We start from the raw sequence: 72,089 nt of genomic DNA, 5'->3' as shown, positions 1-72,089 counted from the left end.
AAAGGTTCAGCCTTTGTTTGTTAGAGTTAAGAAGAATGAGAGTGATCAAACTGAAACATGTAAGGCTATGAGGATGCTCCAATGTGTAGATGCTGAGTGGATGTATTGCCTCAGAATCACGTATAATGGATGTGGTTTCAGAATAAAAGTCTCTCATTGAAGGTGGAAATGTGGAGTGTTATTTTTCTTTTGGAGGGTTGTTAATGTTTGGAATTTACTATCTAAGAGATAAGTGAAAGGTGGGTTATTGAAAACATTCAGGTCTGAGTTAGACAGATTTTTGATTGAAAGGATTATGGGGAGCAAGCAGGGAAGTGGAGTTGAAACCCCAATCAGATGAGTCATGATCATACTGAATAGTGCAGTAAATCCACAAGGCAAAATGCTCCAGTCTTGCTTCTTTTGTTTATATCTTTTTATAATCTGTCAGTAATTATATTTGTTCCACTTTATTTTTGTCCTTCATCAACATTTTGCCCAGTTCTTCTTTTAAGAAAGTTAATCATCAAAACTATTGTTAACAGGAGTCCATTGCAAACATCTATTGTTCTGGTTTTCATTTCTAATTTGTAGTTTTACATGACTCTTGCCAATTTGTACTCAAGCCTTTGTTGTGTGATCACGTTTTAGCTTAATAAAACTGCATGCATTATTTATACTGATCGGAATTTAAAGATCTGGATCAAGTTCCCGATCAGTCTTTTCTCTTTTGAAAATAAATTAATTTCTTAACCTTGTGGCTTATTTTTATGAACTGGAATCATCCTTGGCATTTTCCTCTGAACTCCCTCCAAAGTGCCAATATCCTTTTGAAGGCAAGATGTCCAAATTAGTCACAATGTTGCAGATTCTATTTTTTTTTAACTCTTTAGAGTGCAGGAATTGAAAAATCAACTGAGACTAAATAATGGCTAAATAATTGATGTGATTGACGGTAAGACACAACAGTGTTACAGATAAAGTTGATCACAATCTGATCTGAGTGTATAATTCAAAGGCCTGACTGATCAGTTTTGTTCTGGGAGACAGAGTGCTCGTTTTTTCATTGACATCTTCCTTGAACTGTTTCTTGTTCTGTTTCCTAGAAATCATTACCAAATGGCTGGTTTAATTTTTTTTTTGTTCCCTTGCTGTCAAAACATCTTAGATTTCCTCTCTCCTCTTTTCAGATGGTTTGAAAGTTATCTTTCTTATTGTGTCCATATCTTTAACTTATCCTTTAAAAATATGTGACACCATGTTCTTTCTTCACCAGTCTGAAGTAATAATGGAGTTCTGAAGAAGGGCCATTGAATTGGAACCTAACTCTCTTTCTCTCTCCACAGGTGCTGTCAGACCTGCTGAGTTTCTCCAATACTTTCTGGTTTTATTTTTGAAACAACAGTGATATGCATAAATGAAGTCAAGCATCCAGGCTTGCCTTGTGATTTTGACTGAACATAACCAATCTGTAATCTTTGCTTTACTGTTAACCAAACTATTTTCTTATTTACCATGGATTCTGGTTTATTTAAGGCTTGTATTTAAAAGACCACATTGAAAAGTCTAAAATGTTTGATTGTGGCATTATCTACAGTTGGGCAAAATGAATACATATAGCTTAGTTTAATCACCAAATATTATGCATCTAGAACTTAGTGTGATTTATAAGGGGCTGTCTTTGATCGAATACACAGCGTACAGATAATAACCAAAACCATCTCCCCCTTCACTGTGCATTCACTATTCTATACCCATGTGTTCGCTCGCACTGTGCATTTCCCACGTTAACGTTTACTGTGGCTCCTTAGTCAACCTGTATAGATTGTCCAGGCTTTTCCACCAATCGACCCCTCCAAGTAGCCACTTGTGTCATTCATGAGTTTTTTTTAACAACAGAGACCGATGGAAAATATGATCTGTGATCTTCTGATAAAATATTTTTAAAAAATTTCATCTAGATTTATCGAGAATATTTATTCCACCGAAACTATGCCGCCTGCTCAGTCTAACCGGATAAGTCCGCAAATTTACAGAAACTCCGTTTGTGTCTAAAAAAATGGCCGGGATGGGGGTGGGGGTGGAATCTAGGTATTCCAGTTGAACCTCATTCTAAAGTCAAGGTCTGTTTTCTGTCCGATTTTTCTTTGTATTGGTTATCGTTTTGTGTTCGAACTTCCCACTTCCATCATATTCTGCATAGCGTTTGGCCCGTGGCGATGTTTGAAGGTGAATTTGTTTGTGGGGCTGACAGTATTCTGTCGAAGGTTGGAGTTTATTTTAAATGTTTTTGGTTGAATCTCATTGAGTGAGATTGTACTGCGATGATTCCACTTGGAGAGAATCTGCTCTGGGATGCGTTTACTAAACCGCTGTTCAGCAGGAAATTTAGACATGCACTCATTCATAATTTAATAAATACTGTGCTTTAAAAACGGGATTGTTTAAAGGGCGGAAATAGGTGGTCAGGAATCACTTTTCTGAAACGTGCGAGTGTAGAGGTACAATCCGTGGATAGATTCTCAAAAAAGTCAAATTCCTGTTTTCCCCAAACTAAAACGATTGACCCGAATTTCTGCGCATATCTTATCGCACGTTACGTTATCAATAATGCGCATCTCCCTGATCCACAATTTGCTGGATAAGTTATAGAATTAATTTCTTAATAACATAAATATATTGGCTGAGTCTGCAATGAAAACAGCTGACAGATACAATAAAAGAGGTTGTCATGAAATGGGGTTGTTTAATGTGCTCGGTGCATTTTCTCTGCATTAAAAATACAAAGAAGAGGCAGGTATATCAAACAGTTTCACTTCTGGGAGGATTTCACTGGGTTTGACACCCACCTTCTCCCTCAACTCATAGAAATATTGTTACTGAGGAATGAAAAGAAAGGAAGAGTCAGGAATTAATTAAGGGTCTCATTATTTATCTGCTGACAACATTTCTATTTAAGTAGGCAAATCACGAAACGTGCTAATGAATACTACTTTCGGGTTATCTTCAGCTTTAATAACGCGTACGTTTATAGAGGTCTGAAATATTTTCTCAAGCTGCTTAATCGCTGACAGTTAATAATTCGGTGCCCATTCATAACTCGGATAACAGCAGGACCCCTTGTTTCATTTCCTTTCCAAATATTGATTTGGAGAGAGGTACTGTTCTTATCTGGGATAGCCCCTAAATGAGCTCCAACGTGCCGAAACGTTTAACAACAAAAAATCAAATGTCCCGTCTCCCAACTATGTCAACGTAAAATGCATTGTGCAAATTCAGATGGATAGCAAAAACAAAATTGAAAATAACAGAATTAGTGCAATGGGTAAATAGATTAAGTTAATATTATTAGTGTTTCAGATTGGCGTTTCTCGGAGCTAACAGTAAAGATAGAAGGGTGGATTAGTAAAGACCGGTTTTTTTTCAGAATCGCAAAACTTGGTGAAATAGAGAGCATTTTCAAATTGTAAGGAAGACGGCGCGGCGCAGAGCCATCTGCTGGATATTGCCGCCATTACAGCCTGTCATGTCGCGTTCTGGCCGCCACAGTTACCAAGGGGAGGAGGGGAGATTTGTAAACAGAGAAAGCATCAGGGAGAAAGGTCCCTCTGATCTGACTGTGTACCGCCAAGCAACTGAAAGATAAGTGGATCACGTTGAAACAGATAAACAGACAATAACGCCTGGTTGTCTGCCTGCCTGCATTGTAATCAGAACCATCAAAAGAAAATATTAAATCTGAACGGCCCGACTTTTGAGGATTTTTCCCCTCTCGACAACAGATGCAGACAATATATTTTTTTAAAAATCATAAATAATAGGGCATCGCTGTCTGGTTCTGCGAATATTTGCATACACTTCGAAGTTACCGGAAAAAGCTTAAGTTTATGAGAATGATTTAAATGCTTACGGGGTCAATGTTGTGTCTCATGCTTGACTGCTTAAGGTCATTTTGAATGTAATAAAACAAATTCACCAGCAGTTATCTCATTCTTAAACAGTGCCGGAATTCCACCCGAATTAAACTTTACAGTTAAACTTTGAACACATCTTTGTTTCTTAACTGGCAATCCAGTTGGTTAATTCGAAGTCTGAGTCTGTCCCCTTTTCTAATAGAATTATTGTCAAGTATTCAAGCAGCCGTTCACTAATCCAGCACATTATCGATTTCTACGCTACTTTGATGTACAGTATTACAAACCCGAATGTCTCTTGATAAATTCCTGTAACAATATACGGCGCGCAAGTTGGTATAATGAAAACCGTCTTCTATATTCTCCTGAAAGATGTTTCTGGTACAGTTTCATGACAAATTGGAGAAGGGCGATTGGTCGCGCCTTCATTTGCAATCGCTTACAAAAGCACAACGTATCATCAAACCAGGCAGACAGTTATCTAAAGGCAGCTAAACAAATGTATCTTGCTATTCCTTTATCTACTTGTTAACAAAATTGTTATCTGACTCCCCTAAACATCAGCATTACTCTCCCAGCCTTTATCGGTAATGAAGTATTGGAGACCATTAATTAGTCCAAGGACGTTTATTATATAAAGGAGGCAATCAAATCTTGTTCTAGCCACCTTACAAAGTTTTAAGAAAACCGGGAGAAGGTGTTTACAGTTGTTTAGTTCTGTCCCTTTCCCCAAATCCTCGAATTCTGAGAGTGACTTGTATTTTTAAAAAATGAGTCAGGAATCCAATGGGAAGGGCAGTTCGCTCGGTAATGTGGTCCATCCAATGTTGAGGATTGAATGGCCAGTGGAAGACGGGTGAAAATAGACAGTTCCACAAAATTATGTCATATCAAAATATGTGTAAATCAATGCAGTCAGGGTTTGTTTTAAAAACTGATAAATGCGCATACCTTGTCTATTGTCCCATTACGGACATGTTAATGACCATGGCAACGATGTATCTATTGAATAAGCGTTGAGCGCTTAATGTTGGATATTTGGAGATAAACAGACTGTGAGAATACATTTGTATAAGTGCGTGTGTATCTGCGAATTTTGTATTTCAAACTCCATTAGACGCTAATTAAGATTGCTAATTCGATGTTTATTGCACTGCAGTATTACAGACTCGTACAACAGGTCACTAGGCGGTTAGACTTTTTTTGGGGAGGTTTCCTTACTGTAAAACCAAACTGTTTCTCCCGGTGCCAGGCTGATTATTATGAACGAGCTTGCTTAAACTGCCGTTCTGTGCTGGCTTCAAACGATTGTCGCTCTTACTTATTGAAAAGATGTGAAGTGTATTTTTACTGGAAGGGTTTTGTGTGTGTGTGTGAAAGGGAGAGAGAGACATGTGGGGGTAAAATAAGACCCAAAGTGGAAACCTGTTCAGTGGCCGATGACTTTGTGGCGACCTTTTTGAGAATGGCCTATGCATGCGGAATAATGGTCTCCTTACAGACATGGAAATGGCTTAGTCCTATCGCTTTCTCCATGGCAACGATCAAAGTCATAATCTAGGAGGGATAAATGAGTTATGAAAACGCAGAAGTGAAGACGGGATTAACCCGATCCGTGGTGCAGGATGTCAATCAAGGAACCTCGCGTCGTTATTAGCTTTTTCCCTAACTCGTCTGGTTTTAGTTAGTTATTTGGTGGGGTGGGGGGGGGGGGGGGGGGAATCCTCACGATCCCAAAGGGATAACTTTTGCACTCATCCCTCCCGAATGCACGGTGTCAGGGCCCGGGGTGCTGGCAAAGCCCTTACAATCTCCCATGTGAGCCTTTAACAAACCAGTATACCGACAGATTCGCTCCTTATTTATTGGAGATTCTTTAGATCATTTGATGCTGGCGGCATTTAAAGCTTACGGCGCTGGGAGCCCACCATATCCCCACTCTCTGAGGGAAATTCTCGGAGCTCTGCAGTCGGAAGTTGCTCCAGCTAAGTCATGAGGGTGCCTTGTGTAAAACAAAACCCGGCCCATCCATATAGGATGCGTGGCCCCAAATGAAGTTCTCCCCGTTACCAGTGCCAGTCCTGGGTTTTAGTATGTTGATTGATTGTGAATCATTAATACATGCCTGTTGGGAGGACTGACCGGCAGTGAAAACATTCAGAAAGCTAATTGGGTGGATCTGCAAAGAAATTATTGTCTGTGTGCCCCCTCAATGGTCACTGTGATCCACAGGGTGTGCTTTACGCTTGGCAAAGCGAAGTCTTTGCTTGCCCTGTCCTGTTACTTGTGTATCATTCCCGCCAGAGGACCCTATCCGCTTCTGAGATAAATTGGGACATTCGGTCGACACGCGAGTAATGAATTCATCTATTAAATCGATGAAGATATTTAAACCAGACAGAAGTCTGCACATGTTTTCCCGATTTTTAAAATCTCCTTAAAAAATGCGTGTTCCAGTATAGTGTGTGTAGAATGTAGCTGCTGAAATCCCAGTGAATAAACATGCAATCCTATCACTGGGTAAAACTATATGAAGCAGAAGGGTGTGGGGGTTTACTCCAATAATTTATATCCAGATGAAAAAAAATCAAACTCAGATAAAATTCTTGCTTCTTTGTCAAGAATCAAATCATAAACTTCCAATAATGTCAGATACCATGTCAGTACGCAAAACATTCCTCTTTCCAAATTTGTCGTTGAACGGGAATTTCGAATGTGCGATGTTCACTTGCAGTAAATGAGACCAATTAAAATACTGACGAGTCTATCTCTTTCAACGTAAATCATTCTGTTTATTTAAAGGAGCTCCAACTTAAGACAGAGCCACGCACAGGCAAAAAAGAATTAGTTTAACCTCCTCCCTTCCCCCCCGCCCCCAATTTGATATTGGGGTCTTTGACACTCATTGAGGATTTCACAGCGGTAAGTGAAATTCGGACAAGCCACGTCTGTAACCAAAGCCTCGTGAAATGGGGGCCATCAGTAAAATCTGATAGCCTCCAAGTTGGTCTCTGTAAAGAGTTGAGGACATTTTAGCCGTGTGGAAAGGCAGATTCCGAGCAAACCACCGACAAGACGTCGCCAATTGGGGTGTAAACGCTAAACGACCTGTATTTGTTCCAGCGATTGCAGTGAAACCGAGTCCCTTTTCAGTGGAGTTTCCCGACTCTCCACAAACAGCCATTCACTAAGCCGCTTAAATACTCTCTAATAATACTTTAATGAATTCCCGAATGGAGTAAAACTGAAAGCAGCCAGCACAGTGCGGACAGCAGCAACATCAAAATCACAGCATTGTTAGTGCTGCACCAATCACAATTAGTCTATGAATTTTAAATGTTGAATATTTAAACTTCTTTTCCAAACTTAGTTTATCAACGCAGGGCTACGTGAGCTTTTGTTAAAAAAAAGTACCTATATAACTTTGTGCAATTCTAATGTTGCTACATCCTATTTAAATTCGTGAGAATTATGTAAAGGCATTTCAGATTAAGCGAGATTATATGACGATGAAATATTGATCTAGTTATCTCGTGTATGAGCTTTAATAATGTTTTCCTTTTCATTCCAGTGCGAACACTGCATTTATCTGCCTCTGTGTATTAAAGTTGTGTCCCCGTTAGCCTGTGCGTGATGCAAACTTTTCTTGAAACGTACTGTCCAACATTAGCAATATGTTGATGGGGGGGGGGGGGGGGGGAGGTGAGTAATTGCTGCACATAATTGCGTTGTCCTGTTTGTCCCTACGGTTACCATTACACCTAGGGTATATTGGTCAGTTTTTGTTACATAGGATGGGCATGGTAATAAAACGACCACCTCATTTGGTAAAGAATCTAACTTTGGGATGCCCCTAAATGCTGAGATCAACAACTCTGCCAGCCCCATATGGAGGAGACACCAACCAACCAGCGACCCCAGTGCAATCAGTCTGATTTGGACGCGGGTCTGTCAATTAATAGATTGTCATCGGGAATGTGGTGCTGGAAAAGCACAGCAGGTCAGGCAGCATTCATGGTGCAGGAGAATCGATGTTTCAGGCCAAAGCCCTTCATCAGGAATGGATTGTCACACTTTGGGGTTAACCTCCCCCACACCATCCCCATGTAGGATTGGGGGAGGATTTCCAGTATTGAGATGACGAGAAGCCCACCCTACAGCTCAAACGGGGACAATGTACTGAAGCCTTGAGGTTCTCGCTTAGCTGAGATCTAATTCACCCCCGGACTCCCTCCGTGACTTTCACACAACTATATATAAAACCAGTTGTAGCACCGTATTCGATGACCGACGTGGTGCAATGGTTGCTCGCACCTGCTGGGACATCTCCTTAAGACAGTCCACAGCAGTGAACCGATAATGCTCAGGGCGAAATAAAAGTCCTTTGTCCTTTTATTTTGTGAAATTAAAATCAAATGCAGTGAAAACTTTGGTATCAAATACCAATTGCTGAGAGATTATTGTCACCGAAGCTCGCCTTTGTTTTAAATGCATGCACGCTCTCGTGTGTCTGGGGAGGGTTCTGGGGGAACAACAAACGCTGGGATTTTAAAGAGGAGGAGAAGGAAACTGGAAGGTGTGCTTCCAATAATTAAAGTTGCAAATACCATGCAAATTTATTGCTGGCGAAGGGTCGAATATGCGGGTTAAATATGTGGAACTAATGTTAAAAACGGGGCATGGACAATGAATAAACATTTTCTCCTTTGTGGGGGTCGCGGGAGGTGGTGTTTGTGTGGTCCAGGGTTCGAGCGACTCTCCTCAGCTCTGACAAACTGATGGGAGACGGTAACCGAAATGGGCCAGATAACTCTCCAATCTTCCTTCTTCTGCATCTTCCTAAAGTCGGTGCTGATGTTAGCGAACAGAAAGCACTGGAGTGTGCAGTTTGTGTGCATTAGCGTTGAACCGCAGACAGTCAATGCGACAACCCGAAACGGGCAAATACTGTGCGGATGTAATGTTTAAATTCGCTTGGAGCTGCTGGAATAAATGCCTTCATGATGTAGGGCAGAGAGCTGCATGCTCTAAATCCAACCCCTGTTGCCCGGGATTGCTTTTGTTTTCCCAGGTAGTGCCAGCCTTTTATCCATAACCACCAATCAATCAGACAAGAAATTGTCAGCACACCGTTTGAAAATGTGCCCATAAACGAAAACTTTACATTTTTAATAAAAAAAATCAAACCGAGACAAAATTTCTCTGGGAGCTTGGCACCAAAAACATTCAGTGTAATGGAAAACGCCGCTTCCTCCACAGGGATCAATAGATTAAGAAACAATGAAATTGGCAGTGCGTTTCCTACAGTAAGTGCGGCTAGACTTGTCCAATTTTTTTGACAAAACCTATCTCCAGATCTCGCCTGTATTTTGACAATCAGAGCTTTATACACTACTTATATATGTCTCACAATGATCATCGAAATGGTACAAGATAGGTCTACAGACATTTAACGATTTTAAGAGGAGAGATTCTATACATTTTCATTCTATTTATGCGCTTATAAATCGAGTCCATAATTAATTTGTGGAGCATCAGATAGATTTTATGCCGTCTTATGGGAATGTAGATGTGATGATATTTGTATGAGTTTATTCCTGAACACTAAAAGCCTATCAATGTGAATAAATAAACGCTGGGGTTTGGGGGTGGGGTGGGGGGGGGGGGGGGAGAGAGAAAATATATTTAGAAAGTTAGCCAACCCTTTATTTTAATGTTCAAATTATGTGCGCGCGATCTTTTAATGATGCGCCCTATCCCCAATGCTTAAGATAATAATCATCTTTTTTATTCTTCGTTTTTGTAAAAGCGCCAGTATTCTCGACATCCAATTTGATGAAAATATCTTGCGGTGTTTTGGGGAAAGGGGGAAAGGCGCACAATTTCAGGTCGATCTTGTTAATTTCAGGTTGGAAATTGACACACTAATTAAACAGCACTAGACCACTCAAAGCTAGATTATTGGCCTTATCAGATCGACTATATTTTCCCAATTAAAATCGTAAGGCATTTCACTAGCCTGTGGATGAAAAATAGGAGACTTTACAACGGTGACCATCGTATTTTTACATCAGATTCATTGTGATGTATTAGATGCAATAAATTACCCGATGTAACAAAACATTGGGAGTTGAAAGGCTGATTATCTGCAGCACAGAGATAAGGCTGCATTATTCGAAATCATTATGAAACCGGCGTTGGCGCTGACTTCTTTCTTAATCAGACCTTCTTATCCTGGCTCCGTGAGCAGCACCGATAAGGAGCAAGTAATTTATAATTCGCCACCTTCACTAATATTTAAAAAGTCAAACCCAAGAACGCCATAAAAAAATCCGAACGCAGCCCAGATGAAAAATTGTCGGTATTAACACAATTTAATTAAATTTGCAGCTTCGGTATTACAGAGGGAGGTGTGGAGGAGGGGGGAGGGCGGGAGAGAAAAAAATGACTTATTTTTAAAGATGTGACTGTGATCATTTTAGTTGTGCCTGGGTGCTGTTTGGAGAGACATTCAGACCATATTAACATTTTCATTAATCAGATGCCCACGGTTTATTACATCACTGGGCACGGTGTTAGATCAAGATAAAATAAATTGGAAGCTAAGATATCCGTGGTGTCTTACCTTTATGGGGGACTTTATCTTTCCTACTCTCCCCCGTGCCTGTTAAACCCATTTGGTTTTGGTTGTAAAATTGAGTGCTATTAAGGATGAATTGTTTAAATAAAATTATAAAAGCTTCTATTTTTAAGGGTAGTTGCAAATGATTATCAATCATAAAACTGCTGATATCGAAGCCTTTCCAAACATTGCTAATTGTTTCCGCTTAGCAGACCTGGTCGTTTTGTTATCGCTGGTTGTGTTTCATTGATTTAATAATAAAATTGTTAATCAGCTCGTACAGAAAAACGTGTTCTTCCTATTCGAGTAAACCGCCTGATCTAAACAGTGGGATGATTATTATAGTACTTTTTAAAAGAGTAGAATTCTGTATTGAAGCAAATCTGATATGTGGTTACACGTTATAAGTGTATAATCTTAATCCATCCTGTCCCAGCATCGTTTGCTTCGTTGTTATATCCCTCTTTAATATGAATTTGTACCAAGCGGTGTATCTATGCTAGAGAACTCGAAATGTGTTTCTGATTCCATTCTGTCTCTCTCGTGAGTCATGTAATGTCCACTGGAAACACCCAGAATGTTTATTTCTCAAAAAGCAGATAAAAAGCAAACAAGACTGACGGATTAGTGGGCGGTTGTCACAACATAAAGGAGCAGTGCCTGGTGTATTGGATACACTGTCTAAAATCTTACCCATATTAATATATGTCAACTGGTATCAGTCAGATAGCCCAAATTGGATTTTTTTTTTCACAAAAACGACATATTGTATTGGCAAAGTAAAATTCTTCACTGCCTCTGTCTCCGTTTGCAACCAAAGAAAGGGTTTTTTTTTCGCAGTTTCCTCACCCATGCGTTCAAGCACCGGTCTTCTACTGCATTCCCATTTCGTCTCCAGAGATAGTACTGATAGCTCCACCGATCGATTAAGAGAGAATGGGACCGCGATAAATGGGAAACGCCTCAAACTCCTGCCAGTTCCATCCAGGTTGACGGAAACAAAATTATTTGCGAAAAGGTGTTGCAGAAAATGAATATTCAGTCAAATGAACACAGACTGAAACGCTGTTGTTTCCCTCCCCTCCCCCCCCCCCCCCTCCCCCCCAAATATATTTATTTGTTTGGCTCTTAGAACCTCACTGTGGTTCTGTGAGATCAATTTAAAGTGGACAATTATGATAAATAAAGATATTGTGTATACTTGCTAACAATGGAATCGGGAGAATAGTGCCCGTGTAACGGAGCCCGTCACTAGACGCGTCATCTATTTTATCCAGCATAATTGAGGAGGAGGGAAACAGATATTTCCTTCATTGTAATATACCCTGCAATAAACATAAAGTCAGTTTCTTCCATTTCAGCTCCTCACTTCCTCGGAATTATTTCCTTTTTTTTGGAGGGGGAGAAAGAGAATCTGTAACTCGCCCTTATTGTTTCTGAATGTTACCATGTCATGTTAGTGACTTAATTATCTTGAATCTATTAGCTTGATTGAATTCGCTCAGCGAAGATAGAAATTGTAGCGATCAGTTTACAAGCAGATACAATGAATGATATTAAAGTCCCTTTCATCAGTCCAGTGCGGTTTTAACCATCACCCCCTCTCCCGCCCCATTTATACAAGCCTTATATAAAGTAACAAACACTAGGAGCGGAGTGAGCCCGTGTTTGTCACGGGGTAGTGTAACCAGGACCAAATCCAATATTTAATTAATCGTTTTATTAATCAGGGGGAGGTGAGGTCATGTCCCCCTCAAAATTCAGTTTGAATGTCGTGTGGAAAAACCAAATCCCTACTCTCACTGTAACAAAATCGTCACTTTTTTTTCTTTGCAAAGATACCATCAGTCAGCAACACTTTTGAAAGATTATCTTTTCATTAAAGACATCGATTCCAAAGCAGTGCATTTAGGAGCATTCCCCTGTCCGTTTGACGGATACCTCCAAGAATACTGTTCGCTTAAAGGGCTCTGCCTTCTCAAACACGGTCACACTCCCAGTGTCTGAACATGCTCCCTCAGAAAGTTTGGTGTGAATAGTCAGGTAAAATCATGCAAATACTAAGGACCGGCCCGTGTATTTCATTCACTCGTGTCTTCGTTTAAGGCAGAGTGAGATTCATGCTCGAGAGCAGGTAAGTGATGCAGAGATTACATTAAACAATCAAAAGCATCGAAGTGGATTTGGTGAGAAGGTAGATTCCGCTAATAGAACTGACAAGACTTTTCGTTCCTGGACATTTTAAACCCTGTCTTTCTGCTTTTGCAACATTGAAATGACAGTAAACAAGCAGCGTGAAATTATTTGCATTTGGAAGAGACCAGTTCTTACATCACCAACGCGTTTATAAAACGACACGTTTGCTGGGGTTTTTTTTGCACCAACAGCTCCCCCCGCCAACCCTTCCCCGCCCCCGTCTATTTGAATACCATTTAACTGTGAATTTAGTCGTTTTTCGTGGATGGTCAGTCAGCGACTTGACCTGAGCTACCTTAACAACCCGGAAGAGAACTCGAGAGGCTGGCTTTACGGCTGAATGCAGAGTTTGGTCTGATTGAAATAGCGAGTCGAGCTATAATTGCACATTGCTCGTCTGTCTGTCACGAGGCGATAAGTTTTGGGAGAGAGATCAGGGAAAAAAAAACACAGCGAGTTGCTAGCGCCAGACTCCACACAAGAGCTCAAGAGGTCAGTAAATATTTATATTTTTTCAACGTCTTCCCCACGTGGAGTGAGGCCGAACTCCACAGGCACTCAAACGGAGGGATGGCATTCTTGAACAGTTCGTTAAATCGAGAATAATATAATGAGAATAAGGTCCCTGACAACTACTGAGATCGCACTGTATTCTGAGCCTCTGAGCGTCAGGAACACCCCCCCCCCCCCCCCCCTCACTTGCTGTATTGTTGCTATTTCTGTGAATTCCGTTCAGAATTAAATTGTCAGTCCAAGGTCGATTTCACAGTTTGATTCGGGAGTCAGTTCAGGATATCAATTACTTTGCAAACCAACCAAATGATGCGGTTTACACCTAAGTGGGTTTGGTTGGAATTAAGGCGCCAATACTCAAAGCTAACAGTGAAAATACGCTCAGAGTGCAATTAATCTGAGACAACACGGCATTATGCGTCTTCCATCCCCTCACCCCCCCCCCCCCCAACCACCCCTCCTCTAGAAAAAAAAAGCAGCGTTTGAGTAATTATGTGCGTTAGGCGAAACTCATGGGAATGAATTTCTGATTTTGACCTTCGAATTAAATCTCGTCAGAACTTTATTTGAATCCAGCAATGAATACCTTTCCCCAACATAACTGATCTCATCAATATCCATTGTCGAACTGCAGTGGGTGAAAGTAGCCTATATTTGTTCCTATTTGCTCGAAACTACTCGAATTGGGACGCTCTAGAAATTGCTCTCGTATCAAATAAATATTATACAGTACCTGCATATGAGAAAGCGGGGTAACTGCTGCGGAGTGGAGGCGGGGATTGGGGGTTAGACCACATTCTCCTGTTTTGGAAGGGACCACCATTAATGAACATTGAGGGGTGAGATAAACAAAGTTGCAGATAACAAAAAAATGCACTGTTAGAACAGCACGGGGGTAAGGAACAGCTTAATTAACTTGGCCTCTAACCTGAAAGATACAGCAAAACGCTCATAAGGCATTGACTGTCGCCCGTGCTGGTGTTACTTAAAATACGAGTCATTCATTTTAACTCCATCTCGAAACCATCCTCAGATTAGAACCTCGGCAAATTGTTTTTTTTTTGTGAATGATGAATATTAGAGTCTGATTGATCCTAATGGTATCCTACGGCGGAATTTATGAACCGGAATTAAATCTAATTTGGGCGGGGGGTGGTGGGGGAGATGGTTAGCAGGTAAATTGCGCTGCCTGTCGCCAAGCACGCTGTCAGCGAATGGTAAAATCCACTGCGGCTTGTTCAGGAGCCTTCCTGCTGTGTGACAATGAGACATTTTCTGTAAAATGCTCCTCATGATTGGGAGCTGCTCCGGACTGGGCCAGTGTACTCAGTAGCCCTGATGGAGCAAGAGAAACTGGAGGTTGAGGGTCACGCTGCAAGGTCGTCACCTCACAGCCGTACTGTCTCCTTGCAAACAAAAATATACTGATCAATTTCATGTTCATTTCACTCTTTCAGAAAAGCGCTCTCTACCTCCTCGTTGCAGACTTGTCAGCGGGAACATCTGTAAGTGGACTTTACATTTATTCTGTATCTGCTTGTGTATGTGACTTGTCGACAATCCTCATGTGTGTGCATTTACGGATGGATTTTGGTTTCCTCGGTGTTAGAATGTGTACACATAATGTGCGGAGACAAACATGTACATTTACATGTGTGTAACTTTTGAAATATCATTCCTGAGGATAAAATAATATGGTAATGGGGCATATAGATTTGAATTTCTATCGGGGATTTCAATTTATCATCATTTAGGGCAATCGTGGTTCATCGAATTTAACAAAACGTTACTCGTTTATCTGGTTACTTTGGAAAGAATGAAGCCATTGGAATGGAAGGCAGTGTATCTGGTTATTCCCCCGCTCCCGTCTCTTTCTGAAGTCTCACACACAGCTATCTCTGCACTTCCACCTTCGACTCAGCCTTTTATCTTTCTCTCTCAGCTGCCGTTCTTCTGACATTACAGGAGTAACACTTGTGTGTGTGTGTGTGAGAGAGAGAGAGAGATGCTGTTTGTGAAACTGCAAACTTACTATGGCGTACAGATCAAAATAAGGGGGAAATGACTGAGCACAGACACATAACAGGTTTTTCTTCTTTGAAATTAACCCAGAACAGATAAACGATCAGTTCGCCGTGCTCCTGATCTGGCCGGCAATCTGACCGCTTATCCTTTAAATGTATAAATATTTCTGGTTAGTTTATTTTTAAAATTGGACGCTGTTAAAATGTCATCGCTAAATGACTGTCTTGGGAAACAGCAAAGAATCCCGTGAATAGACTGCGGAGTCCCAGCACATCTGGAGAGAATGTGGAAAAAGACTGAGACAGATACAGCTCTAAATCAAAACCACCGAAATTGCTGGCCAAAGTCAGCATTTACAGATGTTGCCAGACCTGCTGAGTTTCTTCAGCAATTTCTGCTTTTGTTTCAGATCTCCAACATCCGCAGTTCTTTTGTTTCCTGGTAGCGCGAGCTCATTGACCAGTCAAACTTTGCGATGAACCATGCAAAGTCTGCAGAATAATAGAGCGTGCACTTCTCCCTTGCCATTCGGTCGAACTTCTTAAAATTGAGGATAAATTAAAAACGGAGGGGTTGGGGGGGGGGGGGGGGTGTTCCAGTTCTAACTGTCAGCGCTTTCATTCTCTAACCTGCTACATTAAACATACACCGTGTCACCTGTGAGAGGCGATAGGTCCTTCCGAATACTCAAGGGGGAGAACACTTGAGTTCAGAATCGACTGTCGGAGTTATCTCCGCGCAGTCATTGGCCGCTATCTCAGTATATGCCAGGTCGAGTCTTCTCCCTGACAAAGCCAGAGAGATGTGTCAATAGCTCCGACCAGCTCCCCTCCATCCCTCGTTCTGTCAAAAGGAAATACAATGACGAGCTGCCCCATGACAGTAAACCGGACAACTTAAAACAAAACATCAGCTCAAATACGTATTAAGTGTTTCAGGGAAGGCGAGAGACAATGCTGGGACACAATATTAATGCCATATGTTGGGACTTAGGACGAAGTATTTGTTTTTCCGAGAATGCTCGCCTTTCAACAGAGAGTCAAGAGTTGTTCTGGACACAGGCAGCCACTAGAACAATTCTATTGTCTTTTAAGACAATATGGTGAAGAAGGAGCTGACCATTCTGGCTCCATTCTCACGCAGAACGTAATTCTGCTTTTGATTTAAAGCACTTGCAAAATTGTAAATTGATTATTCTGGAAAATTGTGGAAGGTTGTGACTCAACGAGATTCTTCGCCCTCCTTGATCCAATACCAAAAAGGTACCATTGTGTGTGGGTTAGTTCAGCTTCCAGCAGGATTTCCAGACTTCTACCCAATTTCTCAGACACTGGCTCGCCAAATTTTGAGAATAAAAATGACTTTAGCAACTCTCCCATCAGCACAATGAACATGGTCAGATCTGCTCTTTTATATCACAGATAGGACAAAGAACTGTGGCTAGATTTCCCTTTACCAACACGTTACTCAATCCAAAATCGAACTGACCTCAAAACTCCCCCTTCTTATTTCTTAAATTTACTTCTTTAGATGAGAGAGGCTGTCTTTCTCTTGGGTTAAAAAAGCAACACGTTTTGTTTTAACAAAGAGAAACTGTTATTAGGAATCTGCGGTAAATCCAACCTAAATTGGTATTAATAGAATGCTCGCTACCTTAAGATAGAAACAAGTCGGAGTGAATCAAAGAGTGAAACTCACCGGAACTTACCAACGTGAAACCTGAAATTGACAAGTCATTGCTTTGAACGTTCACACGCACAGGGAAGGGGTTTACACACACACATAGACAAGCACATAGACTCACACAGACTGACACGCACATAGACACACACATAGTCTCACACATTCCCCCCTTACACACACACAGACATATACACAAACGCATAAACTGACACGAACACACAAACTCACACATTCCCCTCCTTATGCACACATAGATAAACGCAAGTATATGTACAGGCACATAGAGTCACACAGCTAATCACACACACACGCACATATATACGTACACGCAGGCACACGTACACAGGCTTACACAGCCATACACGCGCATATACACACAAACACATACACACGGGTGGATTCAAACGGGCACACATACACATAGATACACACATACACTCTCCCTCACACAGACAGGCACACGTGTGTACACACACAAACGCACTCACCCTGGATCCAGACGGTAACACATCATTATAGGCACATTTTCACAATATCTCGAACATTTCTTTCTCTCTGTGAAACTATGGTACAATCACCGATTAGTCATTTTGCGCTGCTCTTTTTTTTATTTCGTCTGAACATCGCGTTGATCAATTTTCTGATGAAAACGCGTTTCTCCTGTGTGTCACCCATTTAAGTATAAATCTATCAGCATGGTAACACCTTTACTCCCTCTGTAAGTGATAAATCTGATAAGAATCGAATTAACACTTAAATAAGAATGTTCTGGCGAAGTGAGGTGGACAATAAATAACAGCCTGTCCTTTGTGCCTACAGATGTCTCGTTTTCTTTAACCAAACCGTTCGCTTGTGAATGTCAGATCAGTTCTATAAATCTAGAAAACCCCTGGTTTATATCATTGGACGCTTTAGAAAGAGATGTGCCACTGAACAAATTAACGAAAGGACGCTGTAATTAAAATCCGAAAGAGAATATATGACACCCAGGAAAGGACTAACGAATTGTATGATCTCATTTTGTTTTAAAAGCTTTACATATATAAAAAAAACTTTAAAAGAGATACTGATTATAATCTGTCAGTTATATCAATAACTGGTTTTAAAGTATTTCACCCTGTATCTTAGATGCCAACTAAGCCCATTCATTGGTTTGAACGGATCTCAGTCATTAATATAAGTTAGTCTCCATGTCTGAAGTTTTTCTTGCTAGTTAACTCTGCCTTGAGGCCAGGCTCTGTGTCCCCAGTATAACCCTGTGCGTCCGCCACGGGCTATTTATATAACTTTACCTGTACGGGGAGCGGTGATTGAACCGAATATCAGAGGAAGATTGAGACAGAAGATCAAACCCGACCGCAAACAGCACAGGGCAACTGTGAGTCGGTTAATTAAACAGTCATTTCTGACGAGTCAGGATCGGCCCGGTTTACACGTGGTCTATCTCCGCTACGGTGCCTGATCACAACCCAACAACAAACATGCTGCTCAGGCTTTACGAAAAGATCGATGTGAATCGAAGAATAATGTTCCCAAGGCGTCTTGTGTGTGTGTGTGTGTGTTTTTGTGTTCTTTGGAGTGGGAGATAACACCGATATCAATTGCAGTGGCGCGCCTTTTAAAATTCAAATCAAAATGAAGCATTTCCTCCCCCCAAAAATACACAATTGTATGTTTTTTTTGCGCTTAATTGTTGAAACAATGGCGCACATTAGCTCTGCTTCTGTCAATCAGTACACACCATGTAACTGGGCGGGATTTCAGAGACAGCGAAAGCATATTAACCAAAGACACACACACTCACACAAAGGTCTTCTTCAGAGACTTCTTAAAGTTATAATTGCAATGAGAGTTTAAAAAACACGGTGAAATGCAACATTTCCTGGTCGCGAGCCACCGAAATGACCAAATTTGTTTGTCTTGCCCAAATGGTGTGTGGTCGCCTCAATAAATTATGGTCCATAGATTGTAATTACAGTACCGGCTGTTCCCGTTGACATTACTCATCCATAAACCTCCCCTTTAACTACTAGGGGCTTGCTAGGCTTTACTAAGCTACTACCTGCAGCGTGAGGATGGACAGGAGGTTAAACAGATTACCCACACAATGGTCAGCATTCAGTGAGGAAGTGGTGCATTAGGGAACGGGTAGATTCACTCGTCCCGAACCCTGGGCTAGACTCGGGTTTATAATCTCCGTTTAACTTACACTCGACACACAAGGGGGCATGAGCAAGTTAACACAAACGTGCATTTGTTTGGCCTGTGGAGCGCTTCGCGAGATCTTTAGCTTCACTCGGTACCATTTGCTAGCCTGGGAAGGTTTCTGAAAACATGATAGAGAGGTGCGGCGGGGGATACACAAAAGATCATAATGAAAAAGAAAAGCTCACTAGTGCGAAGACCTCTTGACAAATAGAGCAGCGGTCCCTTTACTAAAACAGACCTTTGAGAGCATAGGCAGTAAAGATGCACTGTTTGTAACGATGTATCACGGGTAAAATCAACCGTGATATTAATCCCCTTCCAAATGATTATTCAAATTAATTCAAAAAGGAATGCAAAGATTTTTTTGAGAGGACAAAATGGTGACATGGTCACGCGAGTTTTGAATGATGATTTTGAAAATTGGTTGAAATAAATGGCATTTGTGTAAACATTTTTTGTTGGCTGACCGGGCCCTCTGTGCAGTGACTGAATTCGAACTGGGCGTTATTTGGATTCTCCACTCACTGTACAGTGAAGTTTACATGTCTCAGAAGGGACGGTGGGGGGGGGGGGAGCACCTGTGCATTTTCGGCTCCGAAATTGTCCCCCGTTGGTTCTTAATCAGTGAATTGCAATCTGGTCAAATGATTGTGGTTGGTTAACAAATGATGCATGTCAGAATCTCCAGATCCCGGTGCATTAAGGAGGCTTGTGGACACAAGTCAACTTTGGGAAAGTAAAATCCCACTACCCCCCCATGAAAAAAAAAGAAATCTTTGATCCAAGTGAAGAATATTCGCTCTCTGACCTAAACAAATGTATGTTATATGTTCTGTGGCATGTCGCTTCCGCTGGCCCTTCTGACTGAAATTCCCTCTTCACTGCCTCATTTCCTGGCTATTTATTCAGCTAATGACGTCACGGCAAGTGGCGTCGGCATGGCTGGCCATTTCAGTAAAATGCAGAGCATCAAAAGAACAACCTCCCATTTCCCCAATTACATACTGTCAGCCCGTGCAGCCGGCCTGGGAATTAGACTCTAAATACCAGCCCGCGGCCCTCCTATTCTGATGCAGTCAACTGGAATGATTCCCCCAGTGCTAGGCACTGCGCCTACCTGACACGATTCAATCCCGAGAGAACAGGGGGCTCCCAATCACCTGTCATTTCATATACGGACCTCCAGTGCCTTTCCCAATTTCGAAATAAAGTGATTTTCCCTCTCATTCCCGATGCCTTGATTCTGTCTGTCGCTACCTACTCCTGTTGGCGCAGTGTCCCTACCTTTAAACCAGGAGGTCTGCGTTCACCTGCTCCAGACACATGTCACAATATCTCCGCACCAGGTTGACGAGGGAGGTCTATCTCTACCCGCAGCATTTACGGCTTGGCATTCCATCTCTTCCCCACCCCCACCCCCTTCTAAGACCTTCCATCAAACTTACCTCTTTGACCAAGGTGTTGGTTACCTGCCGTAATGTCGTTTCACGTGGAGGTCTCTCTGTCGATCTTGTGCTTGACAAAGCTCCCGCCAGGCACAATAGGACGTTTATCGGCTGAAAGACGCTACATAAATGCAAGTTGCTGTCGCTCTCCCGATTTCTGACATGCAGAATCTGACCTTTCCCTTTACGGACAGTTACCTGCCATTTACAGTGCGTCTGTTCACACGTGAATTAATATTTTATTACTTTCTTCACATGTGAATGTATACTTTAGTCTTTTCGTGTCGGATCTGAATTCTCAAGGATTTTAAAGCGCCCAGATGCTGCTCATTATAAATGGAAAGATTTAAAGAGTGAACATGGTTATGCTTTCACGTACCAAATCTCTACGTGTTCGGAGTACATCTCCGATAAGAAAAAAATCCCAGCACGAACAGTCTCTTTTCTGTTTTTTTAAAAAAAGGTCTTTTAAATTAAAAATGGTCATTTTTGAATGACATTTTTGGGGAGGGGGTGTAGAGGGCGTTGGGACAATGTTACATTGCGGAAGCGGTATGATTGGCATTTGTAGTTTACCAATAAACTCTGACTTGTGCAGCCACCCCACCGTCCCCAACACGCCACAAACCTTTTCCATTAATCAACTCTGCCTCTGGAGGAGGAGACTTCCTCTGATTGTTCAAAGGGAGAGGGGAAAAAAAACCCTCCATTCGGCCCCTCCTCGTTCCAACCCTCTGACAATAGCTGCCAAGGAGTAGCCAATGGGTGGGCTTGGAGGGGGGAAGGGGGCGGGCCTTTCCTTCCACCATGGGGAGGGCCCGTGGACGGACCAATCAGGAATGGGGTTGTGTTGTGGGTGGGCGGGGCCTGAGCCCCCGGGGTGCTTGAAAGGGGGGGGGGGTGGTGTAGGAGGGCTGTGATTGGCCGCGAGGGGGTGGGTTGTTTTTAAGATCCGACGCGCCGTGCAGTAAGAGCCGACTGGCGCCATCCGCCAGTTCAGAGAGAATGCCTTCACTGTGAAAAAAAACCGGGACATAAACACCATCTGATCAGCTCAGGCTCCTCCAGCCCTCGCTCATGTGCGCGACTGACACAGCCTCCTGAGAGACAGCGAAGGAACAGCTAAGGTTCGTTCTGCGCTTCTTACTCGTCCTTTTGAAAACCCCCAAAATGACAGAACGAACCAGCCCATCACTTGAAAGGGCGAATGCGTTGCGGAATAGTTCATTTATTGAAAAAAAAAGAATCAAATATTGCAGCACAAAACTGGAATTAAACAGCGTTAAGGCTTAAATTTAGCAGACCCTTATTGATTAGGGATTTACATGGTTAATGTTTGGTTAAAGGTGTTTAGGGGCTGTATTGGAAACCAAGTGGATTCAGGCAATGGAACTAATCACTTTTTTTAATGTTCCTTCTTCAGTTAATAACTTTATTCGCATTCAGCGATGCGGGACCTTCAGTGTTCTCGGTCGTTTTAAATTAGTTTCGATTTTAGACTTACTTGTTTTTCTCTGCCCCCCCCCAACACTTTAGGAAGGGTCAGGTGTCAGTTTCGAATAAAGTAACCTTCGCTTTTCTCTCGTCTCTCTCTTTCTCTCTTCCACCCCCCCCACCCCACTGTACAGGTGTATGAGAAAGCAGCGCCGAAGGATCTAATTTAAGTGGATTCTGTAAACTGAAAAAAAAAGAGACTTGGAAAGGGGACCGGGACTGTAATCACAGAGAGGAACACGCCAAACGCACAAAAAGGGGATTGCGTTCGAAGGTTCACCGCAATGGAAGTGGATCAGCCTCGCTGGATGACTCACCATCATCCCGCCGTGTTGAATGGACAACATCCTGACTCTCACCACCCCGGCTTGGGGCATGGGTATGTGGACTCTGCGCCCTATCTCCCGTCCGAAGAAGTGGATGTACTTTTCAACATTGATGGCCAAGCGAATCACGTCGCATCATACTATGGAAACTCGGTCCGGGCCACCGTGCAGAGATATCCACCACCGCACCACGGTGAGAAGTTAGCAGTTTACGCGTTAACTGTCGGGCTGCATTGTGCCTGTAGCCACGCACACGTTTCAGTGTAGAAGAGCAGACGCATCAGTTTGTCTTTTGAGTGAGATTTATTTTTAAAAGGCCTCCACTGATAACTTGCAAACTGACACTTCTGAGAAGTTTTTTATTCGCTTTCCAACTTTATTCCAACTACTTTTGCTAATCACTGAGGATATAGAAATAAAATGAATTGTGCTGCCCTTTCTTGATCCGAACGGTCGAAATGTTTAGAAAGAGGGGCGAGTTTAGTGCGAGTTCTTCCCGGATGTAATAGTCTTTTAGTCTCTACACAAATATCCCATTCCCAAGTTTTCCAGTCGCCTGGGGATTATTCCATTTAGTGTTACTTATCGCGAAATTTGACATTTCTGAGCTTGGTCTCCCTAAATAATGTGCTTTTTTTGCGACCATTTGCAGCGTGGGCGTTCATTTCGTGACTTGTTGAATACGTTTAAATACTGTCACTTGCGGTGTTTGTCCGTGACAGGTTTAGTTGTAGCTGGGTGAAAACTGTATACATTGTAAACTGAAGGTACCTTCTCATGGGCTTTTATTTCTGAGTTCCCACTTTGAGTGTTTTTTTGTGTGTGGCGCGCACACCAAATATTATACAAACAACATTTTGCATCTAAAATGATATATCTGGATTTCACATTGGTCAGTTCTTCCCAAGCGAGTGATCGACCATAGTCGGTGCAGTACACTGTATAAAAGAATGCTTATGGTCAAACAGAATGCTATACAAAGTGCTTAGCTTTGTTTAAAATGAAGCAAAATGCTTCTTTGTGTCAACTCATTGTGCTTGATTTCTTTTTTGAAAATGTAGTTAAGGATGAATTTGGGATTATTAAAACCAAGTAGTGAAAAAGGCTAATTTTAATGGAGAAAATGAGGACTGCGGATACTGGAGATCAGAGCTGAAAATGTGTTGCTAGAAAAGCGCAGCAGGTCAGGCAGCATCCAAGGAGCAGGAGAATCGACGTTTCGGACATGAGCCCTTCTTCAGGTATTCCTGAAGAAGGGCTCATGCCCGAAACGTCGATTCTCCTGCTCCGTGACTAATTTTAATATAAACTATCAAAAGCTAAACCATTTATAGGTGTTAGAATTGAAAAAGAAGTTGCTAAACTTGGAATTGTGCTGTCAATGATATGTCAGTTTAGGGGTTTGGGTGAAATGCTATGTTTACTGATCCGCAATTTTATTTTGTCATTTTAGGGAGTCAGGTTTGCCGCCCTCCTCTGCTTCATGGCTCTCTGTCCTGGCTTGATGGAGGAAAAGCCCTGGCCTCCCATCATAATGCTTCTCCGTGGAATCTGAGTGCATTCAGCAAGGCTCCACTCCACCACAGCTCCCCAGGAGCTCTTTCTGTCTACCCTCCATCCTCATCAGCCTCCCTGTCAGCAGGACACTCCAGCCCTCACCTCTTCACCTTCCCTCCTACCCCTCCCAAGGATGTCTCCCCTGACCCAACCATCTCCACCCCTGGGTCAACCAGTTCCAGCCGCCAGGAAGACAAGGAGTGCATCAAGTACCAGGTGTCCCTGGCTGAGGGCATGAAGTTAGAGACAGGATCCTCTCACCCCAGAAGCAGCATGGCATTAGGAGGGTGCTCATCCTCAGCCCATCACCCTCTGGCCTCTTACCCACCTTACGTCCCTGAATACAGTTCCAGCCTCTTCCAATCTGGCAGCCTGCTAGGAGGATCTCCCCCGGGCTTTCCTTCCAAATCAAGACCAAAAGCACGTTCCAGCACAGGTAAGCTTTACTCTGTTTCTTACCGAACAAGACATCTAGCTGTGTGGTGCTCATAGAAACATCTGGAGGCACTGTGAAATCAAGCTTACTATATCAAATTGATCAACTTTCTTGCATGCTTATCACGTAGAAATCAGTTGCTATTTAGTTAGATAATTATGAGTTAGATATTAATCCAGAATTATTTAAGTTAATGTGAACTCATGATTGGAAGAACAAGTGTTTAACCATTGGAAAAGGGTGCACAAACAGATGTCAATTGCTTAGAAAGCTACACTGGCGTGATTCAATAAATGCATGCAATGTGTAAAATACCTGCCACTTTAAGGGACCTAAAGTCCCAATCTGACTTCATTTGAATTAAACTGATTTTTTTTAACCAATTGAAAATTTCCTTTGAATTTGTAACAAGTAAACCATTACACTCACCAATAGGGGTTAGTGTTCGCTTACAATTAAAAGGAAATAGGGCACATTTGCAATAATACAAATCATCCTGTGATTATATCATTATTAGTAATAAAACCTAGAAAGGAACAATCTTGTTCTGAATAGCTCGAAGTTGAATCCTAAAATTCCTCCAAATACTTCCACAAATGCACACATGAAAACTTATGCACATGTAAATACTAAACTATTTTAGTGTGGAATACAATAATGAATATTATTGTATTGATCCAACTTTCAAACCTCAACACTGGAAATAAATAAGCTATCTGTGCTAAAATCAAGTCACACCTCCCATTTCCTGGGAGCACAGGTATAGTCAATCACAGATTGGTTGTCAATTGTAATGGGCGCTCAGATGTCAGTTTGTTACTCGACCAACCTGAAGACTTTGAAACAGAAACAACGTCTTTCCCATTAAACTTTGCACCTTGCTAAAAAAAAACAAAACCGCAGCCGGTGATTTTTAGCAAGCCTATTCTGTGATGTGCCTTTTTACTGCTGGATTTAATCTAGTGCTGGTTTTGCTGTGAGCCAGCGATCCTGATGATTTCGATCGGTCTTCCCTGAACTCTATCCGCGGAGCAGTTAATGGGACTGGGACAAGCAGACTGGCCCTTTTCGGGTTTCTGTGTTTTAGCTAATCCAATTATTTTCAGACTGATGCACGCGACAGTTTCATTGTTTATCCAGAGCTGTGAACTTTAATAGATTCCGCCTGCTACAGGCACAGGCCAAACTGCAAAGCAGTTAAAGAGAGAGAGGGAGAGGTGGATGTGGGTTGGTGGGGGGAAGACTTATACAACTATTAACTGCCATACTGTCGGTGATTGAATAATCAACTGAGCCTCAGATCATGCAGGCGGCTATTGACACTTGCTGTAATTAAGGCAGGAACCAGACATTCAGAGTGAAAGAACAAAGTAGAAAAATGAGCATTTATGGGCGAAATTGAATGCTACATGTCTTCATTAAGACCTCTACTCGTTAAGTAATAACGCGTTATGCAATGGGTATAGAAACCACAGTAGATCCCACAGAAGAACATAGAAGTGGTTTTTCTGTTCAGCAACTTTTTTTTAGGTATTGTTATTTCTTTAGCGATATGAGGAGTTTATCAAAACACGAATTGGAACAATGTTTCAGAGCGTTGACCGGAGGGTGTCACCAACATGTTCTTCAACAGTCCTACAATGGACGTTGCTGGGATAACTGTGAGATTAATATCTATTTGTCTGGGAGATTAGATCCTGGGGCTAATTTATTGAAAATGACTTGCATCAGCAGCATTTCTACAAAGCCGTTCTTGTAGTGTTGTATGTGGCAGCAGACAGGCGTAAGTTGATACACGCTAGGAGAGAAAAAAACATGTTTAAAAATAGGTCACTTTTGTCCTCAGTCTGATGTATTTTTTTTTCACAGTGCTTATGGGAGACTTTTAAAATGCATTAGGTTAGGTATTTGCGGTTTGGAAAAACCAAATCGAGAGCAGGTTATTTGCGCAACAATATTCTCTTCCTTTTTTTCCTTTAAAGAAAATGGATGCTAATAGTTGAAGGTAAAAGGCTAGGAGTGTTTTTTTTTTGGTTCAAAGTAGGGTGCCTTACGTCTGTATTCTTCTGTAGAAAGAGTGTGTCAAGCTGCAACTTTTGGAAAAACGGTTAGAGCTTGCGGTTAGGGTGCGGATGCCTCTTTTCAACGTCTTTACTCAATACTCTGTGCACAGTCTGTAACGATTCACTGTGATGCGAAAGAGTGACAAGGCCCGAAGAGACACGATCAGGGGGCAAAATGAGGGGAGAGAAAGTTTGTGACTTATAAGTTGAAGGTGATAGTGCAGAAAAAAAAGCTTTAAAGGACAAAAATATCTGTAGCTGTGATATTACCAATTAACTTTTGTGGTTGACACCGCGTACACGCGCCAAGTGGAACTTAGAAGCACTGGTACTAAGACAACGGGACGTGTTCATTTCCTCCTCTTCCCCCGCCCACCCCATACAGCCCTTACTACACACCAACTCTTCAAAAAAATACACCTCTGCACTGTCCCCTCTAGCTGCCAGTACTGTCCGTTCAAGCTCGCTTTATTTTCAGTCTGACAGTGTTCAATATTAACCCCCAAACTAGCCAATTACTGACTCGTGTCTTAACGTTCTGCTCAGCTCCAAGTGGGTCTTGATTTGCAGCGAAGTTTGGACTTGTGAAAATGATAATGTTTTGAATTTGAAGACACGTCAGGGTTGATCCCGATAATCCTTCCCCCCTCCCTTTTTTGAATGTTTATTAAAAAATCTAATGCACAAAAGTCCCTTTTAATGTGTCTGAGTCCATTCTTCAGACTGACATACAGAATAAATAAGCAATGCATTGACCGTTCCCCTTCTGTTTTTTCAGGGGATCGCGAAAAAATACTTCGTGACTGTAAATTGCACCATTTGGAAGTTGACCGCTCAAGCTGTAGTGAACTGGGGATATGTGCATTCGACATTTTAATAGGTGTGCGACTTTATGTAGGTCAGGACATTGTCCAGTCAATGGCATATGATTGTCAAAAAAAAGATGTCAACTGTCAACAGCTAGGAGTGCTCACATAGTGTCACAATAGTTGATGTGCATTTTTTGCTATACTGATGGAGACAGCCAGCGTTAGCACAGTTGACATTTTTGCATCTCAAAATTTTTCCAGTATCCATGGCATTTTATTGTCTTGCAATTTATTGAAAACTGTGAAATGTACAAATATCCACTGTTTTATTTTTTGTGCGTGTTGGTATGTACATTCATCATATTGTTAACATTATTAATATAATCTGTTCACGCTAACAACACACATATTGCTCACTCCCATGAAGTTGGCTAATATAAGACTGACAAATATTCCGTTACGCCATTTTTGTGCATTATAGCAATCCGCCAATGTCTGTAAATTACTCATTTATTTACCTATTGGCCCTGCAATAAACAGCAGACATTAAAGTTTAGAAAATAACCTTTCGCGAGCGTTTACAAATAGTTTTAACAAGCTATCCTAAGCTACAAGTTAAAGACTGCACTCAGCCTAATGTAATTTTGGGCTTATTGCATTGCAAATATTTGCCTAAAAAGTGAGTTAGAATCAGCTCTTCCGTACTTTGATGTCCTCTGTGGCGCCAGGCACATTATGTAGAAATTAAATAAAGGATCATTTTAAAAGAGCAATGAAAAGTACTAACGGCTAGAAGTAATGCTAAATCATTTCACAAGGACTTTTATAATGTGATGAGTCCAAAGATAAACAAAAACAAAGGGCCCGGTCGCTTACACTGGGAGCAAGCAACTGTGAGATTACCATGAGATAGCAGAAAGCAGGAAGATTTCAACTTGGGTTACAGAGGTGGCTTTGATAAAGGGGCTATTTCACTTTTGATTTTCAATATTATAACATAACCTTCATCATTTTACAAACGCAATAATCAAAAGCAGTCACTATGTCTATCTAACAGTGTTATGAAAAGTGTCCAACTGTATAATCCATACACGTAAAGTAAAAAATGTGTAAACTTACAATATGCGCATTGTATTTGGTATATACCACTAAATATACATTTAGACACAGTACTTAGGCTGTTGTTGATACTGTTGTAAAGGGATGTACTGCATACAGTGATATGGGTTGGATGTTACTGATGCACCTTTTTTTAAAAAGATAAATTTAAACCTCTGCACGTACACTGTAAATTAGAATTGCTGACTGGGCAAGGTTGTCACATGCAATAATTTTAGCACAAAATACGTGAATACACACACAGACACACATACTTCATATGTGTATATTTACTTAACAAACATCTGCTTACACTTATAAACTAGGGATGTTAATTAGTCAGAAAAACTAAATTAGTCAGAAGGACGAAAACACACACACACACCTTTTTTGCTTTTCGCTTTTTTTCCCACCAACAAACGCACAAAAAGGTTAAAACATTCATGAATGTGGAGCTCACATGTCCAAGAACGGTACCTATTATTCATGTTTTATTTACTAAGTAGAAAGGCAATTAGCCACATCTGGATTTCCAATTAGCCACATGTGGCTATTGGTTTAATCCAATGGACAGCGTTGCTGTAAAGTGACACAAATACAGCATGCATTTCCAGCCGAATTAAACAAACAAAGCAAAAAAATCATCTCATCAACTGTGGTGTGTTAAAGTGACTGCAAGTAACTGGCTTGTGATTTTGTTTTAGAAGGTCGAGAATGCGTGAACTGCGGAGCCACCTCTACCCCCTTGTGGAGGAGGGACGGCACTGGGCACTATCTGTGTAATGCTTGCGGTCTGTACCACAAAATGAACGGCCAGAACCGACCTCTCATCAAACCCAAGAGGAGACTGGTGCGTAGCAGGGGATCGAATGATCAAACAGCAGCTTTTCATTTCCTGATCTAGAGTAAGATGTTTCTTTTGGGGGGGGGGGGGGGGTGAGTTGCGGAAATTGACACGATACCTCGAGTACTGCAAATAGTTCTTCAAATATTTTGAAAGGAAAGGCGGCTGTGAAAGCGCGCGGGTATTTCTAGTTCTCTTTCTGACACCCTGAAAGAAGACAGAATATTCACCTTTTTGTCAACATCAACGCTTTGCATACATTCCCCTCACACAGACACACACGCAGACATACACACAGATACACACTAACCCACACAGACACACATACACAGACATACACACACAGACACACATACACAGACATACAAACAGTCACACACACAGACATACACACAGATATATACCCACACACACTAACCCACACAGACACACATACACACGCAGACACACACGCAGACATATACACACAGATACACACACATTGACCCACACAGATACACACACAGGCATACACATAGACACACAGACACCCACATAGATACACACACAGACATACACAGATACACATTTTAATTATCAGAAGCTTTAATTCATGATTGGACACGTCTCAAATTCGAAAGCAAATGGAATGGAAGTAAAATTATTTTAAATGAAACTCAACTGAATTCTTAGTAACACATTCCCCGACGTGATATTTTTAATTTGACTTCCTGAATGGTTCACAGAGAATGTGTTCATTAGTTTTCTGTTGATAATATTATTGCTTCGCCTTTTATTTCAACGCGTTGCATCCACGCCATGTAACAGGAGTCACCCACAAAAAAGCTCTTTGATTATAGTTCACAACAGACCCAGACCAGCGTTTGACCATCTGATATCCCTTCCTGTTCAGAAATGCTATGACACACCTCTGGAACAGGTGGGACTTGAACCCGAACTCCTAGCTCAGAGTTAGGGACATTACCACGTTATCTACCTTCTCGCCAGGTATTTTTACAACAGCCTAGTCAGAGATGTAATGACACGAACCGGGGCCTCCTGCCTCAGTGGAAGGACACTACCACACTGCCCTTCCCGCTAGCCTCCAGCCAGTCATTGCTGACGTCTGAACCAAAGACGGTGAGAGATTTGCCATTAGATTCCTTCCAACCTGCCTTACAGAAGTCAGTCTGAAATCACTTTCCAAGGATTCCCCCTCTCCTATCGCCGTAATTACAAAAAATGTTCCTTTCATTAGCTGCAAATCAGTCAGCATGCATTTAATATTGTATCAATTCTATCCCCTTGTCCAGACCATTCCCGCTCCCAGGGTAGTCCTCTTGTCAAAATGGTGTTTGTAACGACTGAGCTCCCCCCCCCCCCCCCACTAATGGGATTCCAATCTTTCATTGCCTCGTTAGGATCGGAAAGCCTTTCGAGCGAGGGAAATATTTGCACTACACTTATTTGGCAGCAGGTCGCCCTTTCTTTACACTCCCCCCACCCCTGCCCCCATCCTATCCCTGATCTCTTAATTTAAAAAGCTGACTTCCTATGCTAAGGCGGCCGGATATCTGCCGGCTCGAGATAACTGCTTTCCACAACAATATCACTTCCCGACCTCAAAACACAAAGGTGTTTGAACAAGAAATCAGGAGGGTGAGGGGGTGGCTGGTTGGGAGTAGGGGGGATGTTTTGAAATATGGAATGATTAAAGTTTGGTGCAAAGAGTTTCGGGTGTCTGTCTAAACAGGATCAGCTTGAAGTCTATGTCATCAGCAAAGAAATATGTGGCAGTTTCTTACTGCAGACTAGTGGGTCTGTGTTCTCATTACAATAACACGTCTTAAGAAATATACATTCCAGGCGTCTTCTGAATTGTGTCTGTCGCTTCTTTATATTAAAAAAAAGTGGATCTGTGTATGTCCTAAAAAATATACTTGGCATTCCGCTGCTGGGAAAATGAAATCGAGATTAATAGCAGAAAACGCTGGGTCCCAGCAAGAGAGCTTTATTGCAAACCAGGGAAAGACCACCACACCTCGATTGTTAGAAAGATACAAGAGTTTCATCCCCTAATCTCCCAGCCTAAGTCCACTCATTGGAGATCCCTCCCGAAAGGGACACAAGGCACGCTCCTGCCTAAACATGCCCAAACATTTCAGACAAATTGGCATTGTCTTTTCATATGTTTTATTAAAGACAATGACTCGCTCGCCAGTGCACACAGGGATCGTGTAGAGCTGGCTCATTCCAAACGGCGCAGTTTAACTGAGTGATTCTGGTATAAAACTTAAATTCAGTGTCGATTTAAAATAATAACAAGGCAGCCTTGTTTTTAATAGGAAAAAAAGGCACAAAGTGCGCTCAGGCACACACACACAATGTAGCATTTACAAATCTTTTAAGTTCAGTCCTTGCCCTTCAATTGTTTCATGATTTGTGGAACGTTTGACAGGCTCTGTTTAATAAGTTTCTGTTCAGTTGCCTGGGTGTTACTCATCCATTTCAGGGGTTTATAAGAGCATCAAAGTCACAAATATTTGTGCAGAATTCGTTTCGGCTCCACTGAGCAGATCCTTATCCATCCATCTACCTGGTAGGATGTAGTGAACTTGTGTCTGCATTCCCAAGACAGTAAGAAAAAAAGGGCCGCATTTAAGCCACAAATTTAGAATAAAACATCATTTTTTTTAATCGAGTTATATGGAGTGACCTTCGGCAGCATTATGCGGTAAATGTAAGTTTGGAATGGAGGAAACATAATTAAATATTTGACATAAGATTTTTAGAAGAATAGTTTTTCAGCTCCGGATCGCTAAAGAAAATGGCTTGAGAAACAATAGTAAAATCACACAACAGCAGGTTGTAGTTCAACAGATACCTGATGAAGGAGCAGGGCTCTGAAAACTTGTGTTTCCAAATAAAACTGTTGGACTATAACCTGGTGTTGTGCGATTTTTAACAATGTCCACACCTTGAAGAACAATATGTATCACGAGTTGTTTGTTTACTAGAAGAGTTGCACTCACACCTTTGATTGTGTGGACATATTTCGTGTGTGTTTTTTTTAAAAGAAGGACCCTTTGTGCTTTGTTATTGTAGTCTGCGGCCAGACGGGCAGGGACGTCCTGTGCTAACTGTCAGACGACCACCACCACACTGTGGAGACGGAATGCCAATGGAGACCCCGTCTGCAACGCTTGTGGACTCTACTATAAACTCCACAACGTGAGTGCTCCACCTAACCAACCAGGGTCGCTGTCTATCCCTTCCCCAGGCAACTTCCGACGATCGGAGAAATTCAGCAAGTCTGGCAGCACCCGTGGAGAGAAAAAAAGAGAATTGATATTTCTGGTGCAGTGACCCTTCTTCAGAGCTCTGTGGGGAGGGTGACAACTCCAAAGGCTGATTCTCTCTCCACAGATGCTGCCAGACCTGCCTGAGTTTTCTTTTCCCAGCTTTTTCTGTTTTTCGTTCAGATTTCCATTATCCGACGTTTACCTATCTATTTTTTTTGGGGGGGTGGGGGAGTGTCTGGATTTCTATTGACCTATAGACCGGAAATGCTGGTTCTTGACACGGAAACGGTGGATCAACTGGTGTCTTTCTGTAAGAGAAATGAAAAACGGCGGATGCTGAAAATCTGAAACAAAGTCAAAGCGCTGGAGAAACTCAGCAGGTCTGGCAGCATCGGTGTTGAGAGAAACAGAGTTAATTTTTGGGGTCCAGTCACCCATCTTCAGGGCTGGGGTGGCAACCAGTTTAATTTAATCAATTAATCCATCAGTTCTGAAGAAAGATCGTTAAAGGTTAACTCTGTTTCTCTCTGCCTGTTGTGTCTTGACTTAACAATGTCTGGTTTTTGCCTCTTTCTGTGCCATTTCATTCTGCTATATGTATCTTTCATTTTAAATACCAAGATACGTGGCGAATTGTAGGTGAATGAACATGGTGATAAAAGATTCCAGAATGCTGGAGATTAGGGGGATAAAAACAGAATATCTCCGCAAAACAGGCAGTTTCTGGGTGAGGGGGCGGTGTACTGGTGGGGAGAGGAGAGGAAACTGGATTTCTTAGATTCATGGTCCGTACAGATGTGACAGATGTAGGCCGTTGCAGAGAGGCACCGAAAGGCTGTGGTGGGGTAAAACGTAGAGGAGGGATTGAAAAGGATGTGAGGCAAAATGAGACGAGAAGTAACAAGAAAACAAATCAAGGAGGTGGATTTCCAGCGAAATCTCACCCGACTGAATAAAGCCTCTGATTACAGTCAAGGTGCAGTTTATTAGAATTACCCTGTTGTGGGGCTTGTCGTAAACTTGCGAAATCACCATTACACTGGCATGATTTTTTTTAAAATCAGAAATTGCTGGAAAACACAGCAGGTCTGGCAACATCAGTGCAGAGAGAAAGCAGAGTTAAGGTTTCGGGTCGACTGATGCTTCTTTAAAACAAAACTTGAGCGTAACATGAATAACAGGATCCCAAGAAAGAGAGAGAGATAAAATTAGGAAAATAACTCCCAGCGCGCAATATTTTCGGGGCAGCATTTTGGTAAAAGGAAAATCGCAAGGAATACATTTGGAATCGAACAGATTACTAAAACAAAAGGTGCTGATCGATGAGGCAAGAAGTAGATTGATAATTGGCATTTTGAAAGATAAAGATGTCGGAAACCGTGAGCTGTTGGGTTAAACAAATGTACAGTCTCACGTATACATTGCTATGGGTGTCATAAAAAGTCAAATTCAATAACACCCTAAAGTTTCATTTTGACATGGCATTTCGTTGAAAGACGCCAGAGAGAGAAAAAAAAGTATAACGTGAAAAAACCTGCAGTAAACACATCACTTAAACCTATTAATATATAAATTAATCTCCGGGGGGAGGAGGTGGTGGGAAGGTAAAATTGCAGAAACTATACAGGTTAACGATGTGGAATAAATCTAGCCAGTCAAAGTAGGTGAGCGATGCTAAACCTGAAATTGAAGGCAATTCAGTTGTAAATGAGCTGGGACTGAAGGGCCGCACCAGTGTAATTGACTTGAATTAGTTCACGTGTTAATGTGTGCGCCGTGCACTTTTAATCTAATACTATGGAGTGAAGGTTGACAAAAGGGCGAAGTCATGAGTGCATGGTTTAAATTGGAACCGATACCTTTTTGATTGTGTTACTCGTGAAATATGAGCAGGTTTGTTCTGCCGGGGAGGTGGGAATGTGTGGGAGAGACCACCTCTGTTGTCAGTTTATTGGGGAGGATTTAAGGGCCTGTAGTAATTGTCACGTGAGTGGCGCCAGTCTAATTTAATCAATTAATCCTTACGGTACATCAGTGTGGACAGACTTCATCTGGTGTGCATTTCTCTGGCAGCTGCCAATAAACTTTAGCCCACAGGCTTTTGAGTCATGTTTGTTGATTTAGGCGCTTGCCCCTCTCTGTCCACTCTTATTATTAGCAAGTTTACAAGAATGTTGCAAAGTGTTACACTGGAAAAAAGATAATGACTAGCCTCCAGTTACACATTTATGAGAGAGTTCAAGCAATTGCATCAGTCCTTGCATCTCTGCTAACCTTTAATGCATTTGGTACTATCTTCAAACAGGTATAGCAGGCAAAATCTGACTGATCATTTGCAGATAAACAATTTCTGTTAAATAAACAGTTGTTTGCTCTTCAATAATATGCAGTGGCGATAGGTTTAAGGGACAAAGAGTGGCTTGCTTGTCCCTAATGTCTTTATTTAATCATTTTGTGATGTGCTTAGTAACTGTATATTTATTCTCCATTATTCATCTTTGTATTATGAAATATAGCCTCGCCACCGCATTAAGCCATAGTACCACTTACCCCATTGTCTATGCCATGTTGTGTGGTCCACTCTAGGGGCAACCGATGGTATTTGAATTAAATTGTAATAAGCTTCCATTAATATTAAGTCTCCATTACAAAATTCGGATATCAATAAAATGTTCCAGATATCATGATGAGGCAGTTTAGTTTGTAAAAAAAAATTCTTGGCTACCATTTTAGTTGCAGTTCAACAAGTTTGAGAGTTATTGTAATAACAAGTAGATGGAGGAGGTAGAGACTGATTTTCTGTGCATGAATATGTTTTATTCAAGCAGCACGTTTGCTCAATTGCTGATTTAAGTTAAACTAATAGAACTTACCAACATTCAGTCATCATTAAATGGGTAGAAAGGTACTAGTTAACTTTGAATTAGACTAGACTCCCTACAGTATAGAAACAGGCCCTTCAGCCCAACAAGTCCACACCGACCCTCCGAAGAGTAACCCACCTAGATCATTTCCCTACCCTATATTTACCCCTGACTAATGCACTTAACATTATGGGCAATTTAGCTTAACCAATTCACCTGACCTGCACATCTTTTGGAATGTGGGAAGAAACCGGAGCACCTGGAGGAAACCCATGCAGACACTGGAGTCGCTCGAGGCTGGAATCAAACTCGGGTCTCTGGTGCTGCGAGGCAGCAGTGCTCACCACTGAGCCACCATGCTCAGGGAGCTTAGGGAGACTCAGTACAAATTTGACAGCTGGAAGTGAACTCAATAAGACTAGGTCTAGTGCCTGGGTAACTTTGCCTACCTAGGTGACACAGTGGATGAAGAGAACATGCTCTGCAGAGGGGTGGGACAAGGGCTAATGATTACACAATTTTGACATGGCAAAAAGAAGATCATCAACATTGTTTTTAAAAAAACTCAATGATTTCTAATGATTAATCACATTCCTTTTAGGTCAATCAAAGGCACATGTAGAAATGCAGCCATGCCATTTTAATGTATACACTGTGCTATAAGGGGAAAAGATAACATATATGATCACATATGTATTCTAGACAGCTCAAAGCACTTCTCACAGAAGGAGGAATTTGTTTGGAACAAAAGCACATTATTATGTGGACATTTATTTACTTGGATCTTCCCCCAAGGATCCATTAGACATTTTTCTTAGTTTGATCATTGTAATAAAATAAACTTAAGTGCTGTGTCAGAATTTTAACTATGTAAAAAAGTTTGTTTATACTGTAATAGCTATTTTTGATCACACTTAGGTAAGAGTTGACCATCATTATTTGGCTTGATTTGATAGATTACGTCCCATATATAAGGTTCGTTTGAGAATTCACTACATGCTTCTCAGTCTGATCACTATGGCAATCTTCCTGGTTGTGCTTAGGGAAGGAGAGATAAGGTCCAACCAAAAGTTTATCTGCAACCACTTTAGAAGGCTGGAAGGTGAAAGTTTGTTCTTTGTTGGCACTGTGGAGGAGCTACTTTCAGCTTTGTGCCAGGACTGAGAGTACTTTTGAAAAGTGAACGCAGAAAGTAGACAGCTGCCTCGCCTGGTCTATGAAGGCACACACCTTTCACAAAGAATGAAGTTGGAAGCCATGGGATGCCATTTCAAAGAAGATTTTATGTTGAGGAAGGAGAGATGGATTAGGCTAAACTGATAACAAAATTAATAGATTCAGAGATTTGGGGGAATCTGTTTAAAATAGGAGTGGCTTGGGTGTTCCTTATCTGAGACAGTGAGAACTTTTAAAAACTGTTCAATTGTGCTGAGGTGTCAGTTAAGTCCATTCTCTCTCCTTAATAAGGAACATTCCACAGTCTATTGATCAGTCGTTATTTTCTTTGCTAACTAATTGGCCAGTAAGGTGTTGTAGTCAGAAGGACTGGGTGGAGAGGAATAAAGATGATATGTTTACCTACTGGCTCACATGCAAAAGAGTTCAAATATTATACATTGAAAACTGAAGCTTGTTTCAAAACAATAGCTTAATGTGTCTAGCAGGCAGAGAGAAACATGTAGTCTTGATGTTGACTTTCTGTTTCTTAGTAATAGGTAATTGTGTTTTTCCAGGAAGTGGTGTGGTTTCAGCCATGGGACTATGCTTAGTTAGCAGATTTCAACAAGGACAGTTTTTGGGTTGCTGAAGCTGGGTTCAGCAGCCCTGGACTGGGGATTGTGAAAGTATCAGCAAAAATTCCGGCTTGTAATCCACACTCCATGCCCCCAGCCCCTCCCCCATAAAGGACAGTGCAAGTGTTTTAGCAATGGTGAATTCAGGATTTGGTAATGTTACAGTGAATGGATAGCAACTAGCTGAGGCTTACTTATAGGCATCAGCTCAGATACCAGAAGTTGTAGAGAATTCACACCCAGCAGGAACTGATACCTTTAAGGAATAGAAAGGAAAAATAGTGAGTTTTGGAAGTTAAAATCAATTCAAGTTGGCTCAATGGATTTCACTGAGCTTACTTTCTCTTAATCATAACTTCAATTTGCAACAGAGGTGTACATGATCTGCTTAAGCAATTTACTTACTTAGTTTGTCAAAACAGAAGTTGAACTTAGAATGCTTTGAAGACGCAATTGTAAGCTTAACTTTTGCTGTCTTAGCCATTTAACAGTCATGTAGTGTACAGTGTAATGTTGTAGTATGTAGTGTGCAATGTTTGACAGCTATGCTGGTTATACTGTTGCAGAACTGCAGACATGCCCCAAGGGTGTGAAGGAATAAAAGTATTCTAAGATCTGTGGAGTACAATGCTGGAGGGAGTGTTGAGATCAGCACTTTGACCAATCTAGTGGGTTGACTTGTGTGTGATCGCAGTGCCTACATGCATTCAGTTCTGTATCAGCAATTTATACGGTTTAGGTGAAGAAAGAAACTATTTAAAGGAATTAAAAATAAACGAAAGTTGAAATAATAGCTTTTGAGGGTGATGATTCTGTTTTAAGTGTTAAGTTGTTTGCCTTGGTTGATGGGTCAATCATGAGCGGGCATAGTTTTATGGGTAAAGGGCCGGAGATTCAGAGGGGATTTGGGGAAAAAAAAACTTTTCACTCAGGAGGTATCGGGAATTTGAAGTGCCCTGCCTGGGAAGGTAGTTGGGGCTGGAAACCTTACAACCTTTAAAAATTATTTAGACGAGTACTTTAAATATCATGACATTTAAGGATCTTGTACAAATGCAGGAAATTGGAATTAGCGCACTTTTAGTGGTAGTAATGTCGGTGCAGACTCAATGGGTTGAAGGGTCTTTTCCACACTGTATGAATCTATAAGTGCACAATATGCATCCTGAGTTTTTAATAAACAGAGTTTAATTGGAATTGAGCATAGTTACAGCACAGAAAGGGGCCATTCAGTCCCAATGTTTCCATGCTGGCTCATTTCACTCCCACCAAACCATCTATAACTAGGTTCTGATTGCATGAAAATGCACACAGCAAAACAATAAACTCTGTCACTGATGCTTCGTGGCAGTCAAAGACTCTTACCTGTTAATTTTGCACATTTGCATAATGTGTAACTGTAGATGGCCTAATCGGTTTGTCAGAACCAATTTGGAAAATAAAGGGAAGGCAACAGTTGATTGTGTTTTGGAAAAGAAGTGTTCTGTGCATTTCTTTTTGATGCTGCACCAGAGTTATCCAGGGAAGTGTTTAAAATGTACAATCATCTCCTGACGTTTAACCACAAGAAGTATTATTGTTTGTGACTGGATGCTGTAAATTTTCTTAATGTCTGAAAATTAGTGCTGCAATTCCCTGCAGTGTGATGTCTTGAAGGTGTTAGTTTCCACTTAAAATCTGACTGACAGCTGTTGAAGTTACCATAGGATCTAAAGACTGGAATTAAGTAATGGAACTGTTAATGAGAATGAGTTAGATAGTACTCGCAGAATCTTGAAAACATTCCTTTTCTCGTACTCATTTATCATATTGTTTCCTGTGTCCCTTTTACACACATAAAAGAAACTGATAACTGAAAATAGAATCACCTCAGGTTTAGACAGTAAATGTTTTTATTTTGATTGCAAATAGTGAAGTATTTATTTTGAGGCTCTTTGTTCATATGTACAATACATAGAATGCCTTATTGAAAACAGAATTCAGCAAACTGTGCTTTCTTTGCTGTAGCATATATATAAATATGTAAGCCTTTCATTGACAAAGAGATTGCATACTGTTGAGTTCCAAGTCCCAAGAACAGTGTGTTAACTCTTCTTAACCAGGAGAGCACTGGGGCTCCTAGGGACAAGCTAAGAGATCTGGTGTTGGGGAAAAACGAAGGAAGATCTGGTGGTTTTGCTTCTCATCCTACTTGAACACACAAATTATGAGCTCCTGAAGCCTACTCCTCTAATTAATAAGATCATGGCTGGTCTGATTACTCCACATTCATGCCTGCCCCTGATAACTTTTCACCCTCTTGCTTGTCCAGCTGGAGTGAAAGCTACTGGAAAGTTGTTCTGTGCTAGTGTGTGAGTCTGTATCTATGTGGGCTGGCTGAGAAAAGGATTGTACTGAGCCAGTAGTAGTTGGATAATCATCTCAGCCTAGACTTGCACATGAAGGCTAGCTTCTCTCTTGGGAGACCAAGTTGCTGCTGATCTCCTTGGTATCTTGCCTCAGCATAAATCAGAGCTTAAAAGAGAGAAAATTGTAAGTTTTGGGGGAGTGGAGCAGAAAAGAGAGAAAATATCATAAAATATTTCCTTTCTTTATCTGTAGATTAACCGACCACTGACCATGAAGAAAGAAGGAATCCAGACTCGGAACAGGAAAATGTCCAGTAAATCTAAGAAAAGCAAAAAGACCCACGATGGTCTGGATGAGTTTTCAAAGAGCCTCATGGACAAGGCCAGTTCTTTCAGCCCCACAGCTCTCACGAGACATGTGTCGCCAATTCATCATATTCCACCCTTCAGCCACTCAGGCCACATGCTGACAACACCGACACCGATGCATCCACCTTCCAGCCTGTCCTTTGGACCTCACCATCCCTCTAGTATGGTCACTGCGATGGGCTAGAGGTCTCCCACTCGAAGCTTGGGGATTCGGGCTGCAGAGCAAGCCTGCTTTGCATTAACATTTTCCAAATGAAACAAAAAAAAATAAAACGAGCACCGTCAACCCATTTTCAGATGATAGGAAGCCTCTGAGACTGGACGACCACAAACTATACTACTGTTAGTCAGCTTCGTTCAGATAAAGGGTTTCCCTAGACATCACCTGTAAGGAGCTCATTATGCTGTGTATGTATTGCTCCACCACTGACTCCTCAACCACCATTTGTGAATACGTCATTGTAGACTCATCACCTGTTTATTTGTGAGACAGGATCTTGTGCTGTGAAATATAATTTTAAACAAGCTACCGCCCAACTTCCCTCCCTTTACCCCTCCATCTCCAATCTTGCAAATACCTGTAAAATATACAATGATGAATAGGTCAACTGTGAGACTGCGTGGGGCTTATTGTATGTACCCTGGTCAGCCATGGATGGTTGAGGACCCTCAAACCAAGAGGGAGATGAACAAGAGTTTGAAAGAGGAGACAGCAAACTGACAGAAGAGAGCCAGAGTACTCCTCTCTGCTCGTAAAACTGCCGAAAACAAACTCCCAGATCTACTGCCTCACACCAGCGGAAGTTGTTTGATGCATTACCTTGTAGACAGACCATTTATCTGGCTTTAGCCTCCACATAGGAAGTACTATCAGTTGCAGGCAATCAGTGTTATACACGGATATTGCCAATGAGGACTCTGGACAGCTATTGTCCTTTACTGAAATGCATTGTGAACAAGTTCCTGTAACTATTGTTTGTATGTAAGTAATTCAGACTACCAGAAGATGATGTAGAAGAATTATTTCATTACACGCTATACAGACTGAATGGTTGTATACATTTAACAGAATTATTAATGCTAGTGGAAAAAAAAAGACTGCTACAGTTTTGTTCAATAATCTTCTTTCTTTTTAAAAAAATAAACTAGATTTAATTTTGTTGATCTAATGCAGTTCTGCTTGAGAGGGTTTTTAATTTTGTTTTGGGTTGCTAATGTTTGGATGGTTTCCTGGCACCACAGCGTCTGTTTTTGCTTGTCCCTCTCACCACAAAATTTCTGCTTTTGTGGGTGTACAGGAAATATAAAAATTGCATGTTAGCACTATTGGCTTCATAGCCTGAGGCCTAGTGACAAAATACTGTGGTTCTGGTAATGTGTACCTCCTGTGATCTTCAGGTCTTGCTCTAAGGGATTTTGTAGCTTTGAGAGTCAAGTACTGTAACTGTTGTCTCCTTAACTTCACATAAAACATTAAAATAATTATTACAAAAAACTTTAGCTCCATGTACAACTTGTAACTGCTACAGTCTATTTTATTTTTTTTGAAAGAGATGTGAATAAAACATTTACAGCTTCTATGGTCTATTTACAAGCCCTTTCTTAAAAGGAAAAAAAAGTCTCTTTTGCTTTCAACTTGTCCAATATCTTCTACCTCAACCACATGAAGTTAATAAAGGACTAAATAACTGTAAAAACTCGTTAAATTCAGCACATCTGGGAGTTAACAAGCAAGCGTAATGCCAGTAAACCACCCAAAAACACTGATGGTGCTGTGCACCCTTATCCAGGGTGCAAAGCATACATATTATACAATAACCACTTGTGCATCTTTTCAATGGCTGATTTCAAACATATCATCCATCGAACATTTAAATTTCCTTTATTTTTTGTTGTAAAATAATTCCTGTCTTGTTCTCATAATTTTCAAGGTACTGACAAAGCCAAAAAGGATGTGCAATATGACATAGAAAACTGGCGGCATAGACAAAAGTAACAGGTTCTAAGTTATTTGTACATTATGCAGTACCTTTCAGATGTGGAGCTTTAAGGATACAGTATTTCTCTTTTTTTCTAGTAAAGTAAGTTATTGGTGAATAGATATGATCTGACCTGTTCCTATCTCTTGTAAAGAATGGAATACTATGCTACTTGTATTAATAAATGAACAAAGTGTATCAGTTTGAATCTGTTGTCTTATGTGGTGACCTGGCCTTTTGAATTCAAAACGCTGCTGGATAAAATCTGCTGATTATCCATGAGGAGTGGGTAGGTCATACATTTGAGTTTGAGTTACCTGCCATTGTTTCAGTTGAGGGACAGAACGCTTGGCTTGTCAACACTTGACACGTGAACAGCTATATATTTGCAAGTGTGTACATGTGTTTTAAAATGTGCATGTTGCTCTGTGTCAATATACTACCTACAGCATTGATTCACAACAGTTTCTGTTTGAAGGGCCCCCCTGCAAAATTGACGCACTGCCCTGGATTGCACGCAAATGTTGACACACTTCCAGGTACTCCTTGTCCTCGGATCTGAAAGCTGATGTCAAAGCTGCTGAGAGGAATAACAGTGCTATCACTATAGAAGGATATCATACAGCAACATACCAAATGCATTAGTTAGAAAACACAGAAAAATACAGACTACCTACAGCATTGATTCTCAACAGTTTCTGTTTGAAGGGCCCCCCTGCAAAATTGACACACTGCCCTGGATTGCACGCAAATGTTGACACACTTCCAGGTACTCCTTGTCCTCGGGTCTGAAAGCTGATGTCAAAGCTGCTGAGAGGAATAACAGTGCTATCACTATAGAAGGATATCATACAGCAACATACCAAATGCATTAGTTAGAAAACACAGAAAAATACAGAATTCTGCCCAATGCTTTTGCACCATGTGTTAATTTGCAAGGGTGCAGAAAACATCCTTCCTGAAAACCGGAGTAGGAATGAAGTATTAAAACTGTTAGATTAAATTCAGTTACAGCTTCCTTGGCTCTAAATCTTGAAAATTACCATATAATTGATAGTATGTTGTTTAACCTGGTGTGGGTTCTTGACCAGTAGGAGAATTAAGGGTTATGGAGAAAGGGCAGGAAAGTGGACATGAGGAATTTCGGAAAGGCCATGATCCTGTTGAATGGCCAAACTGGCTCAAGGGGTTTAATGGCCTACTCCTGTTCCTATTTATTGTGGTCTTATTAAGCCATGCAAATTTCCAAGGCAAAGTTTATTGTCACAGATTTATAATGGTTTCTGAGAACAGTGAGTTGAAATGAAACTATTCTCAGACGACTGAAGCCATTTTAAATTATGTAATTGACTTAGCAACCTGAAACTGACATGAGAGATGTTATTTTAATATCTCAGGGGGACACCAACATCTCAACCATTACATTGAACTTCACTGGAATGATCCTTGCCTAACTTTGACAAATTTTGAAGGAAGAGATCCATCTGATCATCGAGGTGTGTGCTTTATGTGCTGATGTCTGCCAGGCAAAGATGCCTGCTGACAATTAACATGTGTGACAAAGACCCAGCAGCAAAAGGCTCATGGAGGAACACTCATTCTCCGGACAGCTTTTGTTTGGGGATGGGTGTTTAGGAGCTGTAAAGAGGACCCAACACACATTCCATCCTGGGTTGACTCCAGTACATTACTCTGGCAATGCCGCAACTCAATTAACAAGTCATTTCCGAAAGCCCTTTAACGTGCAATTCTTCTATTTGTAATATTTTGTAGTCATCGACATTTTGCTGCTTAGATTCCAGACACAATCTAAATGGAAACAAACTAGTGATTTGGAATCTGCCCAAGTTTTCTATTTGTCACTGAATTCATACTTTGCAGATCTTCTGTTTCTGAAGGTTCATTTCCATCCATGAAGTTTAATATGCTGGACCCAGGGAAGGCCATGGTGGTGGAAGAGAGATCAACATAAGTAGCTTACATCTAAAATTTAACTTCTCCACGCCTTAGTGACAAGTGCAGATTTTAACATATTAATGTTTACTAAGTCAATGGTTCTAAAGTGGTTAGTGTTCATCTTATGTCAACACCACCTATTTTCCTGATATTATTAGGGGGTCAGTGGGCTTGAATGGCTGGTGTGTGAAGCACAGTGATAACAACAGTGCAGGTCCAATTCCTGGACTGACTGAGGTCAACATGAAGTTCCTGCATTCTCAACCTTGCCTCACATCTGAGATGTGGTGACTCCCAGCTTAAACACAATACCAGCCATCTCTCTCTAATGGGAGAGTGGTTCTATGGTGACTTTACTGATGTTAATTAATTTTTTGTTGAGATGAGGAGTACTATCTGGCTTTCAGGGGCAGCAGATGTATCTGTACCAGCTCCCTTAAGGCCTAGACATTATGTCTGACCAAATGTAGCTGTACTTTTTACCATCATGCAATAAAACTTCTTGTTATTGAAGAACATTGCCTCTTCTGAAGATACTGAAGGTATATCCTCTACCATTAATCTTATGATAGCCCATGACAAAGGAGGATTGGTGGCAGTAACCTATTTCAGACAACCCAGTACCTCATACTGAGATCAGATTTAACCTGCCTGGCTTAACATTTAAAGAAAAACTGATATTTATCTGCAATTCTCTTTAATTTGTGCACTCTCCATGGCAAAGCCACTGCCAATAAATGATCATTCTGCAACTAATCATCACTCCCCTTGAACTGGCATTTATGAAAATTGTCGTAATGATTGGAAGACAAAAAGCTCCAGCAAAATGTGTTCTTTTACAGCAAAAGTCAAAGACTTTAAAGGACTGTATTCAATTCTAGTCCCCTACTGTAAGAAAAATGTTGTTAACCTTGAAAGGGTTCAGAAAAGATTTACCAGGATGGTGCCAGGGTTGGAAGTTTGAGCCATAGGTAGAGGCTGAATAAGCTGGGGCTATTTTCTCGGAAGTGTCAGAGGCTGAGTTTATAAAATCATGAGGGGCGTGCATAGTGTGAATAGTTAAAGTTTTTTCCCCGGAATGGTGGAGTCCAAAACTTATAGTGCATAGGTTTAAGGTGAGAGGGGAAGATTTAAAAGGGACCTAAGAGGGCAACGTTTTCATAGAGAGGGTGGTGTGTGTATGGGTTGAGCTGCCAGAGGAAGTGGTGGAGGCTGGTACAATTACAACATTTAAAAGGGAACTGGACAGATATATGAATAGGAAGGGTTTAGAGGGATATGGGCCAAATGCAGCAAATGGGACTAGATTTATTTAAGATATCTGGTGGGCATGGACGATTTAGACTGAAGGGTCTGTTTCCATGCTGTATATCTCTATGACTCAGTGACTGAGATTCAATAATTAAGCCAAGATCCTATGGGGAAGATACATAAATGCTGCAGTCAGGGAAATGTATTTAGAAATTTGTGTAGAAGAAAGCACTTGGCATTTTACATGATGAAGATTGTGAAAATATCCGTTTTACCTGGGAAAATGTAAGCCAACTCAATCTTGGCTCAGAGGGTGAGGAAGGTCTGTAAGAAATGGATATCCACCATTTCAACCATTGAAACAGGTAGGAACACCTTGAAAAAGGTGGGAAAACCAAATAAACGGTGCAGAGATACAGTATTACAAACCATTAAAAAATATTGAAAAGCGTAAATGACTACAGAACAGCCAGTGATACATTTTAAGCCTTTATTGAAATTTTAACACAAATACAAAATTGGAAAGACTGGCAAACAGAAAATATCGCTGTGATATAGAAACTAGCAAACCTGACAGAAACAGTGCCATTACACCATTGATTGGTGCGAGAATACAAACTAAAAGACAGCAGATTAAAATGGTGGCTTCCATGAGACAGTACTAACGCTGTGGAACAACAAAACTTCACTTGTGTAAAGGATATCCAACCAAGATAAAAGAATACTATTTCTATAATACCAAAACATCATTTTCATTGAATTTGCAGGAACAGAACATAATTCTAGAACAGTAATAAGACAAACATGTATTCCTGCAAAGATGTAATACTGTCGACCTCGTGCTTTTAATAATCGTACCTAAGGCATTTATGAGGGAAGCTGACAATTCAAATGATCCCAATTGTTCTGAACTTGCTTATGTCAACGGACGTCCTGTCAATTTTAAGCTTGATGCAGGAGCATGTATCAAATTCAATGGCTAAAGTAGCAGAGTTTACAACTTATGAGGCTGCATGGAGTAGGAGGAATGTCTCTCAACATTAAAGGTGTGCTAAGGACTTAAACAAAAACAGAAATTGCTGGAAAAGCTCAGCAGGACGAGCTGCATCTGTGGAGAGGAATCAGAATTAACATTTCTTCTGAGGAAGTGTCACTTAACCTGAAACGTTAACTCTACTTTCTTCCACAGATGCTGCCAGACCTGCTGAGCCTCTCCAGAAACTTCTGTTTTGTTTCTGATTTACAGCATTCACAGGTTTTTTCGATTTTTGCTCAGATCTTGAGTTCATCTTAAGTCAGAGGTTCTGTGTTGCTCTAAATATTGTTTGAAAATTAGAATTGCTACAATGTCACACTAGTAAATGTTCCTTCAAGGTAGGTATCCTAATTGTTAACTGAATTGGACAAATTCAATACTGAACACACAGCATCATGTTAGTCAAAGAGCGAGTGCAGATGAACACATAGTTGCAGGGCTGGTGTAGGAGGGAGAGCTTCAGTTATGTGGATCATTGGGATACCCAGACGCAACAGAGACATGAAGGAGTAGATTGGGAGACAGATTTTAGAAGGGTGCAGAAATAACAGCATTGTTGTCATAGGTGACTTCAACTTCCCAAATATTGATTGTAACTTCCTTAGTGCAAATATTTTGCTAGGTGTGTCCAGGAAGGATTTCTGACTCAGTATGTAGATAGGCCAACTGCAGGGGAGGCCATATTGGATTTGGTGCTTGGCAACAAACCGGGTCAGGTGTCAAATCTCTCGATGGGAGAGCATTTCAGTGGTAGTGATCACAACTCCCTGACCTTTACTATAGTCAAGGAGAGGGACAGGAGTAGATGATATGGGGAAGTTTTTAATTGGGGGAGGGGGCATTATAATGCTATTAGGAAAGAACTGGAGCCCCTAAATTGGGAACAGTTGTTCTCAGGAAAATATACAATAGAAATGTGGAGGTTGTTTAGGGAGCATTTGCTGATAGTGCTAAATAGGTTTGTACCACTGAGGCAAGGAAGGGATGATAGTGTGAAGTAACATTGGATGACAAGGGATGTAGAACATCTAGTCAAGGGGAAGAAAGAGGGCTACGTGAGGTCATGGAGACAAAGATCAGACAGGGGTCTGGAGAGTTACAGGGTAGCCAGGAAGGAACTGAAGAATGGACTCAGGAGAACTAGACAGGGGCATGAAAAAGTGTTAGGGGATAGAATGAAGGAAAGCCCTAAGGCATTCTACACTTTTGTGAGGAACAAGAGGATGGCCAGAGTGAGGATAGGGCTGATCAGGTATACTGAAGGGAACTTGTGCCTGGAGTTGGAGGAGGTAGGGGAAGTCCTTAATGAATACTTTTCTTCAGTACTCATTACTGAGGGGTACCTTGTCATTTGTGGGGACAGCGTGAAACAGATTGATATGCTCGAACAGGTTGACGTTAAGTAGGAGGATGAGCTGAAAATTTTGAAAAACATAAGGATCGATAAGTCCACTGGGTCAGACAGGATATACCCAAGGTTACTGCAGGAAGCAAGGGAAGACATTGCTGCACATTTGGTGATGATCTTTGCAATCCCACTGTCCACTGGAGTAGTGCTAGATGATTGGAGGGTGGCATATGTTATTCTCTTGTTCAAGAAAGGGAATAGGGATAATCCTAAGAATTACAGATCATGCGACCATGGTGGCCAAGTTATTGGAGAGACTTCTGAGAGACATGATTTATGAGTACTTGGAAAACCATAGTTTGATTAGAGATAAGGCAGCATGGCTTTGTGAGGGGCAGATCATGCCTCAAAAGCCTTATTGGAATTGTTTGAGGATGTGACAAAACACTTTGATGAACGTGGAGCAGTGGATCTGGTGTACAAGGATTTTAGCAAGGTGTTTGATAAGATTCCCCATGGTAGGCTCATTCAGAAAGTAAGGAGATTGGGATGCAGGTAATTTTGGCTGCCTGGATACAGAATTGGTTGGCCCATAGAAGACATATACTGGTAGTAGTTGGAAAGTATTTAGCTTGGAGCTCGGTGACTAGCAGTGTTCCACAGGCATATGTTCTAGGACCTCTGCTCTTTGACATTTTTATAAATAACTTGGATGAGGAAGTGGAAGAGTTAGTAAGTTTGCTGATGACACAACGTTTGGTGGAGTTGTGGATAGTGTGGAGGGCTGCTATAGGTGACAATGGGATGCAGAGCTGGGCTTAGAAGTGGCAGATGGTGTTCAACCTGGAAAAGTGTGAAGTGATTCAGTTTGGAAAAGTCAAATTTGAATGCAGAATCCAGAGCTAAAGAGAGGATTCTTGGCAGTGTGGAGGAACAGAGGAATCTTGGGGTCCATGTCCATAAATCCCTAAAACATGCCATCCAAAATGATAGGGTTGTTAAGAAGATGTTTGGTGTGCTGGCTTTCATTAGCAGGGGGATTGCGTTTAAGAGCTGTGAGGTTATGCTGCAGCTCTATAGGGCCCTGGTTAGACCTTACTAGGAATATTGTGTTCAGTTTTGATCGCCTCATTGTAGTAAGGATATGGAAGCTTGAGAGAGAATGCAGAGGAGATTTGCCAGGATGCTGCCTGGACTGGAGGGCATGTTTTATGAAGAAAGGCTGAGGGAGCTAAGGCTTTTATCATTGGAGTGAAGAAGGGTGAAAGGCGATCTGATAGAGGTCTATAAGATGATGAGAGGCTTAGATAGAGTGAATAGTCAGAGACTTTTTCCCAGGGCAGAAATGGCTATCACAAGGGGACATAATTTTAAGGTGATTGGAGGAAGGTTTAGGGGAGATGTCAGAGGTTGGATCTTTACACAGAGAGTGGTGGGTGCATGGAATGCACTGCCAGCGGTGGTAGTAGAGTCAGATACATTAGGGACATTTAAGTGATTCTTGGATAGGTACATGGATAATAGCACGAACAAGGGTATGGAGGTTACTTTAATCATGGAGTACGATAAAAGGTTGGCACAACATCAAGGGCTGAACTGTACTGTCCTGTACTGTTCTATGTTGTAAAATGCTAAGACCATACATCTCTACACATCCAGGAAGGTTTCACAGGTCTTAATGAATCATTTTCAGAAATGACTTGAAGTAATGACTGGAATGGCATGTTTCCCTGGTGGCCAAATCAACTGAGTAGTGCTTTGATATGTTTACTGTGCCTGAACCCATTAGAAGGCTCCACTAGACTATGTGTTGAGATAATGCAGTTCAATAAATCAGTAACTAGGAATAACCATACTTTCTCTACAGATGACACAAGTTTCACTGAATTATCCAGAAGCAAGCATCTTTTCCAAATTTGATGCGAACAGTGGCTTCTGATGGGTGCCATTTGATAAACAATCAGGACTGCTTACTAAATTTATCACTCCATTTGGATAATATTATTTCAACAGACTACCATTTGGCACCTCCTCAGTCCCAGGAATCTTCCAGTGTATTATGACTACAATGTTACCATGTTTAGAAGGGGTCATAAACCACATGGATGAGATAGTAATACATGAGAAGATTGGCAAGGAGCATGACCTGAGGGTTCATGCAGTTTTAAGATACCTATAGGTTGAAGGCTTTACTCTCAATGAAAAGCATGCGTTATCCAAGGAACCCATTTGCTTCTTGCACATAGTGTTGACAAAGATGAAATGAGGCCAGATCCATAGAAAATGAGAACTGTTCAGGATGATCTCTACAATTGGTTCAGCACCAACAAAAGTTTTTAAGCATGGTAAACCAGCTGGCAACGAACTACTTGGCAACTACTGAAGGAGATGCAAGGGACTGGGGCTCTTATCAGGAATTTGCTTGGCAAAAGCTCAAGTATATATTGCTGTCGATTGGTCTCTAAATTAGATGAGAAAGATTTGGTGAAGGTGCCTCTGTGGTTAAAGAGATTCTAACTCCTTCTTATAAGGTTTGCCGAGAAGATGAAAGGAAGTGCTACTAATGACATTGGATGTGATCTCCGCAGTGATAGTCAACAACCTTACAATGAATTGTAAGGAATTTATTGGTGTGGATGAATTGTATACTCAGGCTTCATCAGTATCCCAAAACAGGCTCAAGCAAATATGACAGGAACAAAAGAAAAACTGAGAATCTTTTGCATTGTTGACATTGTGCCATAGGATGGCCAGACCAGAGACCTGTGAAGACATATTTTGATCATTGACAGCATTTCCTAATTGTGAACAATTTATCAGAGTTTGCTGAAATACTGCTCATTCCAGCTTTGGGGTGTTGAGATGTCTTAGACAAGGATACCATGGGCATTTGGGATTTGCCAAGTGGAGAGCAAGGTCCACTCATCAACGTGATGGCCAATATGCTCCTTCCATATTTGCTGACAGCAATGGAAAGGATATCGAATGGTACAATTGTCTGAGAGACTGTGAGGAAACATCTTTTGTATATTGAAGTTGGAAAGAGGAACTGCAGGTGCTTTGTCTCATTGCGAACTACCTTAAACAACCCTTACCTAGAACAACATGGGAAGGCAATGGGCTAATGCTATTATTTTTGGACTAGCAATCCAGCGACCAAGGGACCTAGCTTTGAATTGTACCAAGGAACTTGAATCCAATAGAAATCTGGAATTAAGTGGCTAATGATGGCCATGAAACTGTTATCAATTGTCAAGAAAAATCTACCTGGTTCACTCATGTCCTTCAGGGAAGGAACTGCCGTCCTTACCCAGTTTGGCCTACATGTGACTCGACCGACAGTAATGTGGTTGACTCTCAACTGCATGGACAATTAGAGATGGATAATAAAAGCTGGCCTAGCAAGTGTGCCCGCATGTTGTGAATGATTTTAAAACAAACTGGCAATGATAGTAAATACCGCAAAATACTGAGATGGTCATCTGGTAAAATAACCACAACTTGTAGCATGTTAATGTTAATAACACATGTTCAATTGAGCATTTTAACTGGCACATTAAAGTCTGAACATACTTGATCAATATTCAATTAAGCAACTATCTACCCCTCCCATCTTTCCAAGTGGAAAAATAAGTTAGTGTTGCTGTTTTAATCCCTATCCTGTAGTCCTTGCTCTAGGGCCTAGAATGTGAAGACTTTGCAATGAATGGCTTGCCAATACTGTCCAGGCACATATCCAGAAGATTCAATGGAGCAACAGAACTAACACTGGCTATGGACCCATTCCCCAGCAAGAATTGATATTCTCAGTGATGGAGATGGAGAGAAACCTGAAAGAGTAAAAAGAAAGGGACTTTACATTCTTAAATACTAAAAATAATCAGAATACTGTGATCACAAGCTTGATATTGATGAGACACGCTTTCCGGTTTCTGTTGGCTGGGGAATCCAAACCATGAAGGCACAGTCTCAGAATAAGAGGCAGGTCATTGAAAATTGTTTTTGCCCTGAAGCTGGTGAGCCTGTAGAATTCTTTAACTAAGAAAGTAGTTGAAGCTGATACATTGAAGGGAGCTAGATGTAGTTGCTAGGGCTAAAGGAATCAATGGGTATAGGGAGAAATTGGGAACAGTACTGAGTTTGATAATCAGCCATGGTCATATGGAATGGCTGGGCATGGAGGGCCAAATGATCTACTCCTGGTCATATTTTCTGTGTCTACATATTTCTATGACTGTGCTACTTCACTCAAAAGCTTTTGGAATTCTTCACATCAGTGAATGTTGCATCATTGAATAGGTCTGGGATAGATAAAATGTTAGTCCCTCAGGGACTCATGAGGATTGGGTGGAAAGTAGGATTGAAACCCAAGATTATGCCAATTGGAAGAGCAGAATTGACACAATATCTGGTCTACTTCTGCGTGTTCTCGTGTTAATCTATCCATTCAGAAATGTGTTACAGTGCCGCTAGTGACACAAATATCTTGAATATCATCAATTGTGCTGAATTTCGATACTAAATGTTACCGTTCAATGTAAATGATCAAAAGGGATTTTCTTATTGCAACATTTAATGATTAACTTTTGGTAGTTTGGGATAAACACTGGCAAGCTGGTTGTGGCAAATAGTGAGAAGTAGACTGATATTCACAAATCTCATGTATTAAAATCATGCAAGAATAGCATTCATATAGTGATGTTATGACTTGTGCGGTCAAAAAGTTAACAACGTCACAAAAGATACACTTGCACTGCTTGTCACATTAGTAGCACCCAGCTTTATTCTGTTATCAAAATGCTCATTTTTCTCTCTAAACAAGGGCATTGCAGTGCTGGATTACATATCCAAATTTGTTATGTTTGCCCTGTTGGCCTAACGTTGTACTTGCTCTTGTGAGTGATGGGAATTATTTTCAGTGTTGTCAGAGAAAGCTCCACTTTAGATAACACAAGAACCAGCTCTTCAGTAATGCAGTATGTGTCATAGACACCAGCTAGAGGTACATATTGCCATTTTTGGAGTAGAATACAGTCTGGCATGTGGAAACTCTTTCCGGAGCCAAAGCTCTGATTTTCACTTCAAACTCTGTTTTGTAATAGCTAAGTAAAACATTCTCTTTTTAACTCATGGTGAATTTTTAGGAGTAGAAAGGGGCCTTTTGACCTAAGAAGTCTTATCGATATATTGTACCTGAGATTGACCCGATTCACCCAAACTTTTCTCAGTTATTGATTGAAAATTTTAATGATGTTTTGCCTCCAAAATCATGTCTGATTGTCCCTTAATTCTGCTCAGGTCAGTAAGAATTTTGTCAGCTTTTACTGTTGCTACTTGTAAGCAAATAAATTGGATGCAAATTTTGAATTCAAATGAGTGGAACCAGTACAGAATTTTCTATTCTCAGAATAGTCTCTGTTCTACCACAGAGTGAGATTGTTTGGTCTGTTTAAGGGAGTAGATCATAATTTTCTTATGGGGAAACTATCACTGGGAATGATCGCAGCACTGTATAATGTGTTTTTACCTTGCACTAACCTGCTCCCTCCATACAGCAGATAGATTGGTCTGGGGCTGTTTTTAAAATATTTATCCATGTGTTGAGAACGAGGCATATATTTCCCAGAGGGTAGTTAAGAATCAACCAGATTGCAGTGGGTCTGGAGTCACAGGTAGGCCAGACCAGGTAGAAATGACAGTTTTCTTCCCTTAAAGTGAACCAGCTGTGTTTTTCCTGATAACTGGCAGTCGATTAATGGTCATCATTAGACCCTTAATTCTATATTTTTTCTAGATTGGATTCAAAATTCCACCATCTGCCATGGCAGCTTTTGAAACCAAGCCACAGAACATGACTTTGATGTCTGGATTAACAGTCCACTGATAATACCAGTAGGCCATCAGCTCCCTCTGTTTGGAAATAGTTTCAAGCAAGGCCTTATCCAAACGGACCCCACCACCAGTGATATATTTCCCTCCCCTCCCCTATCAGCATTCCGAAAAGACCACTCCGTCCGTGACTCCCTCGTCAGGTCCACACCCCCCACCAACCCAATCTCCACTCCCGACACCTTCCCCTGCAACCGCAAGAAATGCAAAACTTGCGCCCACACCTCCCCCCTTACTTCCCTCCAAGGCCCCAAGGGACACTTCCATATCCGCCACAAATTCACCTGCACCTCCACACACATCATCTACTGCATCCGCTGCTCCCGATGTGGCCTCCTCTATACTGGGGAGACAGGACGCCTACTTGCGGAACGTTTCAGAGAACACCTCTGGGACACCCGGACAAACCAATCCAACCACCCCATGGCTCAACACTTCAACTCCCCCTCCCACTCCACCAAGGACATGCAGGTCCTTGGACTCCTCCATCGCCAGACCATGGCAACACGACGGTTGGAGGAAGAGTGCCTCATCTTCTGCCTGGGAACCCTCCAACCACAAGGGATGAACTCAGACTTCTCCAGTTTCCTCATTTCCCCTCCCCCCACCTTGTCTCAGTCAAATCCCTCGAACTCAGCACCGCCTTCCTAACCTGCAATCATCTTCCTGACCTCTCCGCCCCACCCCACTCCGGCCTATCATCCTCACCTTGACCTCCCTCCACCTATCGCATTTCCAAAGCCCCTCCCCCAAGTCCCTCCTCCCTACCTTTTATCTTAGCCTGCTGGACACACTTTCCTCATTCCTGAAGAAGGATTTATGCCCGAAATGTCGATTCTCCTGTTCCTTGGATGCTGCCTGACCTGCTGCGCTTTTCCAGCAACACATTTTCAACTCTTATTCCTGCATCGTCTGTCATGGAGCTTATGGACTGCATTTTCTCAGATTAATTTCTGAACACACAGTGTTTCAACAAATGAGGCCTTAAGTTGAATGAGACACTCAACTTAGGGGAGCTTCATGGATCATGTATCCTGTTGAAATAGAAGGCTGTGTGAATATAAAAAGACAAGAGCTGAAGCTCATGCATGTTTTTATAGCCTCGAATCTCTCCATGTTGGTGGACTTGTGACACTGTGAATAGGGCTATTTTAATAAACTCACACATGAGAAATACATTCATTGAAGGGTGATGTTAATGATACCGATAAAAGGCCTGCTTCCTATGAAGTTTTTTTTGTTTAATACTGGGGAATCAAAATAACAATGAAAAATGCTGGAATTTGTCTAACATTGATCACAGACCTGAAACACTGGACAGAATTTAATTACTTCCCTTGACCCTGATGAATTTGGTGGAGGAGGTCATTTACTTAGGCTTGGGAGATGGAGATGTTACCACCTTCTTGCATTAAATCCATGGCAGGAAGGCAATCACTGCCCACATAAAGGACATCATTTCACCTATCACTGGCCACTGGCATTAACCCAGCAGTGGGCATTGGGGGGAGCACCATCCTGAAAGCATGACATGCAAGCCCATATGCTATCGTGGGTTCCTGGGAGTGTGTGATGTCAGGGCTGACCTTTCATCAAGGGAACGGCCTGACTGAGGGAAGCGGCATCAGGGAGAGGATGAGTCCACTGGCAGCTGCCATTCTGTCCTTGCTGTCGACCCTTCACCACCATGACCTGGCTTGGCCGAACCTGCCCACCCAATCATTCAACTGTTGCCTTGGTATTGACTCTAGTCCTTCACTGGATGTCTTAATAGAAACAGCCACTGCTCACTAGTGGCACTGTTGTTCAATAGAGCTGCGGATCTCTGATTGGTCAGAAGCTCTCAGTGGATGGGAGTTCTGTCCTTGATCCTGGAATAGGTGGGTAGCTGCTCAGTTAAATGTCTGTGGTACAAAGGGTAATGTGATACGCCCTCTGCCTCTCAGCCAGCTGATGAGGTCCCTTTCACTTCCATTAAATCCTGCCATTGAGTCTACTCCTCTTGTCACAGATCTGGAGGCTAGCGAGTGTTTCCAAAATATTGTACTTTCTTTCAGATTTTCAGTATCCACAGTATTTTGCTATTGTGTGGAAACATAACTAGCTGTGTTACTGTGTCTTTTAAAATAAATTTTTATCACTACTGTCACTGAGTTAGTTGTAGGACTGGCCCGTTCAACCCTTGACATGTGTTCTGCCATTTAGTTTGATTATGGCTGTTGTTCCATGTTCCTTGATCACCTCACCTGACAAAAAAAATCCATCAATCTCACTCTTAAAAACTCAATTGATCCTTGTGTGTGCCCGCCCGCTCCAAATTTTCACTCTTCTTTGTGATTTCTTATTAGATGTGTTCTAGAAACACAGAAACATAGAAAATAGGAGCAGAAGTGGGCTATTTAGTCCACTAAGCCTGCTCTGCTGATTATCCAAATCAGCACCCAGTTCCTGCTTTCTCCTCATGCCTTTTGATCGCTTTATCCCTAAGAACTATATGTATATGGGCAGGTAATTCAAAATATATCATGGTGTGGTGAAAAGATAGTGATGATAGACTCAAACATAATGTCAGATACTAAGACATATGTGCAAGCCAAACATCTTATTTCTGTATCTCTCCTGGAAGAATCATCAGTATCAATGACATGTCAAGGAAGAAGCAATCTTCACACACAGCATGGAAATAGACCCTTCAGTCTAACGAATCCACATCACCCATGTTCCCAAACTAAACTAGTCCCACTTGCCTGCATTTGGCCAGTATCCCTCCTTTCCTATTCTTGAGTGTATCCAAATGATTTTTAAATGTTGTATCTGTACCTGCATCTACCACTTCCTCTGGCTGTTCATTCCACACACAAACCACTCTCTGTGTGAAAAAACTTGCCCCCATCTCCTTTTTAAATCTTTCTCCTCTCACCTTAAAAAATGTGCCCCCTCGTTTTGAACTCCTCCCACCCTTCGGGTATGTACCCTTGCTATTCACCTTATCTGTGCCCCTCATGAATTTATAAACGTCTGTAAGGTTACTCCTCAACCTCCCACGCTTCAGTGAAAAGAGTCCAAGCATATCCATCCTATTTTTATAACACAAACCTTCCATTCCCACTAATATCCTGGCAAATATTTTCTGAATGCTCTTCAGTTTAATAATATCCTGCCATCAATTGAAGAAATGGATATGTTGGTTTCACCACATTGCCCAACTTGAAATGTAAATCTGAAAATGTAGGCAACTTTCCTTTTGTTCCCCAACAGTACCTTCCTACTGCCTAAATTACTCGTCCCACCCAACAGCCAGACAGTGATTTCTCCCAAGCACGCAGGTGTGGCCTGAGTCTGACACCAGGCCTTGGGGCTAACCTTTTCTCCAGATTATGACATGCCAGCTTGCTGTTTATCCAGCTTCTGAAGCTCTCACTGATGCTGCCCTCGACCGGCCATGTTTCCAACTCTGTGCTCACACCAAAACAAACAGGATTGTACCACCAGCAACGGGGGCATCCCAAGACCATGTGAAGTTATGACAACAGAAGAAGGGAATATCTCATGAAATCATGGAGAAATTACATAATGAATATAGCCTTTGGACTATCATGACTGACTGGGTTAGGACTCTGGAAATCAAACTAATCCCAAAGTTGTCACAAATTTATAGATTGTAAAATTAGTGCGCACAATTCTCAACTTTACCTGATTATTGGACCCAGGTTGATAGAAAGCACACACCAGGTTTCTGTATGTACCAAAAATTACTATTTATTTTATGTAAGTAAAGTCTAACAAAAGCTAAATAATTATTACCTATTGGCATATAACACAACTAATTAGAATTCTAATCCCGTTATAAACATCACATATGCACACACACACACACACACACACACAATTGGCAGAGGAGAACAGGAAGATAGTGCACTGGTTCCTAGTCACAGGATGATGAGATGATCCTGATAATTCTTATGCTGATCGGAACATGGCTTTTCAGTCATCTTGCTCTGGATACTTCCAATGGTTTGGAAGAGACAAAAAATGGCGTATTAGTTAAAAGTTACAGATTACAAAACTGCTGAGAGAAAGCTTAACGAGATATTTTCAGGTTTAAAATGGGTTTTAACTGCAGTGAGCAGAGAGACAGCTTCTGGACTTGTGGAGATCAAAGCACTTCTCTCTCTATATCTTGTTCCCAGCACCAAGCTGTTCAGTTACCTGTGAATGAGTCACATAGTTGTTGGTAGGCAAAGAACTTTTGACATCGATAACTGGTCACTGGTACATAAGCCAATTAGACTCTTGTCACCCAGCAACACCTATACTCAGAACCCCTTAGCTCCAAGTTGTCTGCAATCACATTAGTTACTACTTAAAATACTAGTTTTTAAAACAGTTCTTTCTCATTTCATTCCAGAATTTTTTAAAAGTGCAAAAATAAAAAAAGATGGGTCCAAATGCTCTGAGTTGGAACTTACTTTTTAATGATTAGTTGTAATGTCAAGTGCACATCTTGTTTCATACCCTTTAACCCTTTTGTTCAATACCTATCCTGCACAGTGGCTCAATGGTTAGCACTGCCATCTCATAGCACCAGTGACCCAGGTTTGATTCCAGCATTGGGTGACTGTCTGTGTGTAGATCTCCCTGTTTCTCCATGAGTTTCCTCCGGGTGCTCTGTTTTCCTACCACAATCCAATGATGTGCAGCTTAGGTGAATTGGCTGTGTTAAATTGCCCATAGTGTTCAGGATGTGTAGGTCAGGTGCATTAGTCAGGGCTAAAGGCAGAGTAACCGGGTGGGGAATGAGTCTGGATAGGTTACTCTTCAGAGGGTCGATGTGGACTTGTTGGGCCAAATAGCCTGTTTCCACACTCTAGGGATCCTATGATCTTATCATGGAATGTTGGCAGACTTTGCTTCAATCACTAAATCCCATTAAGAGAAGGTTTACATTTCTATAGCGTCTTTTACAACCTCTGGATATCCCAAAGCACTAGAGGACCAATGATGTACTGTTCACATGTAGCCATTGTAACAGTATGGAAGTCAATCTGCTCACAGCAAGGTATGAGATAACAACTAGCTTAAATGTCTTTTTAATTACATTGATTGAGGGATCAGAATAGACATGGGACGATAGAGGTAAAAATGCAACTGAAAAAAAACAGAAAAAATGGAATATGAACCTGCTGGTTGTATTGGAGTTCCATTTTCATGTAAATGAGTACGTTCATATAAGACTGCATCATTTCCAAGTTCTGCTGTTGCTGCGCTCTCCTTTGGTGGGAACTTTTATATCTACATGTACGGAGGGATAGGGCGTCCACTTAATTTCTCATCTAAAATGGATTACCTTCAAAGCAGCTGCAGCTATACCACTTAGACTGCAGTGGTTCAGGAAGATGGCTCACCAACATTTTCTCAAGGATAATTAGGGATTAGCAATTAACGGTGACCTTACCAGTGAAAGTCACATCCCAAGAACAAACATTTAAAAAATGTTTAGGCTGCAAAAGAACTCAGTAACTTGTAGAACTGCATTTTCCTTGTAAATATTCCCACAGTTAATACACAATCTGCCATTTTATATTTATTTACAATGCTTTGCTACACCTTACGCACTTGGCTTATTAAATAACCTTAAAGCTAACAATGAAAATTTCAACGATTACAGTTAAAAGAAATACATATAATCTCAAGGGAATGGTGGCGAGGTACACGCCTTAAAAAGAAAGAAAATAAGCATAAGGGAGCGATTGCAAAAACTCAAACAATTAACTTTGATTCTGCTGTACAATTCAGCATGGGGTTGTTGAGCAAGGAAAGGAAAATAGACATTACAAGCATAAACTATGTACATACAGCCCTTTATACAGAAGAGTTTGGAAAGTAAACATTATGATTGCCTAATAGCTGCTGCAAAACTTTGGAATTTTTGTTTCCTGCCCTTCTGTAGACTGCAGATTTGATTGCTACAATTAGACAGGGGAAGCGCCTAAAACTACAGGCACTGAGCCTTCGCAAAAGGGCTTCTTTACCTCTTGGTGACCTTTCCTGGCACAGGATGCTGAGTATCAAGGCTGGGAGGCAGGTAGGGTGCCTCAGCTAAGTTTGTTGACAGATGGGGTGATAAAAAGTGGCAGACTGTATTTTTCTACACTGCCGCAGAGGCTACAACCAAGTGCCTCAGGTAGTGACTGCAGAGTGTGTGATTCATGATGCTTGCTGGCTGCTACTCACTGCAAGATTTTTTACTACATCAGAGACTGTAAGGTTTCGTGGAGGTAGGGCGATGCACACCTGAGGACAGGTGCAGAGTGAAAAATAAAATGACTCAAGCATTGCCTCAAGTCAGCTCCTGTTTCAAATGACAGGTTTGCAGAAATATAGGTACCTACATCCATGCATTTAAAGAGGCTCTGCTTTTATTTCTTGGCATGCACAACCAAGATTCATATCAAAAATAAAATCTTTGGTAGCATTACATTTAATGGACACTTTCTTTACAAGTGACACATGTAAAAAAGGACTCATTTGTATCATCTGACAACACTAAACTGTGCAGTACTCCTGTACAGTAGATCTCCTGCTTGATAATCATATGATTCCCGTATATGTAGTTGTGGAGATGACAACCATTTTGCAACTCTGCTCATATTTTTAGGCTTGTTAAGATAGGGAAATACTGAAATGTTGAGGTGCACACTTCAGCAGTGAGTCTCAGTTTTCGTTTCAAGTCCACACTGCCCAAACTCTGTAACTTTTCCATCTGAAGGTTCTGCCATTCTCCATCTGCCAACTTTTGTACTTTAATGATTTGCTCAATTATTTTCCTGACAAATTAGCACCTGCAGCTTCTGCTGTCTCGGCCCTCTCCACCTCCCTTTACTCATTTAACATTCTGCTTAAGTCTGACCTCTGACTTGGAAGAAAGAAAAAAATCATATTTATGCAGCAATTAACAGGAAATAGATGTCTCCAATTGCTTTACAGTGATAAAGTAGATTTTAAAGGTGTTGTGGAATGTAGGAAACATAGCAGGTACTTTTGTCAACAGCAAGATCCCACAAAAAGAAATGTGACCATGAGCAGGCCATCAGTTTTTGTGATATGAAATACAGAAGGTGGAGGAGAATCTCAGCAGGCCTAGCGGTATCTTTAGAGAGAGAGAGAGAGAGAGAAGGAATTGAAGTTTTGAGTCCATTGGACTTCAGCATTTTCTGCTTTTATTTCGGATTTCCAACATCCATGGGACTTTCTTTTCATTTTATCTGCTTTCATGATGTCAATTGAGACCTTAATAATGTCCAGGAAACTCACCCTCCTGCTCATCTCCAAAAAAGGAGCTGGGTCTTTTTTTTTCAATTCATTCACAGGATAAGGGCATCAGTGAGGATTAAAGGATGGGTTTTGCCCAACAATCATCAATGGATCCATGTTTATCATTAGACTCTTAATTCCGTAATTTTATTGAATGCAAATTCCACCACCTGCCATGGAAGGATGCAAACCCAGGTCTCCAGAGTATTACCTGGGCCTCAGGATTAATAGTCTAGTAATAATGCCACTAGATCAGCACCTCTCCACGTCCTCTTGAAATAGCAGATAGGGCTGTAGTTCAAAGCTTCATTCTAAAGATATCCCTAACAGTGCAACACTCCCTCAGTCCTCCACAGAATGTTAATTTTGTTCTTTGAGTTTGAGTCCTGGACTAAGATTTCAACTTTCTTTGCATGGGTATCAATTTTTCTTTGATATTGATCATGTGAAGAAGCTTGTAATATTTGGCTATATAAGGCTTGAAGGTAGAAGACAGAGGGTGGTGGTGGAGGGTTGTTTTTCAGACAGGAGGCCTGTGACCAGTGGAGTGCCACAAGGATTGGTGCTGGGTCCACTACTCTTGGTCATTTATATAAATGATTTGCATGTGAACACAGGAGGTAGAGTTAGTAAGCTTGCAGATGACAACAAAATTGGAGTTAAAGTGGACAATGAAGAAGGTTACCTCAGATTACAATGGGATTACCAAGAAATGGCAGATGGAGTTTAATTTAGATAAATGTAAGGTGCTGCATTTTGGAAAAGCAAATCAGAACAGGACCTATACACTTAATGGTAAGGTTCTAGGGAGTGTTGCTGAACAAAGAGACCTTGGAGAGACCTTGCAGGTTCATAGTTCCTTGAAAGTAGAGTTGCAGGTAGATAGGATAGTGAAGAAGGCGTTTGGTATGCTTTCCTTTATTGGTCAAAGTACTGAGTATTTGAGTTGGGACGTCATGGTCCGGCATACGGGATGTTGATTAGGCCACTTTTGGAATATTGTGTGCAATTCTGGTCTCCTTCCTATCGGAAGGAAGTTGTGAATCTTGAAAGGGTTCAGAAAAGATCTCCAAGAATATTGCCAGGGCTGGAGGATTTGAGTTATAGAGAGAGGCTGAATAGACTGGGGCTGTTTTCCCGGAATGTTGGAGGCTAAGGGGTGAGCTTATACAGGTTCATAAAATCACGAGGGATATGAATAGGGAAATAGACAAAGTATTTTTCCTGGGTGGGGGAGTCCAGAACTAGAGGGCATAGGTTTAAGGTGAGAGGGGAAAGATATAAAAGGGACCTAAGTGGCAACTTTTCATGCAGAGGTTGGTGCATGTATGGAATGAGCTGCCAGAGGAAGTGATAGAGGCTGGTACAATTACAACATTTAAAAGGCATCTGGATGGGTGTATGAATAGGAAGGTTGAGAGGGATATGGGTCAAATGCTGGCAAATGAGACTGGATTAGGTTAGGATATCTGGTCAGCATGGACGAGTTGGATCGAAAGGTCTGATTCCATGCTGTACATCTCTATGACTCTCTGGCTCTACATGTAGGTTGTTGTTGACATTCACTGAGGTCAGCTTGAATAGCGTTAGGGACACAACTGAGCCAGACGGGGAATATCACATTTAATGTTCCACTCATACTTGCTATCAACTGATTTCTGATGAGAAATGTGCAGGTAAGGGTATTGTGCCAGAATGTGATCATTCAAGCCAAGATGCAGTCACTTGCCAGCACTCAGACACTGACACAAGCCTGACTGCACCCGAGCCCAGGGGCTAAATGCGAAATAAACTCTGGTCAGCGGAAGACAATTCCAAATAGCAACTCGCCACAATTCAGCTATATTCCAGAATTGGTGAATTGACACAAAGATCCTAACTGGTATCACAGAATTTCCAAGCTCTGGGCCATCATGAAACAAATGTAAACTGCTTGAATTAGAGAGCCTTTTTTGGCCCTAGCCCTCCGGCTATTCATTTGCGTTTTAGTAACTCCGAAAAAGATCAATTTTGCATTTATCTTCCAGCTAAGTGCACGAGGCTCAGGCTTTGAGAACCTGGCAGCATGTGTGCGATCTGAAAACATTTAACAACTGAAATCTTTGCGAACAGGATTTCCATTCAATACAGAAGCCGTCCACTTCTAAATGGGAGTTGCTGAGCAAAATTATGTGCAACTACAAACATTCTGGAACTTTAATCTAAATTGGAAGCCTTTGCTCATTTGTAAATTTTACCTTTTCAGCTGCTGTATGCGATGTGTACTTTAAATAATCTGAATGCATTTGCTTGTAATGTAAGGTGGGTAGGGATTGCGATCTATTTGGCAGAAGATGTCTTTATTTGTCCCTTGACCTAAAAACACAGAGGAAATTGGTAAGACCCTGGAGAACATCCAACTCTGATAATTTGCAACATGACAATGAAGTGAAATTTACTGCCTAGAAGCTCGGTCAGAATTTTCGCAGCTTTCTCCTCAGCCACTTTTGCCATATTGATTGCTTGTTTTATACTGCAGCTCTCTACCACAAGTGAGCAGCGCATTCATATTACAGTGTATTGCATGTCCAGCTGCAGGGAACTACATCCAGGCCCAGCCTCAATTCTGACCATCTTTCCACCTTGAAACCAACTTAATGGGATCAAGAGGCAAAGATAGACGTTTACCGAATGAATTCTCAACAGTGACAAGGTGGCTCAGTGGTTAGCAGTGCTGCCTCACAACACCAGGGACCTGAGTTTGATTCTAGCCTCGGGTAACTGTGTGTCTGGAGTTTGCAGGTTCTCCCTGTGTCAGCGTGGGTTTCCTCTGGGTGCTCCAGTTTCCTCCCATAGTTCAAAGATGTGCATGTCAGGTGCATTGGCCATGCTAAGTTGCCCATAATGTGTGGGTTAGCCATGGGAAATGCAGGGTTCTGGGTAAGGTAGGGGGTTGGGATGCTCTTTGGAGGGACAGTGAGGACTTGATGGGCAGAATGGTCTGCTTACACACTGTAGGGATTCGATGAGCGCATGTGCCTTTCTCTAACTGCAGCATTTCAAGGAGCCAGTTCACCACTCCACCTTTTAAAGGACAAATTGTGTCAAACAATAGATACTGGTCTGGCCAGGGCAGCTCACATCCTGTGAATGACTAAATAAAAATGTAGGAGAAAATGTTGTTTAATAAAAACGTAAGACAAAAGAGCTGTCAACCCTTTGGGCATATTTAAACCATCAATGAAATCAGGGTTGATCTTTCTATTTCATTTTCCTGCATTATCCTGTATCCCTTGATGTTTTTAATATGTAAAAATCTAGCGATCTTAGTCTTGAATACATTCAACGACTGAACCTCTCATTTCTCCAGGGCAGAACCTTCCATAGATTTACCTCCCTCCGAGTGAAGGATACATTTTCTGACAGAAAGATTGAGTGTGATAGCACTGTCCTGTGCAAAGACAGATGAGTAAATTCAAAGAAGCCACCAGGGTATCTTTCAATTTTATCCTTTTACAGTGAATTGTTACAAAAACTATTAACACGCATTTGAAAAGTGCTATTCAAACCTACAATTGCATTGGCTACAAATTTGTTAGGAGAAAGTGAGGACTGCAGATGCTGGAGAGTCAGAATCAAAAGGTTGGTTCTGAAAAAGCACAGCAGGTGAGGCAGCATCCGGGGATCAGGAGTTTGTTATTCTGTTTCAAAGGATCTGGTGTTCACAGGTCATAGTCATAGAGTCATAGTGATATATAGCATGGAAACAGACCCTTTGGTCCAACTCGTCCATGCCGACCAGATATTCTACATTAATTTACTCCCATTTGCCAGTATTTGGCACATATTCCTCTAAACCCTTCCTATTCATATACCCATCCAGATGCCTTTTAAGTCCTATGTCGTTGCATCTAAAGTTGGAAGCTAGCTATCACCACTGCCAGTGACACTACCACTTTCTTTATGACCATGATGAGTTATCATGCAAGTTTTCGTGTTAGACTGCAAGGTACCATCATTCTGTTTACTTGCTCAATTAATTCAAGTCCTTCTGTGATTTACCTTAATATTCCTCACAGTTTATTATTATACATCCAGGCTTAATATCGTCAGCCAGCTCAGGTATGTTTCTACCTGCTCTGTCACTTATATGTTTATATTGAGTGAAATGTGAAATGTGATAGTACAATATTTCTGATATTCTGTGGATCACCACCCAGCATATTATGAACACAATAGGTCCAGGATATTAAGACATAAGCTCAAATGTCAAATAGGAAATGCATGAGTAAGATAACATTCTGTTTCCAATAATATTTCATTTTTCAAAGTCAATAGTGCAGACCCTGGGAATAGAAAATATTTGGACATTTTGGTCATTATCCAATTTGGCTTCTTTGCTTTGGACTTTGGCAATAAAGAAGCAACACTTTCTTTTGAACTAAAAAGAGCAGTAGAGCGAGACAAAAATGACAGAAATAAAAAGATTTAGCAGATCTTGGTACATCTCCAAGGTTAAAGTCTGATTCTGAACTGCTGACCCAATCTAACCTGATAGCCAATGAGGTTTCACCACTGCTAAAGACACACCCAGCTTCAACCTGAAAGATTTCATGATTTTTGTTTTATTCACTTATAAAGGCTGGGCCAGCTTGTATTGCCCATCCTTAGTTGCTGTTGAGTAGGGAGGCTGGTGAGCTGCCTTCCCTACAGCAGTCCGTAAAGTACAAAACCATAAGATGTAGGAGCAGAATTAGCCCATTCAGCCCATTGAGACTGCTTTGCCATTTGATTATAACTATGTTTCTCAACCCCATTCTCCTGTCTTCTCCTCTCAATCTTAATCCCCTCACTAAGCAAGGATCTATTTCCCTCTTTCTTAAAAACACCCAGTGACTTGGCCTCCACAGTCTTTTCTGACAATGAGTCTCTAGCTGAAGAAATTCTTCCTCATCTCAGTTGCAAAGGATTGCCCTTTCACTCTGAGGCAATGCCTTTAGGTCCTAGACTCCCTTACTAGTGGAAAATTGTCTCCATGTCCACTCTAGCCAGGCCTTTAGGTGTTCTGTAAGATCCACCCCCACCCCCCCCCCTCCCCCCACCACCCACCCCTCATCCTCAGAGTTCTCTACCGCTCCTTATATGACAAACCCTTTATTCCTGGGATCGTAATTGTAAACCTCCTCTGACCCCTCCAACATCAGCACATACTTCTTTAGATACAGGGCCCAAAATTGCTAAAATATTCCAAATGCGGTCTGATGAGAGCATCTTACAGCCTCAGCAGTGTATCCCTTGTATTCTAACCCTCTTGAAATGAGTGCTGACATTGCATTTACCTTCCTAATTGCCAACTCAACCTGCACATTCACCTGAAGAGAATCCTGAATTATGACTCCTAAGTCTCTTTGTGCTTCAATTTTCTGAAAACTTCCCTCATTTAGAAAATGGTTTATGCCCCTGTTTATTCTACCAACGTGCAAAACCTCACACTTTCCCACATTGTATACCATCTGCCATTTCTTTGTCAACTCTCCTAACCTGTCCAAGTCCTTCTGCAGCCTCCCCACCTCCCTCAACACCAACTGTCCCTCCACCTACTTTTGCCCACATGCTATAGGAAACCCGCAATTTCATGAGGGAGGGAATTATTTTCCAGTACTGTTCCATTGTTTTATATAGGTATTTCCATTATTTCATAGGAAATTGCAATTACTCAAGTAATTCTATTTCTGGCATTCCTGACCTATTGAAGCATAATCTCCTCAAAATGATCTTGTTTATCTGAAATTCAGCCAGTCTGACTAATGTTTTGCCAGTGTTTTCATTGCAATCCCCCAAACAGAACTGTCAGTCTAGTATATAATGTTAAAATAGTTATGAAAATAGACTGGAATAAGTTACGGCTGATTCAAAATTAAATTCAGTGACAATGCTGCTCCTTTAACAAGGTTAGGTTGTCCTTGGCATTTTTTTCAGAGAGGTTGTAAAAGACACAGACACCAAAAAGTCTAAGTTGAAGGGTTTAGGGCCAGTTTGAGTATAGCAACAGGCTTTTAGAAAAACACTTTTGTACAATCAAAGGGGTGTGGCCAGTTTTCCCAGCTCAGCTTTTCTCTGGTTTGGTTTGGTTTGGTTTTAGCAGAGTTGGAAAAAACTGCTGGACCCAAAGAAGCAGATCCAGTCTGGTACTCTCTCTCTCTGGCTTCTCTCCTGTCAGATTCTGTGTTTGATTTTATCTTTTGTGCCAAAGGGTGTTTATCTGGATGGTTGCAAGTATTGGGAACAGCATCATTAATTTGGGATGATCTGTTGGGTTTTCGGAGAGGTTTATTGAGTATTCTGTTCTCTTTTGGTTGTGTTTAATTTGGTAATCTTATAAATAAATTCTGTTTTGTTTAAAACTACATGGTTTGACCAGATGCATCCCTCTTGGAATATCTGTGTTACACCAGCTTAAAACAACTGCCAAAGTTAGGGTCTGGGCAACTTTCTTGAAATGTTTTGACTAGGTCTGGCCTCAGCCATAACAACACTACCAGTAAAAATTAACAGAGTGGCTTTAGGAAACAAAGCTGTAACCATCTTGTTGAAAAACAAAGTCTAAAATGACCAGGAGCAGCATACACTTGATTCATTGCTGAAGAAAAGAGTCAACTTGCCTTCGTTTCATGACTTGCACTCATCAGGGCAAACTCAAGAATGCCAAAATTTACGCTATCACAATGAGCACGTTCGTAGTTCCTTGAAAGTGAATTTCCAGGTAGATAGGATACTGAAGACGACTTTTGGTATCCTTTTGTTTATTGGTCAGAGCATTGAGTAGAGAAGTTGGGAGGTCATGTTGGAGCTGTACAGGACATAGGTTAGTCCACTTTTGGAATATTGTGTGCAGTTCTGGTCTCCCTCCTATTGCAATGATGTTATGAAACTTGAAACGGTTCTGAAAAGATTTACAAGGATGTTGCTAGGATTGGAGGTTTTGGGCTATAGGGAGAGTTTGAATAGTCTGGGGCTGTTTTTCCTGGAGCATCTGAGGCTGAGAGGTGACCTTATGGAGGATGATAACATTGTGAGATTTTTGGATAATTTAAATAGACAAGGTCTTTTCGCTGGGGTGGGGAAGTCCAGAACTAGCATGCATAAATTTAAGGTGAGAGTAGAAAATGTAAAAGGGACCTAAGGGGCAACTTTTTCACACAGAGAGTGGTGCATGTATAGAATGAGCTGCCAGAGGAAGTGGTGGAGGCTGGTACAATTGAAAGACTTAAAAGGCATCTGGATGGGTATATGAATAGGAAGGGTTTAGAGGTATATAGGCCAAATGCAGGCAAATGGGAATAGATTAGGATAGGATATCTGATTGGCATGGGCAAGTTGGATCAAAGGGTCTGTTTCCATGCTGTACATCTCTATGACTCTATGACTCTAAATAACTGCACAGAGGCTGGCATCCTGTCACCAAATCACACATTATTTACATGTGCACAGTGGCCAGCCAGCTTGGAGTCAGTTTCTGAAGTAAGTTATTTCTTTCTCTTAGAGGAAGCATGTGGCTGGCACTGGTTTTCCTGCTTCCGTTTCACACAATTTGTACTTGAGGGGTAAAAGGTGCTGATCAGTTGACAAATTGATATTTTAAAGGGGTAGGATGTGTGTAATAAACAGCCAGAGATCATAGTTAATGTTGGTACCAATAGCATTCATACAAAGAGGGATGAAGTTCTGCAAACGGGATTTAAGAAGCCAGGGAATAATTAGCAAATAGGATCTCAAAGTTAATAATTTCAGGGTTACCTCCAGTGCCATGTGTTAGCAAGGTCAGGAAGGAGAATTGACTGCTTGCATGTGTGGCTGAAAATTTGGTGTGGAGGGGTGTGCTTTAGATTCCTGAGGCACTGGAACTGAATCTGGGGAAGATGCAGCCTATACAAGCCAAAAATTAACCCGGCAGGAACAGAACAACCATTCCCAGAGGGGCTTTCTCTAGCACTTTGGTGGGGGAAGGTTTATACCAGAGTCACAGGATATCGGAAACCTGAGCTGGGAGATACAAGAGAGGGAAACAAAGATAGAAAGGCAAGATACTGAGGTAGAAAGCTGAAGTGGAAGGCAGAGGAAACAAGAGCTAACAGCAAATTGTGCCATGGTGCAAAGAAACTTAAAAACGTCAAATAAAAATCAAAGGCATTCTGAACACATGCAGCATTTGCAATAAGTTAGATAAATTAGAATCCCTTTAGCCCATCATGTATGTACCAACTGTCTGAAAAACATCCCACTCAGACCCACCTCACTACCCTATCCTTGTAACTCCCATGGCTAATCCCAACCTGCACCATCGCTGGACACTATTGGCAACATGGCCAATCCAGCCAACCTGCACATCCTTGGAAGAAACCAGAACACCAGGCAGAAACCCACACAGACACAGGAAGAATGTGCAAACGCCACACAGACAGTCACTCAAGGCTGGAACCAAGCCCAAGCGCAGTGAGGCAGAAATGCTAAACACTGAGCAATCCCAAAGTCACAACAAAAATATCTGTTAATTGATATGATATGATTATATAGCTGAATTAGATATGTACCACTGTTCCTTCATTGACAAGAGTCAAAAAAGATATTAGAGCAGTTAACCAAGTTTGACTGAAGGGATATATTTTAGATTCTGTATGAAAGGAAAAAAGGGAAGAGGAGAAATGGAGCGATTTAGGTTTAAGAAGTCTGCAAACTGAAGGATTGGGACAGATTTAGAAAAACTATCACAAGGCGACCCAGAAATTATTGCAAAAGGGGAAAAATAGAATGAGAATAAATTATTTGTGAATATAAAATGGATTGTCAGTGCTTTCACAAGTGGATAAAAAGCAGCTAAAGCAAACATCAATCCTTTAGAGACAGAGACACAATTATAGTGGAATGAGGAAATGGCGGAGACATTCAACAAATATTTTCTGTTTCTTTTCACAGTAGAAACCATCAACTACATGCAGGAACTAAAAGATAATCAACGAATTTATAAGAATGAGACACTTGAAGTAATTAACATCAACAGAGAAGCTTAAGGAATGAAAATCTGACAAATCCCAAGAACATGGGCTGAAATTCTAAGGTTCTAGAAGAGGTAGCTGTAGAGATAGTGGATTTTCCAAAATTTTCCAAATTTTATACTGGTCCGAGAAGTTTGGAAGTGAAAACCTGTAACAGCCCTACTCAAGAAAAGAAGGGAACTGCTTACAAAGATCTACAGACCAGTCAGCCTGAAATCTGTCATTCAAAAAATGCTGGAATCTGTTATTAAGGAGTTCTTAACAATACACTTGGAAAATCATAACATGATAGAACAAAGCCAATATGCTTTTATGAAAGGGAAATTATATTTGACAAATGTATGTTGAGGATGTAACTAATAGGATAGATAAAGTAGAACTGGTAGAAGTACTTGAGGAGAAGAAGGTTAATATGCATGGTATAAAACGCATGGAGTTAGAGGTAATATATTAACATGTATGAAACAATGGCTAACAAAGAAGTAGAGATGAGGTATAAATGCCGTGTTTTCAGGTTAGCAACCTGTTACTAATGGACTACAGCAAGAATTATTGCTGGGTTTTCAGTTATTTACAATCTATGTAAATGGGGACCGAGAGTAACATATCTGCATTTTTGCTGAATCAACTCTTTGATGTAAACTTTGAGTGGGACACAAGGGGAAATAAATATAAATGATTGGGCAACAAGATGACAGAAGGAGTAGAATGGAGGGAAATGTTAAATTATTCACTTTGGGAATAAATGTAGAAAAGTTCAACATCTTTGAAAAGACCTGAAATTTCTAGAAATTGATGTTCAGAGAAAATTGGGCATTCAAGGAATACAGAAAATGAGAATATAGCAGGAAATTAGGAAGACAAATGGACTCCTGAATCAATGGATATGGCAAAGATCAAATATGGTAGCCTTTAGTGTAGGAGGATTGGAGTACAAGAATATGGTGGTCTTCCCATAATTGTACAGGGCTTTGGTGAGATCACACCAGAAAGATTGTGCACAGTTTTGATCTCTATATTTAAGAAAGGATATACTTATCTTGGAAGCAGGGCAGCAAAGTACAAGATTAGTTTTTGGGATGAAAGTGTTGTTTGATCCATAATAGAAAGTTGAATAAGTTAAGTAAATATACTCTCAGAAGTTCAGAAGAATAAGAGGTAATCTCTGTGAATCTCCAACCTTCTTAAGAGAATTCATAGTATTGACACTGAGAGGCTGGACTGGGGAACCTAGTATATGGGAGCACAGTTTCGGGATAAAGCTTGATCATTTAAGGCTGAGCAGAGGAGAAATAACTTCATTCAGAAAGTTGTTAGCATTCTCAGGGAATCAAGGGGAATGGGGAGCAGAGTTGAGGTCGAAGGTCAAACAAGCTCATACTGCATGGCAGAGTGGGCACAAAGGCAGAATGGCCTTCACTTCTCCCTATTGCTTATGTACTTTTAAAGTTAAAGGGTGTGTCATGAGCAGCCAGTCAAGTGCTGCCAGTTTTTTTGTCTCCTAAATTCAAAGTTTTTGGAGGCTAGAATTACTGCAGTGTATCACTCATCTCCTGCCACCCCAAGGCCAACCACTATGTATAAGGCACAACTCAGGAGTGCGATGGAATAGTCCCCATTCTTTACTGGGAAGCCAAGACACAACAGGGTGACTCTCCTCTTGTTTATGCATCTAAGGGAAATGTCTATTTACCTTTATATTTAACCATCCATTAATTAAATTATGGGAATGCACTGTTTCAAAATGTGTGAAGTTTCAGACTTTAATTCCACTTGTGGCTCATTAAGAATGAGGAGGAACAAAATTCTGAAACTTTTGACAGGAGGAGGGGACTGATTCTTTTCAAGTGCTGGTAGGTAATTTGTTCACATAATCACATCTGCCTCTATGGGCAGCTATCAAGGGCAAGAATCTGAGTGGGGCTTTTCCTTCCTTAGCAAAGGGACACAGAGAGATTCAGCCACAACATTGTTATCTGAGAGCAAAAACCATAGTCTGACGTGGCTCAGTCAGCTGCATTCTTGCTTCGATCTCAGATATATGTAAATTCACAGTCCTAGTTAAAGATCAAATCAAGATTGACTGTTCAGTGCAGTACTGTATTTTTGAAAGTGCTATCTTTTTAGTGTAACACTAAAGTTGCCTACCCTCTCTGCTGGATATAGAAGTTCCCATGGCTCTGTTTTGACAGAAATTCTGAGAGTTTAGCCTATGGCCTGGTCAGTATTTACTGCTGAACCAACATCACTGAACTACCTCAGGAGGAGTAGGTGATGTAGTTCTCTGCCTTAAGATTTTTTAACAATTCCATGTACTCATGGCTAATCTGTACCTTACTTTCCAACCCCATTTCCTTTTACACCCTTAATTAGAAAAACATTAATTGATCTCATATTTATTTGTCTTTTCTTTTGTT

General features: G+C 41.2%; 1 protein-coding gene across 5 annotated transcripts; it reads left to right on the top strand.

Moving 5' to 3' along the window:
* The first annotated feature begins 12,987 nt into the window (after positions 1-12,987).
* gata3 (GATA binding protein 3) lies at positions 12,988-42,047 on the top strand. 5 transcript variants are annotated; one of them, XM_043714110.1, is made up of 8 exons: positions 12,988-13,203; positions 14,682-14,729; positions 22,214-22,598; positions 23,859-24,398; positions 27,240-27,341; positions 29,076-29,218; positions 32,297-32,422; positions 39,752-42,047. In XM_043714110.1, exons 3-8 carry the CDS (start codon positions 22,364-22,366, stop codon positions 40,049-40,051), a joined length of 1,446 nt encoding a protein of 481 aa, XP_043570045.1. In that variant the 5' UTR covers positions 12,988-13,203; positions 14,682-14,729; positions 22,214-22,363; the 3' UTR covers positions 40,052-42,047. The 5 variants fall into 5 exon arrangements, with proteins under 5 accessions (XP_043570045.1, XP_043570043.1, XP_043570047.1 ...); XM_043714108.1 differs by having other exon boundaries at positions 12,989-13,203; positions 29,073-29,218; XM_043714112.1 differs by lacking the exon at positions 27,240-27,341 and having other exon boundaries at positions 12,992-13,203.
* The last annotated feature ends 30,042 nt before the right edge of the window (positions 42,048-72,089 follow it).

Source organism: Chiloscyllium plagiosum, chromosome 23 (assembly GCF_004010195.1).
Source record: "Chiloscyllium plagiosum isolate BGI_BamShark_2017 chromosome 23, ASM401019v2, whole genome shotgun sequence".
Taxonomy (NCBI): Eukaryota; Metazoa; Chordata; class Chondrichthyes; order Orectolobiformes; family Hemiscylliidae; genus Chiloscyllium; species Chiloscyllium plagiosum.
The sequence above is the reverse complement of the archived record's forward strand: the minus strand, read 5'-3'. Positions and strand labels throughout refer to the sequence as shown.

Bases quoted from the DNA above. Each gene is read 5' to 3' on its own strand.
- gata3 (XM_043714108.1), top strand. From the start codon at position 22,364: ATGGAAGTGGATCAGCCTCGCTGGATGACTCACCATCATCCCGCCGTG. The intron at 27,342-29,072 runs GTGTGCGACTTT...ATTTTGTTTTAG, and splicing joins TGCATTCGACATTTTAATAG to AAGGTCGAGAATGCGTGAAC. The intron at 32,423-39,751 runs GTGAGTGCTCCA...CTTTATCTGTAG, and splicing joins TCTACTATAAACTCCACAAC to ATTAACCGACCACTGACCAT.